Here is a 71,863-nt window from a genome sequence, read left to right as displayed (position 1 = left end):
AAATAAAACAATCCAGTTCTACGGCGTAGCACTTGTAGTACAAAACTTGTAGCATAACGCAGCAAAAATGTTACTGTTAAATAAATAAATAAACTTGTCAGGACGTCGCCGTCGCAGGATACGTCATCGTCATCATTAATTACGTTATCCAAAAGAACTTGCATTATTATTGATAGTGTAAAAAGGGTACAAGCAAAAAGAAGAGTGGCGATTACTCTTAAAATAAGCATAGCTCTCGCGCATGCGAGGAGGCCTGTGCTCAGCAGTGGGACGTATATAGGCTGAAATGATGATGAATGATTATGATGAAGCATAGCTCTTAAAATATTGATGATGATAGTGATGAAAAAGGGTACAAGTCTCGCGCAGCTTATGTGTAGAAGGGTATAAGTGTTACGTAGAACTTACACCCTTTCCTTTAGTTTTTGAGACTTCTACCTTTTTTAACTAGGGCCACAAAATTGCCATGTTTAATAAGCTCTCTAATGGGTATTAATATTAATCCTAATCATTGAAATGTTTATGAAACCTAATCTATAGCAATTACTTACTGTAAGTTGTATAATAGGTTTTTATCATACGTGTTAGTCATAATGGTCACTCGTGTATATTTCAGTTTAGCATCGCCAATGGAGCATTTGAATGGCCCTATGTTAGTTATTCAAAGCGTGACTCGGTGCGGCTGCGCCGGCCGCCCGTGCCTCGTAAATCAAACTCGCCGTTCGCTTATGCATTATACAATTTTATTTGTGCGAGTCCGCTGAATAGATAATAAACTACGGCAGGTGAAATGTTTTGCGTCCAAACGAGCTGGGAATTTCGAACGAACGCAAATACCTAGTTGTTAGTGCATGTTCTGTTTGTAGTTGTTGATGGCGGACGGATCTGCATGTTGGAGAGTTACAAAACAGTTCCTAAAATGTTAGATAATTGCTCCTAGATCAATCTACATATATGATGTACCTAGCCAATTAGATTAGTCCATCAGATTTCAAATTATTATGATAATAATTACCTACAGTATTTCAACGCTATATAGGATTAACACTATTAAGGCTCATCTTCCTAAACTTTATATCCTTACCGTCACCTCTATAGTTGTATTCTTAAATAAACTTTAATGAAGAATATTTCCTATAACCTATAAGTACTGCCATCTACCGTTCTCGTACGTTTTCTTGTTTTCAGAGTAGGTTCTGCCCTCTTGTGGGCTACATCGGAAGCATAAACTTCATATTTACGCCTCGCGCCAAAAATCTGACGGCTCCTGTGCCTCCTTATATATAATATAGTTCATGCACGCACCCTATAACACAGTGTAGAGAATTACAGATGTAGTGCATAATTGTTTTCCATCGTATTTTCTTGGAAACGTTCGTATTGTCATGCTACTTCAGTCAAGTCAACCTTGGTACTTTTTGTACCGACAATGACTGAAATAGCAAGACACATTCGTAAATTCCGTGAAAATACGATGCAAAATAATTATGCACTACATCTGTACATAATATATATAGTAGGTAGCGTAGGTAGGTAGCGTGCGGACGCGGACGTGGGCGGTTCACCACATTACGAGAAATGCAAACCACAAACTAGTGTTAAATTGATCTCCGCGGCACATTCCAGTGTAATGTGTACATTATTTTATTCAATGAGCGCGTTAGTTTCCCGCAGGCCTCTTCATCTCTGAGCGCAGCGGGGCAGAAAATTCACTCCTACCCTCGTTCCACACGTGGATGCGTGTCTATCTAACCACAAAAATGTGCTCAGTTCTGAGCATAACCTTCGCATAATATGACCTCTAGATACATAACAGCTAACGCATTAAAGGAGGCCATTTAAATACTTCGTTGCCGTTGAAGTAGTCAGGTAAGCGACATGAGCATCAACCCTGCACCCTCGACAGCCACCAGTCTAATCCGTGTACTAATTTAGTTATTTACTTTTACTTTCCCTGTTACATTTATTTTTCAAAGCTAGTTAGTAGCTAGTAGAATTTACATAGTAGCTAGCTAATACTTTATATTACCAACAAAGTTAAGCAATTTTTTTAATACTCCGTAGGTGGCAAATGATCATTCGACCCGCTTGATGACTAGTGATCTCCGTAGCCTACAGACGCCTGCAACTCCGGGGGTTACGCGGGGTAGGAAACGGGCTTCTTCAGGATGCAAACGAAAGACTCTAAGATGACGACGAGTTTTCAAACTCGTTGGAACCTTGTACTTAGGTCACCTACGTTCAGGTAGGTACTTAAGTATATATCTATTTTTGCAAATGATACCTACTATTTAACATTTTTCCTTCTTATCTCAAAAAGGTGCCTTCCAAAGATCCAAACGTATCAGAAAGCGATCCTTCCATTACAATAAAGAACGCTGATCTGCGTCCAATGTTAATGAAATGGGAAGTCAAATGATCGTAATTACGCCGGCCGATTTTACTGCATTGTTGGCAGCCCTCGTCGGCGAAATCACCTGACATTACCGTTGCGAAAATATTTCCAACAAATCACCCATTTGTACAATCTACCTACTTATTGTAATTACTCTCGTAATTACAATTGCCTACGAAATATACACGTAATTTCACAGTTCAATAAGCCAACTGAAATTAAATATGGGACACTAATGAAAATGTCTCAATACTGTCCCAATAGTTGACACCTTAAACCTTAATTTAAAGGATGACGTTAAACCGAGCCGCATGTCCAGGCCGGAGCTTCCGGACCTTACTTTTCTATGACATAATGCTTTCCAAAGAAAACGATGCGCCGGAAGTTCAGGCCCGGACACGGCCCGGTCTAACGTGAGTCATCCTTTAATCTTAATTCCAAGCAATAGAGATGACAAACCAGTATCATCTAATTGATATATACGTACCTAACGCCAATTAACACTTTGAGTGCACAAGAGCCCCATTTACAATACAAAATTAATCTTCTTGGCTGAGAATGGGTTAACAGTTAAACTGTGTGTGCCAACACAGTTTTATAGTTCATTAGGTACCTACCTATAAGTAACTATACAGTGCAGTACCAATACAGTAACCATAATTAAACATTAGGTTCCCAGTATTATTGCCGGGGATCCCTGAAACACGTTGTGGTAAATTTAAGAGGAGAAATAAAAATAAATTATAAAGCCGAGGACAAGTTGCGGTGCGGCTTAGCGAGGCCACACCATCCGTCTTTATTAGAGGGATCTTAGCCGTGGCACGCAATGGCTTGGCCCACTACTTTGTCTGCTTAATGCCTACACTTTTACCTAATACTTTATTCATACAATTTGGCCTGAAGCGTAAACAAGTACCTAATACCACAGAATAAATAATAGTACTAAGTACAGAAGACTCACTCTCTAACAAAACGCGTCTGTTACGATCAGCACAGATATGGCCGCTAGGTGGCGACAGCGCCACGCGCGGCTTATGGCAAACCCCAAAATTGGGGCCGATCGGATGTACTTTTAGCTACCTGTAGCAAAGCGACGAAATCGCGGAGTGAGACACGCCTGCTAATACCTGATTCGAATACTTTCTGCCCGATTCGAACTTTATTAAGATATGTCAGTGTCAAGTGTCAGTGACGTTTTTGTTGGAAGAAAGGTCACATTTGACACTGACATATCCAATCCATATCGTATCTAGCCGTAATATTTGACGTGTCCTAAAGTTCGAATTGAGCCGTTTGTCCCTAGGCATAATAAAAAATTCTGGAGACAACATCAACACGCGCCACGTACCTACATAAATCTTTGACCTTTAAGTTGGAGACAACTAAACCATAAGCGAAGGTATGTTTCACATAAGTCGGCCGCGTAGTCGAATATTGAGTGAACTTTTATATTGAAAGTTTCAGCGTCGCGAAGCCCTGAGGACACACGCTGTACTTTGTTCTTTAACAAAAGTTTAGAAGTTGGTTAACAGATGTTCTTCGTGACTTCTGCTAGTGAGTCATGTAATCTCCTGTGTGGATTTTTTTTTCTTTGAATAAAGAACGGTTTTAACAATTTATTTCATAATAATAATACAAACTTTCTCGCGCAAAGGATTGCTATAGCGCAGGAATGCTGCTTGCGTGATATGCACCTTGCCGAGGGGCTTAGAAGGTAGTTTTAAGGGCTTTTTATTTTTTAGTTAAATTTAGTTTTAGTTATTTTATTTTATAAGCCACATAAGCATATTAAGTTTTAACAATTGGTATATAGGACAGACGGACTGTAATCGCGGCTACAACTTGTATAGTAATTCTACTCTGACTGCAGTTTTCATATAAGTTGTGAGTGGGATGCATTCTGTCTGTGTTAGTTGTAACAAGTAGGTACATATTTCAGCTCCAGTTATTACATGCGCCCTTTGTAAAGAAATGTTTTTATAAAGTTCAAATTAAGTATAGACTATCTATTTGTGTTGTAGGTTTAACGACTATCATAATTATGCCTAAAAATATAACGATCAAGAATAAAAGGCCAGTCTCTATCCGGTCACATGCCATAAGCTACCAAAATAATTTAAAATAAGAAACTTATAAGTTATTATATTTAAGGGGGTGGTTTTCGGTTGTTGAAACAATCATAAATAAATAAATAAATAATATGTAGGGATTCAACATATTTTTCGTTAAAAATATGTATACAGTTCGCTGCAAATAATTACTTTGAGTTAAGTATGTCGATTTACGAGTCCAGATTTCAGATTCAATTAAGTCAGCTAGTGTTATATTTTTTATGAGTACAGATATTAAATGGGCATTTTGAAACAAAAAAATCAACAATTTTTTTTTATATTTAACATAAGTAAGTTGCGAATTTATATGCTTTGCCTTACGTGAAATAATGTTTAAATTATGTATGTTAAATCAATAAATTTATGTATAAATAAATTAATGTATAAAACCAACAATATTATGACCTATAACTATGTCTGTTATTAATAAATTATTTAGAGTTAGCGCTAAATGATGTTATTGAATTTGGTGTAAAATTTTCAAAAAACTAAATCTCGTAAAATCCTCCCGTGTAATGGAAATCGTGCCCCACAGGCCCCAGGCCATCGCGGATTCTCCTCACAAAAGGCCCAACAAAAAGGTCCTGCCGTCACATGAACATTGTAAAACTCTCCCTAGTACTTACGAATCTCGGACCAAGCAAATCCCAACTCTATCCCACCAACGTAAGTTGCATTTTCGCTATCGCGACATTATTTTGTAACAGTTTTTTTCCAATCCGATAATGCGACCTTAGCGTCGGGATCATGGTTTACTACAAATTGTATTAGAGTAGCAGATTTAACTATTTATGCGGTCTCTCATTCCAACAACTTGTAATCTTACCTTTCAGTGCTCGATCCTTTGACATAAATAATGTACTGTTGACAATCGAACCTCTCTTTTCACATTCTTTAAGGAAACTGCGACTGCGACAAAGTTGAAAAGAACTTTGAGGATTTGTAACTAAAGTACCTACAGATGTAGTGCATAATCGTTTACTCTCATATTTTTTCGGCAACGTTCGTATTTGTCATGCAACTTCTGTCAACCTCAGTACTTTTTGTACCGAGACTGACTGAAATAGCAAGACATATTCGTATTGTTCGTATGTTTCCGTGAAAATACGATGGAAAATAATTAAGCACTACAGCCTGGCAAAAAAGAGTAGAAATTAAAAAGTGGCAACACTGTAGTGTCGTCCCGTTCTCTTATATATATTGATTTGAAAGGGACGACAGTACAATGTTGCCACTTTTTAATTTCTACTCTTTTTTTGCCAAGCTGTACATCCGTACCTCAGGCTAAATTTAATGATCACGCATTATATGAGTAAAATGCAAGTTTGCGTAGCTTTAATAGGCATCTACAAGCTTCTACATCCTCCTAAATTGTGAGCATTCACGAGATCGATTACCCTTCCGAGAATTCCTCGGCTCTCCATTTGATCTTCATTTCACAAGGAGTACTTGGGCGACTCGACTTGATCTGATCGTCTTGCCTAGACGGTTCTGTGCTACTCAAGATGGGACATTATCTGAGAAACGTGCTACTAGCTACGGCGGCTTGCATTTCGCTTTGCGTTAATGTCAGACTGTGCCCCAGTGGGTAAGGTTTTACCCAGATTAAATTATATTCAGGACAAAATAACGTACCTACACAACGGTATGACAATGATTACATTTTTGTCCGACTTAGAAAGAAGACGTTTTTTTTTACAATAATCCCTAGTCAAGTTTTTCATAATTAAATACACATACTTTTGTTCAAGTACCTCTGCTTCTAACACTTATGTTAAAGTTTGGTTACATTTTTACATCCTGTAAATATTTATGCATTTTAAACAGTTACGTGACAGATAACCATGAAAATTAGATAATTACCTACGAGAAAAATATAACAGCTTCAAAAAAAGAAAAAGCTTAACAAATTTCCATCATTTGCATTCAAAAGCTAAAACAAGAGTAACATTAACCAGAGTTATCATCAATTTTTATACTATGTAATATATAACACTAAACTTATTAATTAATGTAACTTAACACTTAACAGGCCTAGGCCTAGGCCATAAATGTGTAATTTACGGTATATTCGTTCACTGTTTACGGTCAATTTCCGATATGATACAGGGCTATAACCGGGAAAATCGAAGTTCGCAAATTGCGGCGATTTTTCTCTGTCACTCTAATTAGGGCTTCATTGGAGTAAAAGAGAAAGATCCCCGCAATTTGCGAATTTCGGTTTTCGCGGTAGCCCCTCTTATCTGTCAGTGTCGAAAGTGACGTTGTTGGTTGAAGAATGTCAGATGGAATAAGTAAAACTCGAATTGACCTGTTACATGAAATTTGATATGGAGGCAGTTTGAGTCTCGAGGAAAGAAATAGTTATTCATGCTTATCAACTCTAGCAATCTGTTGAAAATTTTGAGATCTGTGTTGGCAGGAAAGAGACAAAGGAATGAAAGATTTGCTAAGTTTTATGAATAAGTGGATAGTCACAGGCACAAGCTAGTTTATACATAATTAAGGAATATACTTAACTACTAGTATATACAATATTTCGCCAAAAATCCTTGTATCAAATGTTGGAATCACTTCGTATTGTTGTCTTTTGTGTTCGGTTCGCATTCGTTTTCCATCGCACACCATTATTCACATTAAGTGGACAGATCTCGGGTCAGATCCAGGCATAAGAAAAGCACAAAAAGTGCCCGCTTTATCCGAGCATGATAAATCTACTTCAAATCCGAGAATAGCGTCTTTATGAAGGAAATTGAAATAAACCGACCGTGCGGATAACGGCTAAGTAAGAAGATCGGATCCTTTTAGAATAAGTATATTGGTGAATCATTTTCATTCATCACTCCATTGTACCGCTGCTGTAGCGAAAACTTCAATAATAACTAGGGTAAGAACTGCGATTTCACAATATTTTGAAAAAAGGAAGTAAAAATATTTGTATAGTCTGGTAAACCAATTTTGTCAGCAGAAAAAGAGGCGAATTAGTCGCTCTCCCATACAATACAAACTTATGAATTATGTAAAGTTTTTGGGTTCTTTTGCCGACAAATTGATTAACCAAATCATGGGTAATTTAAACCGAAATTTGATCAATCGCACACAACACTTTTAAATATCTGTGTTGTTCAAACTGAGTCATTCGGGCTATGTTCAATAACGATTATTTTTAACAGTTGACGAATCACTTTATGTCATTAAGTCATTAAATAGCCGTGCGATGGTCAATTATTAAAAGTCAAGTATATCTAAAATTGATACTGTTTTAAAATAGACAAATTGGGTTCTGTAGACACCCCGGTACTGACTAAAATAACCAACTTGGTTTAAGATTACATCGCAATTTTTTTTATTAGTAGAAGAACTGCGTTGCGATACTTGCCTTTACGAGTAAAATAAATATATAATGTTTTTGATGGGACTGGGATTAGTCCGGTTTTTTCTTGTTCTTTACCCTTCGCCGAAAAGCGAATGATAAATATCAAATAATATTTTATACATGAGTTGATTTATACAAATAATTTCAGAAGCCAGGGTTAGAACCCGCAGCCTCGTTCAAAACTTCAATGGCCTCTACGCTTCGTTAAAAAAACATTTTATTATTTTATCTACCCTAATATGTAATCCGGCCCATAATCAGGTTCAAATTTTGCAAGCCTTTATTACATATGACGTTAGTATTCTTTCTCATCGTACCCTTTTTCCATTACAGCAGATTGTCCAGAAGATACGTCCTATTTTAGTGGTGCGGCAGAAATCGACCGTGAAATGGTTACCACACGAGCTAGAAGTACATTCCCGAGGTGCAAACGAGTCGAGCGCTCCAGGGTCCTATAGTAGGAGGCAACACTGAGAAATAAAATCTGAAAAATATATATAGTTTTCAAAAAACTTTCAAACAATTAACTTTTAAACGATTAACAAACGATTAAAACGATGCAACCCAACTGACGACCAGGGTCGTAAAAAATCTTGTTTGACACTTAAGTACATGGTCGTATCAAGAGTGAACGAGATATAAATACTTAATAACATGTATGTATAAAGTACCTATAGGTGTTTAAACCTCGTGAATCCCCATGAATCCGCCATTTTGCAAAGTTACCAAAAGGTGATGCGACAACATAAGTAATCTACGTATATTAATTACAATAATTTACGAGAATTTTTTGAGTAATGCTGAGAACCCCTTTTTGCGAAGATATAGCGAATACGAACGCGCTCGCTTTGCTAGAGTTTGGCAAAAGCTGCTAGTCAGTGTAGCATAAGCAGACAGAATCATACCTACTGTCTTTTTCTTATGCTATAGGTATACCTACCTATAACTATAACTATACATATAGTTTGATTTTATTATAATGTAATAATTAACAAAATTGGTTTCCTAGATTGGTTTGTTTTAGTGGTAAATAATCGCAGAACAGGCGGCGTAGCACGGTGGCGTTTTTATCCCTTGTCACCATACCTGTCACGTTCTAACAAGTGTGTAAGTGCGAAAGGGACGCGCATAGTGATAGTCGATAAAAATGGAACCGTGCTGCGCCCGCAGAACAAGCGTTGGGAACACGAGGTCTTGTCCCGCGAACAAACGAAATGGCGGGTACGAGGCGGCGGCGTTTGCTGGAAAATTGGCTGACACGCCGCATGTCTTCCACGCAAACTGTACGAGTTTCCTTTGTTTATACTGAGTAGAGACCACAGAGTAATAGTATTTTATACAGAATGGCCACGCACCACCTCACACCGAATGGAAATACCCCGCTTCGCGGCGGCAGATTGACTTCAGTGTGGCTACTGAAGATGATGAGAATGATGGCAGGTGGGCTAACAGAATGGTGGCCGCTTTCGGATGAAAGAAGCGCCTGGCGTCCGTTGGCTCGTTGGGTGGACGACATCCGGAAAATTGCGGGTCATTTCTGGATGAGATTAGCTCAGGACCGGGACAAGTGGCGTACTAGAAGAGACACTCAGCAGTGGGCGACAAAGGGCTGATATGATGATGATGACAGAAGATGATGCAGTGCATAATTGTTATCCATCGTACTTTCGCGGAAGCGGGCTGAAAGTGACATGCGTATGCTCTAAAACTGAAAAAAACCGGGCAAGTGCGAGTTGGACTCGCGCACGAAGGGTTCCGTACCATAATGCAAAAAAAAAAGGAAAAAAAAAACGGTCACCCATCCAAGTACTGACCCCTCCCGACGTTGCTTAACTTTGGTCAAAAATCACGTTTGTTGTATGGGAGCCCCATTTAAATCATTATTTTATTCTGTTTTTAGTATTTGTTGTTATAGCGGCAACAGAAATACATCATCTGTGAAAATTTCAACTGTCTAGCTATCACGGTTCGTGAGATACAGCCTGGTGACAGACGGACGGACAGCGAAGTCTTAGTAATAGGGTCCCGTTTTACCCTTTGGGTACGGAACCCTAAAAAGCGTATTCCTGTGTGTCCTCGTCCCATGAGCAACTAAGCAAATGGAAAAATATTAAATATTGTCTTGTTTCCCCACCCGGAAATGGTTCTAATTTTATAATGGAGGTGTATCAAACTATTTTTTTTTTATTGAAAACAATCAGGAACAAATATCTGTGCTGATCACACAAAAAATGGCCTTACCTTCGAACCCAGACCGGTTCTCTTATTTATCGCCGAAAATTGTATGGCCGATTATCACTTCCCAACTCACGTTTGGCGGAATTTTATTTCGCCGAATTTTCATTTCCCAATTTATCAAATGGTTTTTTTTTATTTGCCAACCGTACAGTTACCAACTAAACGTTTGGTCTGTGTTTTATAATGCCAATTTTCAAAATGCCAACTTTCATGTCGTAGAATGTTTTAGTTGGCATAATATACACTTAGTTGTTTATTGTCTACAAATTGTTTCATTTGGTCAGACTGTGCCAAAGGGGGGACGTTTTGTAGGAATAACTTTTCTCTAAAATCTAAAATTTTTAGGTTGTTGAAAAAAAAAATAACCTCGAAGACTAAGGCGGGAGCAAAGCTCCCGCCTTAGTCTTCTAACCTAACCATATCCAAGTCGGCTCTGCCCAGGAAGGTCTTGCTCGCTCGCTTCGCTCGCTCGCTGCCACTGGCTTCAAATATTAAAATATACATTATAAAAAGTCGAACAACGGCCATTTTTGATTTTTTGGTATGTATCTTTTTCTAATTTGTAACTTGCCTAATGTATGAAAAGCGAACTGTAGCTTCAACGAAACGTTATTCGTCCAAGAGTTGTTCGACCAAGTGAAAGATTTGAGAAATGATAAGTCTCCCAAAAGTTTAGAGGCGTTATAATAATCTGCTTTACAATAATTCTACCAATTGAAACGTTGTCATACAAAAATTTGCTAATCGTTAGTTGTCAAAGTGAAACGTCGGCGAAATGTTGGTTGGCAAATGAAATTCCGCCAAAAATAGTTCTGCGAAAAGGCAGAACACCACCCAGACCGGATATCAGACCGGTCGTCATCAAATTTAGATATTTTATTTAGTTCTTATATGAAAAGTTGAGTGTATAACTTGGGTGTAACTGCGAAAGGCACCATTTCAGTCTCGGACTATTAGTCTCGAACGCATGGATGCGGAATCGCACGCTGCTCTGGTGAGCGAGCGAGACGTTGCTATAATATATGCGTATAGCGCTGTCACGCTCATACACCAGAGGGTGAAATCGAATCTTAGTATAATAACTGCGTAGTGAGTTGACACGTTTTGACAGTTTAAGTTTATATGTCTATGGTTAGCTATCAAAATTTTAAGTCAAATTAATTAGAATTTATAGAAAGTATATTTTTATTCCGAATTTATAGTGAGTAGATAGATAACAAAAATGAATGACGACATGAAACTTTACACTTCAACAAATTTTCGCAACGAAATCGGTAGTGATTTTATGTCGAATGCTCTTATTTTAATTGCGAGAGAAATACAAAAGTGAGTAAATATATCAGTTGTACATAAACTACCTATGAAAGTTCACCTAAAAAAGTTCGCGCACGAAGTAAACTGGTGGAGATGCGATGCAGAAGTGGCAACATATGTAATAATATATGTATGATCCGGCGCAAGGGCCTAGGGCGTAAGCGGGGTTCCACTACGATTAGCCTTAAGGCCCCTGTACTCAATGGGCCAGCGCCGGCCACTCGGTAGAATGAGATAGCAATATCACTTGCTCCCTCTAACGCATAAATGCGTCCCTTGGAGTGGCCGGCGTTGGCCCATTGTGTACAGGGGCCTTTAGATTAAGCCCGCTCCGCGGACGAGTGTGGAGTGGGCTTTAGGAATTTGGGCGCGAACTGTATATGGAGTTCTGTTATTTTGTCTGTATGGCCCAATACATTCCACGACTCTTTCCGCAGAGACTCTATTGACTCGGGTGTTTTTACACTTTATAACAAACACGAATCAATTGACGTAAAAATCATCAAAATCGGCCCACACGTTTGGTCTCTAGAGTGCCACAAAGAAGAAACATACATACATACATACATACATAACGCATCACCCTCCTTTGCGTCGCCATATCGGGTAAAGAATCGATTTAATAATATAGGTTCCTATTCTTATTCAAGGTTTAGATTGGAGTCTGAGCCAGGGAAGAATCCCATGTATAAGAATGATGCAAATTTCGACCTTTTTTTAAAAAAGAATCCAACAAAAGTTGCAACAAAGGCAACAAATTGCAGTAATGCAACAAAAGTTGATACGAAAAATAGCCAGCTGAAAAAACTTAAAGACCACCTTAGGACCGTATGCGGTGAGTAATCAGTACTTTTTTTTACCCACATTTTCATTATTATATGGTGCTGTCTGCTGTTTGTAGCTACATTAGTACATTACTATAGAGGCCGGGACGAAAGGGGTTGCCGGCCGAAGACATATAGACGGCCGAGCGAAGCGAGGCCGGATAGGTCTGAGCGCGGGCAACCCCATTTCCCGCCGAGGTATGTATAGTGCTTTTCTCAAACATGCAATGAAATAAATAAAATAAAAAATCCACGAAACCCAAGTTTTATTTATAGAAAAAACTAAAAGTAAACTACACCCAGAATATAACCAACACGTACCTATATCATTATCACGCGTATGTTTTACACGAGTCGTGTATTTTTACTACCCGTATATTTTCATGTATCTTTGATTTTTTCGCCTTGTATCCGTCTGACTGTCGTTTTCGTCACATAAGTTTACATAGTCTTTCATGTTGATATCATGTTTCACATACATCGTTGCTTTATGCATGGAGTAAATAAGTATAATTTCCACACTGTTGACGAATTTGTAGTTACATTCATTTAAAATATGCCACAAAACTGTTTCTAATAAACTGTAAGCCATTTTTCTTAGTTTCTCAAATAATAAAATTGCCATAAGCAACCATATACATACTTCGTCTTTGACTTGGCGGCAGAGGCAGCAAGTTATTTAAAATCAATTCTGCTTACGCTGCCAATTCCAACACCTACGATTACAATTAATATTAATTTCATTATTTCGTCGGAACTCATATTAAAGTCAAAAAATCAACAACGCACCATAAATTCAATAAAACAGAATGAATATTTTTCAACTTTACCTCCATTACAATTTAAAAAATATAACTACGCGTGTTTGAGTAGACCTTTTTACCGCTAACGTTTAGATGAAATATTTTAAATGTTTTTATTTGTGTAGTTAAATTAATAATTTAAAATTATAAAATTATAGAATGTATTATTTATTAAGTTCATGTTGATTTTATACAAATAAAACTGCAAATTATAGCAAACGTTGTTTTTTGTTTTTTTTTTTATAGGCGTAGTGGCAGAGTGTCATTACGAACCATAAAGCAAATACTGCCTCTAGTTTTTTTTAATGGATGAATGCCACGATGCTGTGTCACAAATATCTGTGAAATGAAAATTAAATAATTTGGCCAAGTCCGAGATAGCTCGAGGCATTTAGTGTTCCGTACGGCTACCATCAGTTTGGCATTGACATAAACGATATCGTGAACGTAATTTACTTCCTATAGGTATATCTCTTTCGCACTAATATATCAGTACGAGCGAGATGCATAGAAAGTAAATTACGTTCACGCCCACGGTAGCGTTTATGTCAATGCCAAACTGATGGTAGCCGTACCGCTCGCATCGTTACATTTTACAGAGGTTGTTTGCCTGTTTTTAGGATACCGTATTCAACTACACACACAGAACAATAGTACAAAGTGTCTAAGTGCGAAGGCCGAAGGCCAAGCTTTAGCAAAATGTCATCGCTTTAGCACAGAGCAATAGTACAAGTGTCTAAATGTGAAGGCCAAAGGCCGACCTCCGCGTAGCCCGAAGGCCCGAAGCGTCCAGGATGTCAGTGCTTTAACACAGAACAATAGTACAAGTGTCTAAATGCGAAAGCCGAAGGCCGAGCTCCGCGTAGGGCCGAAGGCCCGAAGCGTCCAGGATGTTAGTACTTAAACACAGAACAATAGTACAAGTATCTAAATGCGAAGGCCGAAGGCCGAGCTCCGCGTAGGGCCGAAGGCCCGAAGCGTCCAGGCTGTCAGTTCTGTGTTTAACCACTGACATCTTGCAGGCTTCAGGCCTTCGGCCCTACGCGGAGCTCGGCCTCCAGCCTTCGCATTTAGACATTTAGACTTCGCATTTATTAATTACCTGTGTTTAGAACTGACCTCCTGGATGCTTCGGGCTTTCGGCCCAATGCGACTTCAGCCTTTGGATCTTGCGACTTAGACACTTGTACTTAAAAATACTTGGAAAAGTTACGGGAGGCGCGCGTCTGTCGGACGCTTCGGATCTTCGAATCGCTCCTTCGGCCTCCATTTAGTTAGATTCTTGTACTATTGCTTTGTGTTTGAATACCGAAGTCGAGCATCTCGCGAATGCTTGATGTATTATAATAATTTAGAGTAAGGCGCGCACCACGATTTTTTGTCCTGCGATAATTTTGTCGCAGAAATGCAACGTATGTGTTTATATGTTAGTGCGCGCATATGCGACAAAAAAATCGCAGCGATTTTAAAATTGTGATTTGTCACATTTTTCCGCGATTGTTCGCGACGCGATTGTCGCAAAGTGAATTGCAGCATGCGGAGTTGTATGGCCCCGCACGCACTATGATAATAAAATCGCACCCCGGCCGGACCTCAGTCGGCATTTCGCTCTCAAGTCCCCAACATCTCGGCACCTGCATCTCAAAATGAGACGCTAGATGTTGACCATTTAATTATGGAAATAGACGGGGATCACCTTTGTGTTATTAATGCTCAAAGTCATACAGCAATCGCATATTAAAGACACGTTTCATGACAAGCGACTGGTACGAAATCCATGTTGAGAATGAACAAATCGTCGACTTTTTCATCGCAGTGCGCGCAGTGAATTTTCTGCGATATATAATCTAAAATCGATTCTAAAATCGCGTCGCAAAAATTAATATCGTGGTGCGCGCTTGGCCTATAATACCTTAAATGTATACTCCTTCAATTTGAATTTAGAACTCATTATTATTTTTTATTTGATTTTGTTTCTAGTTCTATGCCATATATATAGACTTTAATATTATTTAGAACTGCTAAAAAACAAGATCGGCTTACTTTAAATATTTCGTAAATTTTACCTTTGTTTCTAAAAACTGTGATATTTAACTGTCATATACTATTCATGTCTTCCAAAATTATTTTCTCGTAACAGGACTGAGGGGCTACCGCGAAAACCTAAATTCGCAATTTGCGGGGATCTTTCTCTTTTACTCCAATGAAGGCGTAATTAGAGTGACAGAGAAAAATGCTCGCAATTTGCGAACTTCTATTTTCGCGGTTATAGCCCTGAATCTTGTTGCTCACCGATCCGTTCAAAAATATACATAAGTACTGAATATAATTAATAGATATTATAATTATACAATTAATACAGAAATGTAATGGTACTTAATGAAAAGGAATATTGTGTATATTGTTTTGACGAATCAGATACTCTCAATAAAATCTATACATGAGGCCAAAGCTGTTCATAAATATTAAATGACTTTATTATCTCTATACGCCTTACTAACTCTCGTGTCCTGTGGAAAAAAAAACACAACGACAGTCAAGAACGGAATTCTTAATTTGAATTTTTCAGATTTTTGAGATGCCTAGTCCATTGGTTGGAAAGCCCGTTCGAAATTGAAACTTATTTGCAATATAATAAGGTCGTATTTTGTAGATCTCTCTCATACTTATAGTAGGCTATTGAGATAAAATTAAATATCCCACAAAATAAGCCAGCTATTTGCTTCGGTGCACTCTCTAAGGCGACTGCAAAACTTTCTTCCTCTTACTACTAAAATCTGTCTTGCTCGCTCTCTCTTACTGCCACTCCTTGATTATGGGGACATTGCTTTTGTGGACCTAAGGGAGGAACTGCTTGACAAGCTAGAGCGCTTGCAAAATGTCTGTATTAGATATATATTTGGGTTGCGTAAGTACGATCGCGTGTCTGCCTTCCGCTCGCAGCTTGGCTGGCTTCCGATACGACGTCGTAGGGATGTGCATGTTCTGTCATTACTCTTTAACGTGTTATTTAATCCCGCATCCCCTACGTATCTATCAGAAAGATTTAGTTTTTTGGCTACTGTTAGCGATCACCGTCTGCGATCTAGTGCCAATCTGACTCTAGCCATTCCACCGAAAAAGTCGCGTGCGTACTGTAGGTCTTTCACTGCCTACTCAGTTAAGCTGTGGAACGATCTACCAGTGGACGTAAGGAAATCGCAATCTGTTGCCTCACTCAAGGAGAAGTTGAAAAAGTTGTGGTTATTAGACTCCTGATGTAGTTAGAACTGAATACTTTATATGTATATATATATATATATATATATTTATATATAGTTTATATGTTTATGTATACATATATGTATATGTGTATTTTATGTAAGTATATGTCTAAGTATATATATGTATAGGTATGTTATAGTTTATGCGTATTTATACTATATTTATTAATATGTACCTAGTACTGGTTTTTTTTTTCTTTTTCTTTAAGTACTTATTCGCTCTCGTCGTCCTTTATGTGTATCCAAAATTCTCATAGTGCTATTTGTCCATATTAAATTGTCTTTCACCTGTTAGTATCTGATCCTTTCGCATTTTCTCAAAGGTTAGCTGGAAGAGATCCCTTTTAGGGATAAGTTCGCCTTTGTACATAACATTTTTATTTTTGTTTTGTTTTTGTCCATTTTATGTAAACCTGTGCAATAAAGTGACACACATACATACATACATAAGCAAGCAGAATTAAACTTTGTGTCAAAGACATAAGTCATAAATTTCAATGCCAAAGTTTTAACTAAGGATGTTTCTCGCCTAATACGAATTGACCAGTGTAAGCATCAGTTAGCTAGCCCTAAGCAACCAAAGGTCAAGCTGCAGTTGAAAAACTAATAAAGATAAAGTTAAGCTGATAATTTTCCCGCCGTCTCCATGCTTCTTTAAGTTGGGTATTGACTGGTCAGCTGCCTGTTAGCTATAGTTTTCGCGAAAATCGCCAGGACAGAGGTGAAAATTTTTGTATGAAAACTTGCAACTTTAAATGCATTTTTTGACGAAACTATTGCAGTCTAAAATGAAGTCAAAATCAGTCCATCGACTCAATTTTTTGCAAGCTTTCTAATGGTACCCCACACGATTCTTACAAATGAAAAAAGTTTCAGCCTACCCCTCTCAACCCCCTAAATTTCCCCCTTTAATAAGAAATAAGCAGTTTTGACTTATTTACAATATGAGTGGTGGTAAATGCTATAACTGTTCCAAATTTTAGGTATCTATGTCAAACGGTCTCTGAGAAAAACGTATTTAACTGATTTGCAAGACCGAAGTGATCCCATAAGTGTTCCGTAAACAAAGTTTTGTACGGAACACTAAAAAGAGGACTTTGCCGGCCTAGGCCTGCAAGATGTGTATGAAATTCCATTAACGACCTTTTGTCCTAGCCGCACCTGAAACGTCATACTTCGCAGCCTATTATAAGGAACATAACATCAATATTTCATTGCATGTTTGAGAAAAATTAATTAAGCAAGTTCTACGATAATCGATCAGGACATTTCGTTGTGCTTGAAGTGTCCTGACCAAAAATATAGGTATTCGCTATTCATTCAAATTCAAAACGTCGTCGTCAAATCATGGGATTAGTTGTCAAGCGGACACCAGGCTCCTATGTGAGCCGTGGCAAAAATGCCGGGATAACGCGAGGAAGAAGAAGAAGATTCGCTATTCATTCAAGTTGCGTAGATTAACTCTGCTCACCGATTTCAGCTTTAAAAGAATTTCGTATTTTTTTAGATGTTGCAAAAATAGTATTGTCAGCCAAAAACAATGAAACGGAAAATCTCATGTATAAACTGAAAAACTTATCAAGGATTAACGCCGAAAATCTGAGTATGATACAACAATTGCGAATGGAAAATTACAATACGAACAGCGATGTGCAATTTCTTAGTAACTTTATCCATATGGCTTATCAAAAACTACAGAAAATGCGTAATGAAATACCTAGAGATATGCCGCTTATGGAGGAACTCAAGACTATCCTACTCGCTTGTGGGCAATATTATTTAGACTATTGCAACGCGCGCGATCAATGCGCACAACTCAAACAACGCAATAGATTTCTGACAAGTAAACTAAACATTGTGGAGAACAACTTAGCAGCTACTACCGAGGAACTGCGCAATCTTAGAAATATAAACATGATACTCAAAATTAAATGTGATATGCATCATAAACACGGAAAAGAAGTTTCGAAAAAACTTGTAAATGTAGAAACGAGCGTTAATGAAAATAAATTATTAGGCGATGGGAATAAAAGTGATTACTATGGATATAATGCGGGTATACCGAAAGATGTTGAATGTAAACATAATATAAATATATCTAGCAAAAGTCTATGTTTAACATCTCATTTCGAAACTGTTAATAATCTCCTTCTAGATCAGGATATTATGTTGAAAGAATTAAAGGAATTGTATTTAGAGGTTCGGCCAAGTTGTAATTGAATAAACATTATTTACAAGCAGGTCTGTATTGGTATTATCTGTGTCTATCTCATGTATAAATTTAAAGAAATGCAAAAAAAAAATACTATACCTAGTCTATTATATAAGCGTAATTAAAACAAAGCGCGAATTAAAAAAATGTAGACGCGAAGGGTTGGCGTCCCAAAGAAAATTTTATTTTCGCGCCTGTTACTACTGACAAAGTTTGACCGACTATAAATTTAAAATTACACTCTATCAAGCCATATCCATCAGTAGCAAGAGCGGCAAATTTAAATTTCTTCGTTGAAATGCTTATCAATCCGCTTAACCACAGTATAATATTATTCATCAACTTTTCCTCTACCAGTCACCAGAGTCAAATAATGCGTACTGCCATATTACATAGTTTTATCGAAGTTAAAAATTATCCTGTGACGTCTCCAAATTGGCCCCCCTTTCTGTGACGCAGATGCTATAGCATTCGTCTTTGTATGGCAGCTCCCTTAGTAGCCCGGCAGGTGCGTCTGGGGGTGGACACATGTAATTTGGGTCAATTTCGTGCGCGATAGCGATTTTGACGTGTTTCTATAAAATCGTAATTAATGTTTTTCTTACAATTTCTTTAAGTTTTTCATTGTGTTTTAATAAACAAATGTGTTTACTTGCTGTTAATTACACTACAGTAAAATTTTGATAACGATTAATGTGAAAAAGTGAGGCATGAATGTGTATACCTATTATTGAAATAATTACGGTACTAGTCATAGTTTTGGTCATATAATTGTGAATTACAGCCTGTTGGCGCTCGATGATCACCTCCCACAAGGTAAGCACCTTATGAGTTATGACACGCATTTGTGGTATCATTCTGTGTATATTTCATGCCTTGTATTTGGTGCAGATGCATCCGAAAAAGAATATAAAGTTGGGTGAATCATCGCTTGGCAGGAAAAGTGGTGGACGCTTTACGTCCAGAACTTAACGCGGCGGTGCGTTACAGGGAACTGAAAAAGTGTAATGCGGTACATATTGACACTTTTGAGAAGTAGTGTTGGCGTAAAATGCTGCGTATACCTTGGACAGCTAGAAGAACAAATCTCTCATTTTAAGAGAGCTCAACATTGCAACTCGGCTCTCTACAACATGCTATGAGACCCATGACTGGGCCTTTAGATTAGAGCCAGTCTCCAACGCATAATTTGTAGGTAGTATCACATAATTTGAGGTTGAATGAACAGCGAACGTGCTTGGCATGGGGCATGTATGAGATGGACTCAATATTACAATGATAAGCAAAGAGGGAACAAAACAGAAGAAGAAAATTGTTTGAAGAGGTCAGCAAATGAGTCTTTAGAGCAAAAATCACGCCCTTAGGAAGTCAGAAGTCTCAGCCATCAAGTCCATCGAGCACGATGTATGAATGCTATAACATGCGATGTCATATAAAATCCCATCTTGACTACGTCATGTGACAGACATGCTTATGCATCCGAATTGTATAGCATTTGTTGTCACATAGCGTATAAAAAATATACTTCATATTGACGCGGATTGCATAGCATTCGCCTTGCATAGCATTACGCGTCATATACAAACCTAAAAGATATATCAAATATCAAATATCAACATTTATTCAGCAAATAGGCCACAAGGGCACTTTTACACGTCAACATTGAATTTACATAAAAGCAAAAATAATAACATCAACAATTTTATAAATTAAAACTAACAATTCAATCTAACGTATTACAATTACTAAGAGATGTATATGGTCTCTTAATGTCGAATTACATACAAAATACAGATAAAAAAACACACACAAAAAATCTATAATATTTAGAGGTGTAAATGTCTCTAGGTGTCAGAACTATAAGATTATATAGTTTATCAAGTTATCCTTAGAGATGTATAGGGTCTCCAAGAGTCAATATCCTGTATAATTAATACATTCATTAAAAGAAAAGAAACATACGAGAACAGAATGAGGCGTCTCACTGTAATTAATTAATAAAAGTTACTAAGTATAATAGCTCGTGTTAGCTTAACAGACCAGTCTCCACAAACAGCACCCGTTCACGAGTATGACGCGTATCTCAGCCATCGCCTCCCTCAACCTTCATTCGGGAAAGTGGCGACCCGATCAACAACGCCACCGTAAGCATATTTGTAGTGACAGGAATGCTATAACAGTCCCAATATTTCCATACAAAATTTAGGTGTCCAACTGGTGTGACTGAGCGTCCGCGAACGTGTTAAAAAGAATAACGGATGCAATAGCAGGCGCGTCACCAGTGGCCTATTTTATAAAGCTACAAGTTACAATTTACAAGCGGAAGTCTCTTTCTAACCCTATGTGTTAGAACGAGACTTCCGCTTGTAAATTGTAACTTGTAGCTTTATAAAATAGGCCACAGGAGGAGTACAAAAACGGATGCTATGCAATCCGCGTCCGCGAACGTGTTAAATGTAACCAGCCAACATGTATAAAAGAGTCAAGTTTTTTTCTGCGATTTCGGGGTTGGTCCGCAATGAAAGTGCTCAGTAGATATAGTTTGTCAAAGGACTGTCTCATTTCAATCATAGACAGAGAAAATCATACTATCTTTGTCTTACACTAGTACTAGCACCCAAAAGAATTGGATGAGTATAAATATATAGTTTTCCTGGTTCTTACTGACTGAATAAAAATATCACCATAAATCTAAAATTGGAGATTGACGCCAATTTCATTTCTAATCAAATGGACCGATTTGATCAGTCCCGTCTGGATACCACTTTAAGGCGTATCCAGATTAGTCAATTTTTCGCCAATCTGATTCAATTGCCCGATCGAGACAGGAGGTGCGGATGCAAATACCAATGTCGCTCGTCGAATTCAACCGCCGATAATAATCAATTACCAATAAAATGAGGTGCGGATGCAAGAATACCAATTTGTGAGGCCAGTATTGTCGTTCTGGGGCATTTCTTCAATTTAGAGGGCTCTACTATCACTATAAATCTAAAATTGGAGATTGACGCCAATTCGTTTCTGACCAAATCGACTGATTTGATCAGGCCCGTCTAGATACCGCTTTATTTGAATTGGTTTTCGGTTTTCTGAACGCATCTTAACTAATATTGAGAAAAAAAGGGCGGGAACTTCGTCGACATCAGGCGGAATTTTTGAAATTATTTTTGTAAATTCTTTCTACAGCCCTTTTGATTAAATCTATCCATTTTTTGAGTAATTCGAGTCGAAGTATTTGGGTGATGGGTAAAGATAGCGGCGGCAAGGCGCATGCCGCCAAACGCAAATCAGGTGAAGCTGTTGAAGGGGTACAGTCTCCACCAACTAAAATGGCGGCAAATTTTATATCGAACAAAAGAGGCCTATTTAAGGACTATACTCACATATATACAGAAGACAATAAGAAAGAATATCCCATTTTACTGTCAATGTCTTCGCCTAATACCAAAATTGATGTGATGCAGACCACAGGTATCCTGAAAACGTGTCTTGGCCTAAGCCATGTTAAACCTATTGGAAATTTCATGATCAAAGTCTTCTTCACTAACAAGAAAGATGCCAACAACTTTCTTTTAAATACCCAGATGCAGGAGTCACATAGCTGGCAAGCTAGAATCCCTTATGATCACCTAGAATGCTTAGGGATAGTTAAAGTGCCTATTGAAATTACAGAAGAAGAACTTTTGAAGGACCTGAAGTCGAGTGCCGAGATCATTGGAGTCAAGCGGTTCACAAGAAAAAATGCTGTTGATGGTTCAACTTTGCCTACGCCTACAGTTCTGATTACTTTTCTAGGCTCGCTACGGCCTGATCATGTTACATATGATTACATCTGGTTCGACGTTAAAGAATATGTGAAGCCAATTCGCCAGTGCTACGTATGTTATAAGTTTGGCCATGGACGTGGTTCCTGTAGGAGCCCCCAGGTATGCTCCATTTGCGGTGCTGGCCATCTATTCAAGGACTGTACAGACAAATCCAACTTTAAATGTGTCAACTGCAGCGGCCCTCACATGGCTGTAAGTAATATCTGTCCCGTCAAAGCTGCAAAAAATCAAGAGGTGAAGGATAGAATAAACGGGAAGACTACATACGCAACAGTATCAGCCAAGGCCCCGGCTACTCCCGGTGCTCCTACCAGACCACAATCACATCCACAGCTTAAAAAGCCCCCCCAGCGGCCTCATTTGAGAGCTCTGTTTACAGAGTTGATTAATTCTGATGAGGTGTTAAATGTGTTTACTAAAACATTATTGGAATTAATTCAGTCTAAACAACTGAATATTGATGCTCCTATATGTAGTAAGGTAATAAAAGAAACTCTAATTAGTAATCTATCAACTCAATAATGTATTGTGATACCAACATTGATAACCTTAATATCTTTCATTGGAATTCACGCTGCATCATCACTAAAATAGACCAATTAAAACACTTTATTTCTTGCAATAACATTGATATAATTTTATTAAATGAAACATGGTTGGAACCTTCCAAATCTTTTAAGTTACCAGGTTACAAAATTGTGCGCCGAGATTCTGATCGTCCTCATGGTGGCATTGCAGTGGCAGTTAAAGATAAGTTTTCTTTCACTTTGATTAACACACCTTCCAATTATCATTTTCAAAACCTATTATTGTCTGTTATCATTGGCTCTACTGTTATTGAGATACTCTGTCTATATATACCTCCCCCTCCTAATGGCAAATTTAATTTAAAAATGTTACTCAATTCATTTTCTAAAATTACCAGTAGAAAATACTTGCTCATAGGCGATTTTAATGCTCATAATTCAGCTTGGGGATGCCGTCGTAATAACAGTAGAGGCAATGTTATTAGTTCTTTTGTAGACAAATATAACCTAGTTTGTTTAAATGATTTCTCTGAAACCACTTTTGCCCCGTTTGGTCAACAAGGTAACACTCTTGATTTAGTATTTGCTTCGCCGGTGGTTAGTTCTAGTTGTTCATTTTCTGTCCACGATGACCTTTTAAGTAGTAACCATTTCCCAATTCTAATTAAAGTTATTGTTAATGATGTAGGCCGCTCTTCTCCACAGCATTTGGATTTCGACTCTTCCACCGTTACTCCTCCTTCAGTATCAAATATAAACTTCAATAAAATCAACTGGGAAACCTTTTCTAAACTCTGCTCCGAAAAATTTGCCTCTTTTGTACTAGCACCTAATCCGTTGGATAGTTACAGTAACTTCATGCAAATTCTGTGTGACATTTTGTTGACATTTCCAAAGAAATCTTATGCTTGCCATACTAAAAAACGAAAAGCTCTTATTTGGTGGAATGACTTGTGCTCTCGGGCCGTTAATCAGTCTAAATATGCCTTATACTCTTATAAGAAATATCCTACGTTAGAGAATTATTTGCTTTATAAACAATTTGATGCTAGAAAGAAAAGAATTATTTCTGAACAAAAACAATTGTGTTGGGTTACCCTTTGTTCTTCCTTTAACCGAATGACTCCTTTGCAACGTATTTGGGACCATGTTAAAAGATTTAAGTTTGCCAAATTAAACAATAACACTACAAGATCTAAATTTTTGGACAACCCATCTAATGCTCGTGATTTTTTAGATAAAATTGCCTCTTCTAATGGCGTTGACCCTGATCGTAATACTTTAGATTTATTTTTTGCTTCTGAAGGTTCTGAAATATCTCGATGGATCGGCAACTCCTTCGAATATTATGAATTTGAAGCTTCTTTGGAAAACAAAAAGAACACGTCTCCTGGCCCTGATTTCATTCCATACTCAGTTATTAAAAAATTACCTATTAATGTAAAGAAAATTCTACTTAGTATTTACAATCAGCTTTGGTTTCATAAAGAAATCCCAGCTATCTGGAAAGTTCAATTTGTAGTTCCTATTTTAAAACCAAATAAGGATTCTAATAGTTTAGATGCTTATCGACCCATTTCTCTTACTTCTTGTTTTGCTAAGTTATTTGAAACTATGTTAAAGAATCGGATTGAATGGTTTATTGAACATAATTCTTTGATTCCAGAATTACAGTTTGGTTTTCGTAAAGGCAAAAATACTATGTATAATTTGGGTTGCTTATTAGGTGATATCAGACACAATATGAAGAATAATAAATTAACTTTAGCAGTTTTCCTGGATATAAAAGGTGCCTTTGATAACATTAATCATGAATATTTAATTAAAAGTTTACACAACCTTGGTATTTCTGGATCAGTTCTGTATTGGATTTTTAATTTTTTAAATGACCGCAGTGTTTCACTTAAAATAAAAAATAACTTATATGGCCCCAAATCTACTTTCAAAGGAACTCCGCAAGGATCTGTTATTTCTCCTTTAGTGTTTATTTTGAGCCTCGTTGACTTTATGAAACGTATCCCTACGTACGTGAAGTATTCCTTTCAGCAAAGTCGAATGCACAGGAAGGTTTTCTCTAATGGTGGCGGACACAAATTAAACAATCCTCTGTCATGCACAATTTATTATTATATCATGGTAGAATGTTAATATCACACAACGACTGTAAATTACTGAATTCGGAGTTGAGGATTAAATTAAAATTATTTAGGACGACACAGGTGACTTACATCTTAAGGCGCTATAGATGTGAAAAGAGAATTAGTCTATGGTCACCTAGCTTTTTATAAGGAAGGAGCATAGACAACAATGAAAAAATTTATTTTTTCTAACACTCCTCCTTATATGCTCCTGTAATAAAAAGCTCCGTGATATACAGGTACATACATGTTAATAAAATCAATAAAGGAAGAAACAAAATTTCAAATGTGAATGAATGCACTAACATTCGATACATTTCAATTTTAAACCCTTTACAAAACATATATGTCTCTCAATACACAAAGGCTTATAGTAAATACATCAGCAAGCACTATTTGTAGATAAATACAAAAACATTAATTATTATCCTGTATCGCAAAACAATATGTCAAGTTCTTTTATTATGGGAATATTCTAAGTCTAATAACAACTTATGAGCACTGTCATTAATATGTACATGATAACATCAAAATGTTTGTCAATTATTTCGGACAAGAAATTCTTAACAAAACAGATATCTTTACATACATGGCAATATACTCAAATTCACATATTCACCAATTCATAACATAGCCAGTATATCTGCGATCTAACCAGTCATCTGCTTAATCACTATTGGCATAAGCTACATTATCTAAATCATTACTTCTTTGAAAACAAAGACCATAATTTAGAATTCCAGCTAAATATTTAAGAACCCGTTTAGCGACATGCCAATGACTCTAGTCGAAAAACATTGCTGACTGTACTATACAAAATCAGCTGACTGCAAGCGTAAGATACATCCGAGTGGGTGCACAGTAGTAATAAGTACATAAGTGGCTCTAAAAGCTGTCTGGATTAAAATTACTCATCTTGTAAATACAGCTTATCAGATTCATCCAGCTTGCAGTTTACTGGCAATAGAGTAGATACAGATTTACAATTACTCATGTAAAATTTAGCCAAAATGCGCCTTATGAAACTGATCTAATACAGTGATATTATATGTTACAGTTACTTTCATACCAAGACAATCCTTAAACATCCTTTAAAATTGAATTTCAAAGTTAGTCTTTAAAAATGAAAGCAGTTCATTAATACAGCCGTTGATAGATACAAATGCTAAGAAAAATATTTAAACCTTTGTTATTTCTTAGCATAGAGATAAGGCTCACATTATACTTTGTTTACAGCCATAACGAAATTATACAAATCATGCTAAGACATAATAATGATAATAGATTCATCTTTGGTTATCTTAACATAAACATAAGGCTCGCAATAACTTTGTTTGCAGCCATTTTCATTTAAAACTGTAAACTTTTACATTTTACATGACATGCTTGCTTCAAGCCGTCGATGCTTTTTCTCAGTAAACATACTTTAATATTATTTCATAACCAGCTGGTTGCTCCATATAGATAGATGGTTCATCAAAAATTACCGTTAAAAAAAAAATGTAACGTCTATACGAACCATAACGTAGCGCCGGCTGATTTGAAATACTAAGCAAAAGTCTGAGGGTTTAATGTCTTACAATTGGCATATTGATATCCAAAACAAAAAAAACTTTACCCTACTTTTGACTGTAACCACAGGCAACAAAATGAACTTTATATCTAACAGCTCAACAAATTACCTGCAAATTCTAATAAGAACCCACTTAATTTCATAGCCCGGTCTACCAGTTCCCATACATGATTTCTTACTTGTTAAATTACCAAAGCGCGTCACGCAAAATAGGCGCTAGACGTCGACTTGCGGGAAAATAAATAAAAAAAATAAAACTTTGGCCCTGCTACAATAAAATACATATTAGCAGGTAAGCCACTCATGTTTTAAAAGGAAAAACTGATAGCCTCAGTGTATGTTTATTAGTGGTTCAGTTTGATAACTAATAGTGACAACAGTTAACAAACAATTACCTTCTCTGAGAAAATACCTCTCGTACTGCGAACGGGGGCAAGACATCGACGCATCGGCAGTGACCAATGTAATCGACTCTCCTCCTCAAAATGAAGGGTCAGGCAGAGAGGATGGAGTGTCTGAATTGCAGGTTCACGTCACCCTCATCACCACCATCTTCATCGAGCGACAGGAACTGATCAGAGAGCGGAGACTGCACATCTGGCGTTACTACCGCATCTGAAACATTTTTAGAGATTATGTTAGAATATTACTAATATCACAGTTGTCATTATCACTATTATCACAGTTATCATTTACTACATGATCATAATTATTCAAATCATTTAAAATTGCTCATCATTCATTTGTAAAAATAAAATAATAATGCATTATCAAACTTTATAAAATTTTAAATGATCATGTACAGTAAAATGCTCTTACACACGCCTCACAACTGGTGTCTTGTCCATAAATTTATCCTCTAAGAAAGCTACAGGTAAAAAAAAACTTTGTGATAATGGTTGGGATCAATTACACTATATATATTTGTATTTGCTTTTACACATTTTCACCATAACCAACAAACATAATTTCTTGGTACACGGAAAATGTTATTCAGCCAGACACACCAGTGACTCAAATAAATTTGATCCAGTCCATTCACATTAAGGTATTTTATTTGAAAACGATCTACTGGGGAACAGACTACTGTCATTACAGCATCGCCCCTGTAATGATCAATCAAACAACATTCCTGCAAAATAGTTCTAGCTTTCATTAAAATAAAAATGCTCCAAAAATAGTCCATCGTCAAGGTGAATTACCTATACCATACCATGAAATTTAAGAAAAAACTTTACAAGTCATTGTTACAGTATTCTGTCCCATAATCACTGCATCAGATTTTAATATGTAAATCAGTATGTTTCTCTACCAAATCAATAAAAAAAAAAGGGAACTTACATCTTTATTCTTCATAAGATGACCAAAGCTCCTCCTGGCTCAGTCATCAGAGAATGTCAGCAAGAAGCGGGCTCCATTCCGAGTGCCGACTTGCATCTGGTCAACAAGTCACTGTGGGTCAGTTCCAGTGGTTTAGCAGCACATCCAATGCACAGCCTGGGAACAGATGTCACAGACATCTTCCCAGTAAAACACGGTACGCAGCTGCTTGGCACATCGTGTTCATACTGAAAAACGACACCAACACTGAATTCCACCACCCAGGACATACAAACCATCACGATGCAGAAGCCCAAGACGCCTACACTATACCATAAATGCATTGGCGCGGGAACAGCAGCATTGGCACTCTGTAGTCCCTGCCTAGAGCGAAGGGACGCTGAGTGACCTGATTCGGGAATGGGCTGCACTTGCAATTTTAGACTGTAAAGCCCATTACTTTTGTAAGTAGATAAGAAACAGTTGCCTGTGATTTTACATAAAATTTGATTATAAATCCTACAGTGTATTTTAACATTGACAACAATACTATGTTTTACGGGGACTTGAATAACTGAAAATAAATTACTGGCCAGCTGTGGCACAAAAATGACATTGTATAAACAAGTTTTCTTACTAAGGGAAACTTTACCTACAAGCTCACCGATAAGCAGTTCTCCACTAGCAACAGATATCAAATATGCCTTCTTATTATATTCTTGAAGAACTTCATGACTACTAGCTAGGAGAACAATCGCGCCACGAGCCACGATGACATCTTGACAGGGACAAGCTAAGTTAGCCGCAGCACACAGTGCGTTATCTTCTTTATCTTCTGTATTCGCTATTGCTCCCTCACGCTTCCTCTTCACAAAACATCTGCGGGCCGCTTTTCCATTGCGCTTGCAACACGAGCATAAAAGCTTGGTAATCTTCTCCTTGATCAAATATGCTGATGAAATATCATAGTCAGTTTGAACGTTGCTCATTCGATGGTCTTCTTGTAAAGGAAATGCATAGACAATCTCAATAGTAAGTGTGTTTGTAAATCCAGCAGTTTCCAAACCGGACACTAGAACAATTTCTGGCAAACTGGAGAGCAACATGTCGGCTGCCTCGTCATCCTCTACATTCTTCCCTATATCAGCACGCCGGGCGACGAGCTTCATCACACCTTCAGTGTAGACAGATACGCAGGTACAATTGTGGTACTCAACTCGGTGTGACTTTCGAAGTAGGAGTACTTTCCTGTAGTCTGTAGTCTTCAAAGGCGTCAGCGAGCTTTCTACAGTCGTCCTTAGATTTCGTACAATCATACAATTTCTTATTAGCTGATACAAATCGGTTGAATGGAAAAGGGTAGATGCACGCCGGTGCCCTCGCATTGTCGCCGCCGTTCGTGTCGTAGCCATCGACGCAATTCCACAAATCTTCTAACGATAACAGCATAGTTAGCATTAACTCGTCAGTCCATCTCATCTTCCGATTGACATTGACGTAGCAGAGATGATTGAATTTGTGATTCCGCCATTTTGAGGTTATTTTCCCGCATGCTCGTCTAAGTCGACAACAATCAAGTTTTATTCTTATCGAGCACACACAGGACCTGTTATTCTAATTTCTAAACCCTTCCTGGGATAAAACAGTAACCTGTAACCTTCATTGTCTGGACCACTAACCTTTCAGCAAAGTCGAATGCACAGGAAGGTTTTCTCTAATGGTGGCGGACACAAATTAAACAATCCTCTGTCATGCACAATTTATTATTATATCATGGTAGAATGTTAATATCACACAACGACTGTAAATTACTGAATTCGGAGTTGAGGATTAAATTAAAATTATTTAGGACGACACAGGTGACTTACATCTTAAGGCGCTATAGATGTGAAAAGAGAATTAGTCTATGGTCACCTAGCTTTTTATAAGGAAGGAGCATAGACAACAATGAAAAAATTTATTTTTTCTAACAATTCCTTTTACGCTGATGATTTAGTTATATACTTAGATTGTGATGATATTTCAGCCGGTGAGACTATAATGAATCAGTGCTTATTAACTTTATATAATTTACTACATAATCTACTTAAACTGGAAGTTAACGTAGCAAAAAGTTCAGTTATGATTTTTAGTCATGCTTGTATATTTCGCCCTAAAGTTTATTTTAACAACACTCTGTTACCATTTAGTACTTCTGAACGATACTTAGGTATAATATTAGACTCTGAATTATCTTGGACTCAGCACATTGAGTATATTTGTAAAAAAGCTGAGCTTCGCTTAAATGTCTTGAAGTCATTAGTCGGAGTCACTTGGGGCTCTGACCCAAAGATATTAAAAACGTTGTACATTTCTATGGTTCGTAGCCAATTTGATTATGGGTGCATCTTCTATGCTAACGCATCTAGTCATTTGCTTAAAAAGTTGGATGTCATTCAGAATAGAGCCTTACGTATTATCACTGGTGCTATGATGTCTTCCCCTATAAATTCTTTAGAAGTTGAATCCGGTGTTCCGCCACTATTTATAAGGAGAACTTACCTTATTGACAAATTTTGCCTTTCCTTAGTTAGTTCCGATAATGTTCTTGTGAGTCGATATTTGGAGGATTTTACTGTTCCTAATTATAACTTAGTATCAATGCCTTTTAGTAACACCTTAAGCGAATCGATAACATATTTAAATTTTGAGTTTCAAGATACTGTATTTTGGTACCACCTCCCGCCCTGTTTTACTTACAGCTACCATTGTCTAATGAGAGATATTCCGGTTATTATAATTAATTTTAAATCTAAATATGAATGTTACGAATTTTTAAATGATAAGTCTGATTATATTAAGATCTATACTGATGGGTCTAAAACCAATACTCGCACTAGCTTTGCTTTCTATGATTCTTCTATTAATTCAGGCAAAGTATTTTCCTGTAATACTTCTTTTTCAATTTATTCAGCCGAAATTCTAGCTATGATTTATGCTTTGTTGTACATTAAGTGTAATGATTTTGCGTCTCATAACTTTTTGATTTTATCTGATTCTATGAGTGCTCTTCAAGCTCTTTCATCAAAACAAATTGTAGCAAATGCTAATTATTTAATTTATGAGTTGCGAAAGCTATTTGATGATCTATCAAACTGTAAAATCAATGTAGAGTTTTGTTGGGTTCCTGGTCATTCAGGTGTACTGGGCAATGAAATTGTTGACTCTCTTGCTAAACATACAGTGAATTCTGAAATTTGTAGTTTTAAAGTTCCTCGTACGGATTTATTTAAATCTCTTAAAGATATCATGCTAAAGCGGTGGAAAATTTCTTTAAATAGTTCCAGAAATATCAAAGGGAAATGGCTGGCTGAGATTCAGCCCGACCCGTCAACCTCTGCCTGGTTCGAAAAAGGGAATGTTTACTCAGGCAGAGAGTTTATTAAAAGTTTATGTCGGCTGCGTCTTGGCCATTGCCGTTTCCCTGCTCATCTTTTTAGGTTAAAATTATCAACTACTTCTGTATGTAACTTCTGTCCCGCTAAAAATTGTAATTTAGACCATCTATTTTTTAATTGCCCCTATTTTAATATTCAGAGATTATTATTTATTTGTACTTGTAGTGACGTATTAAAAAATACAAAAATTCCAACATCCGTACAGGAACTTTTAAGGCACTTTGTATTATATAAAGTTATATTTGACTATGTAAAAAACACTTTCGGCCTTTTGTAGATGTCCGCGACTTTTTGTTTTGTAGATTGATAGTTTTTTTTTTTTTTTAAGTTGTGTGTGTAATATTTTAAGTAGTAGTTAAGGTTCTATTAGTATAATTATTGTAATTATATTCATGTTTAAGCTGATGGCCGTGTTGCCAATGCTTCAATAAATAAAAAAAAAAAAAAAACTAATATTGACATTGACAGCAATGATTGACAAAAGTACGCGACAAGGGCAAACAAGCTTATTGCAACGCACAACCTTATGCACATAGTTATACGGTGCATTTTCATCTGCAGGATAGGACACCTGCCACGTGGTTAAAGCTTCATATTTTATGCTCTGTTTACCGTAAGGTATTTAAAAAAACATTCCTAAAATACATTTTATGTTACTAAAGAATATTATAGTGACATTGGTAAAATTCCAGGTCAACGTATCTAGGTTTAGTACTAAAATAAACATGTCCTTAGAAAAAGCAAAACAAGTGGCAGCTTACAGGGCGGTAGACGAGTTTGTGACGAACAATTCTGTCTTCGGCGTTGGCAGCGGATCGACTGTTGTATACGCCGTGCAGCGCCTTGCAGAACGAGTAGAAACTGAAAAGTTGAAGGTGACCTGTATCTCTACATCATTCCAAGCCAAACAGCTCATTCTCAAGCATAACCTATTCCTTGGAGAACTCGACACAAGCCCTCGCATTGATGTTACCATTGATGGAGCGGATGAGGTGGATGCCAACATGACCTTGATAAAAGGAGGGGGAGGTTGCTTGCTACAAGAGAAAATTGTGGCTTCCTGTTCCAAAAAAATGATAGTTATTGCTGATTATACTAAAGACTCTTCTAAACTTGGAGATAGATATAAAAAAGGGATTCCAGTAGAAGTTATTCCTATGGCTTATGTTCCTATTAGAAACAAAATTGTGGATCTGTTTGGAGGAGATGTGAAATTGCGCAGTGCTGTTGCCAAGGCAGGGCCTGTTGTGACTGATAATGGAAACTTCATTCTAGACTGGATGTTCACCAATCAAGACTTGGACTGGGATCATGTCAACAAAACCATCAAGATGATACCAGGAGTTGTTGAGACAGGGTTATTTGTGAACATGTGTCAGAAAGCTTACTTTGGACAACCCGAGGGGAATGTTGTTGAGAGATCTGCTGCATGAAATTAGTGTTTTTTTTACATTTTATTTTGTATTTTTTGTTTCTGAGCTTGCACATGGCTAATGATAATTATATAAGTTTTAAGTGTAGAGTTAAGAACAAAATCATTTATTCATAAGTACACAAGTCAAAAATAAAATTATATATGGCTAAAAAAAAATGCTGTTAAGTTTTGGTGCAAATATGTATATTCTGCATTATTTATCAAATTTAATAGAGATTATTTGATATGAAAGACTTTATCTATAATAATAAATAGTTTATCATTAACATAGGCACCATCAAGATATTTTTGGATTTGTATTTTTTTATACTCCATGATCTACAAAGTGATTTTTTTTTGTAGTTTACAATTTTAACAGCTTAGAATGTTAAAGTATTTTGTGGGACTGTTACTGACCTCTAAATTATGCTGAATTATGGCAGTGTCCTTAACCATAGCAACACTTAATATACTTAAGGGGCTATTCATAAATTACGTCATTTCAAATTAGGGGGGGGGGGGGTCTGGACATCGGATGACGGTAGCATGAAGTAGGAGGAAATGGGGTCATTTGAAGCATGATTTTTGGATGATTATATTATATTATATATCAAAAATCGTCAAAAATCGATGACGTAATTTATGGACAGCCCCTAAGTTGATCATAACTGTCTGCTGTTCTACTTCAATCAATGGTATCAAGTAGCTGTAATTTGTCAAATATTTTGGAAAGCTGTTTTGTTATTATGTGGATATGTTAGTAAAGTTTGAAGAGTCATTTATAAAAGAGGTGTAAAGTCTAAGATAAAAATCATGCCTTCATATTCAAGTGTACATGTGGCACTATTTTGGTTACAATAGTGGTAACTGAATTCTGCAATGACACCAGAACTCTTGTATTCTGGATGTATTTACAGTGACATCTATGTTAGGTATTTAATTAGAGGCACAATTTTTTCTTAGGTTTTATACCATGTCTTATGAATCTTATGATGTGGTCATATCATATAAGTAAATTGCTTCAATGTATCTGCTGCTGTTTATACAAGGTACCTAAGGTGGCCCTTAGTGGGGTGGCCCCCACTAGCGTCTCCCGAGCGTAGGCGTTTACTCAACCCTATGGCTGTTGCTCGACACAACATTGGCGCAACTGCGCAGCGACGTCATTTTCCATAACGCTGACTAGACGCCATCGCCAACGCCCAAAAGACGCTAGTGTGGAGTGGCACTAAAAGGACACACTTTAGGATGACTTAGGGCCAGTTGCACCAACCACGATTAACAGACTGATAAACGTCGAGCAGCAGAGAACTATGAAACTTTCCATACAACAAAATTTAGCGAACGCTAAAACGGTGACAAACGGTTTGGTGCAACCGACCCTTACTGTTTATTGTTAAAAAATAAATGCTCAACATCAGGTGCCATATATTTTATTCTACATTTTCACACCTATAGGTACAGTAAACAATGCATTTACGAAATAAACAATACACATGTATTTAAGTTTGTTCCTTCAGATCTGGTAAGTATGTACTTAGTTACAAATAATGTTATTATTTATAGCTTAAAATATCTTAAATTTCACAATCAAATGACAAACATGGAATGTTTTAAATACTGGCATGTGTGATTGATGTGATGTATGATTTAAAAACATGCATTTCTAAATTATAAAATTATCCTGGTTGATGTAAGTCTAGTGAAACTAACCGTGAATCATTCAAAAATGTTATGGATATAATTAAGTTTGCCAAATTTGTAAAAGTTACATAAATAAATTTGTTCCTAAAATGAGAAGGTGAATCCTTATTTATCATTATTTTAATAATTCGATAGTTTGATATTACAAAACTTATTTTAAACTATGGTTTGATATTAGGTACAAAACTTATTTAAACTTATACAGATAGTCTTTGGTTATTAAAACAGCTAACGTGCAGTTTTATAAAGGCTCATTGGATCTTGAATATCTTGATAGAGACACACTAAATCACTCATCTCATCTGTTCAGACTCAAGGTTTCAGAGATAACCAAGTCTGGCTAAATGGCTAAGAAGTTGATAGAATACTTTAAGTAGGTAATAGTCAAGTTCTACCCATTAAACTACTAATTTTAACTGATTCATTTGTCCTGTGCTTATAATATGTATCATTCCTTTCCAACACTTATATAAAAATATAGGTAACTATACCAATAACTTGTTGCAAGTTTCTTCTCCTAAGGCGCCATTCATTTTCCGTGTTTGATAAGTATTAAATTAAACGTCATAATTCCATAGAAAAAATATATATCGCATTTTTGAGATACTATGAAAACCCCCTCCCAGCTCCTTGTAAGAAAAAATAACACATTTTCGATCCCTCCTAAATAGTCTTACATAATAAATGAATGGCGCCGAAGCTGCTATAATTTCATTATCCCTTTGAAGAATATAATTTGTGCTTCCAAGAGTACAGTAAGTATGAAAAATAGGCCGAATTACTTTAGTGAGCTAGTAAAGACTAGTTTTCTTCATGATGCGTAAGAACTCATCTTGGTTGATTTCTCCGTCACCATCCCTGTCTGCTTCATCTATCATTTCATGCAGCTCTTCATCTGTTAGATTTTCTCCAAGTTCCCTTGCCACTCTCTTTAAGTTCTTGAATGAAATTTTACCTGGAATTGTATGAAGTAAATTGTAGATTTTATTTACACAATTGCATTTTTAGGGTTCCGTACCCAAAGGGTAAAACGGGACCCTATTACTAAGACTTCGTTGTCCGTCCGTCCGTCTGTCCGTCTGTCTGTCACCAGGCTGTATCTCACGAACCGTGATAGCTAGACAGTTGAAATTTTCACAGATGATGTATTTCTGTTGCCGCTATAACAACAAATACTAAAAACAGAATAAAATAAAGATTTAAGTGGGGCTCCCATACAGCAAACGTGATTTTTGACCACCAAAGTTAAGCAACATCGGGCGTGGTCAGTACTTGGATGGGTAACCGTTTTCTTTTTGCATTTTTTTCGTTCTTTTTTTTTGCTTTATGGTACGGAACCCTTCGTGCGCGAGTCCGACTCGCACTTGCCCGGTTTTTTTTAGCCTAAACCAAAACACTGATCAAACTAGTTGCTTATCTTATTGGATTGCAAGAAGGTTAATATGAAATTGTAACCATATACGCAGGGCCGTCTTAAACTATGCTGGGGCCCATGGGCACATAAGAATTTGGGGCCCTTTTGGAAAGTAAAAAAGCGAATTAAACTAACATTCTTCTACTATGATCTTCTATTTACTATGGGTAATCAAATATATACTGTTACCACCTGTCCTTTGGGCCCCCCTGAGGATGGGGGCCCTGGGCATGGGCCCTGTGTGCCCTTATTGTAAAGACGGTACTGCATGTGTGTCCGTGGCCATCTTTAGCATTAAAAGTAGGTATTAAAATTGAGTTAGGCTTAATAGAACTCACCAGTTTCATCATCATCAAACAATTTGAAAGCTTTCATGATTTCTTCCTTTGTATCCTTCTCTGCCATCTTCACTGTCATCAACTCCAGAAAATCTTCAAATGATACTTTGCCATCAGATTTATCAATTTCTGCGATCATCTTTTTGATTTCCTCTTTTCTGGGTTCAAAACCAAGGGCTCTAATTGCAACTTTTAGCTCCTTTGTATCAATTTTTCCGGTATTTTCTGTGTCAAATAAATCAAATGCTTCTTTTATGTCCCTTCTTTGTTCTTCAGTGAGCTCAAACTTGGGCCCCGATTTCTTCCGAATGCCTCCTGGTGGAGCATTACTAGTTCCGACCTTTTTCTGGGTTGTTGTTACTGCCGTTGTCTGAAATCAATATGAACTACAATGAAATTCCATTAACAGCATTTAGCAAATACGGGTGTTATCTTTAAATTATAAAAGCAGAATAAAAATATACAATGTAGGCATGACAATTAGTAGGTAGTTCTTTAGCTAACAAATTCGTTTTATAAATTATGTATAAAGAAATATACACCACGTGATCAAATGTAAATGATATTAGAACTGAATTAAATATTCACTTACCATTGTTTGTACCATTAAGAACGGGGCACAATTGTAATTACCTGTAATCTATATGTGTTTTTCCGATAGTTATAATAATTATGATTTAGTTTGTTAAAGATTTTTAATTTTTTTAAGGAATAGAAATAAATATAAACGGTCCGAGTTGTCAATAATTGATCCCGTCTTTTTAAGCACAGGAAAAAACAGCGGAACAAAGTTGTTTCTTGTAATTCATAGATAAGAATAGGCAGTTGTTACCGTAACTCAAATAGCTGAGCACGTGGCAACATTGACCCATAGATTTATAATATATAGAGATACCTTCTCACCCCGGCTACTCACGTAACCCCGGCTACACACGTAACGATAAATCGTTGCGATAAAACTGTGCAGTCCGACTGTGCAGATAAATCGAACCGTGTGTGTGACAAATAGTTACGATAATCGACAACGATTTGTCATACACACGGTTCGATTTATCTGCACAGTTTTATCGCTACGATTTATCGTTACGTATGTAGCCGGCATAAATACCATCTGTGGCCTATTTTATAAAGCTACAAGTTACAATTTACAAGCGGAAGTCCCTTTCTAACCCTATGTGTTAGAACGAGACTTCCGCTTGTAAATTGTAACTTGTAGCTTTATAAAATAGGCCGCTGGTCTTTTGCCATCCGAACGCAATCCCCGAGGTTTTAGGGGGGCTGCCGCGAAAACCGAAATTCGCAAATTGCGGGGATCTTTCTCTTTTGCTCCAAGGAAGGCGTAATTGAGTGACAGAGAAAGATGCCCGCAATTTGCGAACTTCGATTTTCGCGGATATAGCCCTACTTCGACCCTCTCACTTGCGGCCCGGGAGCCTGCCTGGTCATTTTGTATGTAATATTGACAAACGACAATGTCTGAAGTTTTCAGTTTATAATATCTGATAAAGTCATAAATATTAACAAAGTGCGGCCCGCGTTATCTTCGGTAACAACTATTTGGCCCTTGGCTGCTAAAAGGTTGCCGACCGCTGCTATAATATATTATTAAGGTAAGAAAAAAAAAACAAATTTAAAGCTCAAAACAATTTTATTGAAAAAGTACACCTAAATCATAAATTAGGTTAAATAATATACGTGTAGGTACTCGCTATGAGCGTAGCTTAATGAAAGTATAAGACTTCCAAATAAAAAGTTATACCTAAACACACCCAACTTGTCAGTAGAAAAAGACGCCAAATTCAAATTTTCATTTGCAAGTCAACTCTTCGCATCTACATTTTTTTAATTTGCCGCTTCTTTCTACTGACAAGGTCGTTGTGACAGAGTATACACGTAATAGATTGTTTAAGGCGCCGAAGGCAGAGTACTGATGGACTTCATGAGATGGTAGCAGTGCGGCAGGCGGGAGCGGTGGCCGATCTTCTGGAGCGTAGCTGCGGCCTGCATCAATTATTTTATAATTATTTAAACTATACTGCAAAACGTAATTCAAGACCAAAAAAAGTTGAAATGTTGCCACTTTTTTACTAGCGCGTCTTGTATTTATGTAAAAATAAGTAAATAAAAGTACTTTTTTGAATCGTAGGAGTATAATTACTAATAAATACATTATCTTAGCGTGATTATTTATCAAAATGAATTATTACAGTGGCAACATTGTCTTACTTTTTTTTGGTCTTGAATTACGTTTTGCAGTTTAAAGAGTTGGAGCAACGGGACTTTATTATGCGTAGTACGTATTTACGTGCGTGCGATTATTAGTATAGACCGACAAGAATTGTAGAAATTCAAAGCTGGCGACATCGTCGTGTCGTTCCTTTCGAATCAATCTTAAGAAAACGGGACGACACTACGATGTTCCCTCTTTTTAATTTCTACAATTTCTTGTCGGTCTAAATGTCTGTCGTAATGTCATGTTTGAAACGTCGTGATAAATAATTTAAGCTCCGTAGCGAACGAAACGCAACTGGCACTGTTACTCTAATATGGAGTGATAGAGAGACGATTCGATAGCGAAGCGCAAGCGATTGCAATTGTCACCTCGGCTAGGCCGCCTGATCTGAGTTTGGGGGTTATTCTCACTAGTTACCACCAAGTTCTTACCAGTGGTAACTACTGGGAAAAAAAATCCCACCTTTTACCGACTCTGGTGATAAGTACTGGGATTTTTTTCCCAGTAGTTACCACTGGTAAGAACTTGGTGGTTTTGTTACCAAAATTTTGTTAGAGTTACCACCAACTGGGTTTGCTGGTAAATACTGGGGTTTTTCTTCCCAGTTGTTACAGTGTTTTAAAAATTGCCAGTAGTTACCACGTGCTGGTAAGAAGTTGGTGGTAACTAGTGGGAATAACCTTCGTGTAGCAACAGTTACCTGCGCGAGCATGCCGGCGCGCTCGCCGGGCGCGGCCAGCACGGCGGGCGGCAGGTGGCGGCACGCCATGTACAGCGCCACCGCGCGCTCGCCCGACCCGCCGCCGCCCTCCAGCGCGCGCTCTGTCAACAAAACACGTCACTGTAGGACAATAGTAGGAGATCCGGGATATATGGTCGACCTTCACCCATACGTCTGACGGATGAAACTTAGATTTTATGAAAGAAAATATGTTCCAGAACACAAGCCTAAAAAAATATGGTCAAGGCTATTTTTAATTAATTCTTGAAAAAAAAAAAGTTTTTCGTCAAAGTTCACTTTTTGACGATTTGTCTGACGAACGAAATGTTTCAATGGAAAGTATACACCTTGTACAACAAGGATCAACTAGGTAACCTATCTTTTTCCGGTCACGATTATGTGGTTACCGTGTTTAAACAGGTGACTTTATATCGATAATTGCACTCATCTGTCTGATGCTTGAATTATACATCAAAATGATGGTAATTTTATTACAAATACAATAGTATAGGATTGCCTACGAAAATCCGGTCACAAATAAAGGTTGCCAGGCTTTTAAATAAAATAAGAAGGGATGACTTTTAGCAATAACCCATAAGCAGCTTACCTGATCAAGTTAGTGTTTATTTTATTTGAATGAGTGTTTTAAGCACTATTTTAATGTTTTTATTTTGTATTTTTTGGACCGATGGTTCAGCTGCTAGAGTGAGTACCTTTCCCGCAGATGAGGGAGGAGCGGTGCAGGCGCGGGCGCAGGCTGCCGTCGAGCAGCTGCTGCGTGCGGCGCGGCGCCGCGCCAGCCATCATGCGGCACACGGCCGACTGCAGGAACACACGTCCAGACACCCACTGTCGACAAACCACTCAATTAACATATTAACTCACATTTATAGACGGGTCTAACGCGAATTTTATTCAATTATCTTGGTTTACCGACGTTTCGACACAGGTTTCACTAAACCCAGTGAAACAGTACAGTACGGGGTACGGGGTAGTACGGGGGTCAGTAAGTGTGAGTTAATATGTGTTCAAAACACGAAATTAAAATATTACATTCAATTAACCTTTCTACTTTTTAGCCTAAAACGCCTACGACCAGAGAACCCGCCGAGCGGGTCGATAATTGAAAATATCTATAAAATTATAGTTATGTTTTCAACATGTGTACGGAAACATAATACAAACAAAAGGTTTGCCAATCATATCTAATTTCGGACTCATTTCTTCTGTGATCTTCGCCTCCTATACCACGGCCACATACTCGACTGTAGACCGACCGCTTAGCTGAGTCCTCGCCTGCGCGGTACGGGGGCGACGGGGCGGGACGACTAAGGGTCGGGTGCACCAAACTGTTCGTATCAGCTGCAATATTACTTATTCTGTGGTATAACAGAGAGACAGCACTCACAGGCAGGTCGCGCTCGAGGCGGCGCAGCGAGTGCAGGTCGCGCTGGAAGGAGCGCAGCTGCGCGGCCGGCGCCGGCTCGCCGTCCGCCACCGTCGCCTCCCACACGCCGGCGCGCACCTCCAGCACCCAGTCGCAGCACAATACTTGCATCAACTGCAATTTTCGATCAAGTTAATTAAATCAGTTAAAACACAACACATAGGCTTAGCACATGATTGGCGTGACATTATCTCGCGGCGAGATAGACTAACCGTCCCTCTTTAATTACTTAATAGAAAAAGACTCGCCGTGTGATACTGTCGACCCAATCATGTGCTAGGCCTACTTAGCTGCGCGTCGTTCTAGGTGAGCAATCACGACGCAAAGGCGAAGCGGCGCGGCACGCATATTCAAAGCGTAATGATATATTACACTTTCATTAAAACATGAAACCGAACGCGCCCGCTTCGCTCCGCACCACGCAAGTTAGAAATAGAGTTGGGCCTACCGCGAATCACGTTCCACGTGTTGCCTCTCTGTCGCACTTGTAAATTCATAAGTGTGACAGGGAGGCAACACGTCGAACGAGGTTCGCGGTAGACCCTCAGAAAAGTGAAGAGTAGATGAAACGTAGGTAATGATAAAAATTGAAAGTAAATGTGAACAGACGAGAATTTATTTGTCAAATGTGTGTTGCGTCTCACATTTTGCTTTAATGAGAGTGTGAGCCCCTAAGAAAGAGAGTTTATGAGGGAAAAGTGGACGAACATATACATGAGTAATGTTAGCGCTCTTTGTCCATATTTCGCAGAGAATACATTTAACTATATTGGTAATTAAGTATATATTTTTTAAAAGTGTTAACTAATACACCAAATATGTTAGCGTATGTTTATAATATTAGTCCACAGATAATAGCAAAACATACATAATAAATAACAGTCACAATTTAAACAGATTAACATCTGTAACACATACCTTTAACTTAACAAACACATAAAAATAAATGAAACGGAATCCACCAAAATCTTCAGCGATGAGTGTGTCTACCGCGAGAGTTGCCTTGTAGTGATATTGCACAAATGATGGTACAAGTGCAATGCAACTACAATGCACTCCCGTGGTAGTCAGCGATGACCCGCTATGGTTTATGATGGCATTGATAAATAACAAATTATGATGTAAAAATAAAAAAAAGCAATTTAGTACCTAAAAATTAAGACAATCGCTTTAACGTCGCCATCAGTACCGTCTTTACCATAAGGGCACATGAGATGAGAGAGAGGCCCCAAAGGACAGACAGTATACTTGATTACCCGTAATAAATAGAAGATCATAGTAGAAAAACCGGCCAAGTGCGAGTCGGACTCGCGTTCCAAGGGTTCCGTACATTACAAAATTTTTAACAATATTTTTTTTTATATATATGTGACACGCGAGTGAATTGCCTTTAAAAAACCCGTAGGGGCCGGATCAAAAACTAAGTAATTGGTCCTACTCACGCTTGACTACATATTTCTAATAGGTTTTCCTGTCATCTATAGGTAAAGACCTGTTTTATGTATTTTTTTAAAAAATTTAGACCCAGTAGTTTCGAAGATAAAGGGGGGGAATGGTCATTTTTTTGCGTATTTTCTTGATTTACTTCTAAACTGTTTATTCTAAAATTATAAAAAAAATATGTTTGAGATTCTCACATTGAGCTCTTTCATTTGACATGTAACACGATATAGTCTGAAAAACTTAATTTTTTTGATTTTCTCATTTACCCCCCAAAAGTGGCCCCCATGTTTAAAATTCATTTATTTACGTTACATGTCCGTCTTTGGGTCACAAACTTACATATGTGTACCAAATTTCAACTTAATTGGTCCAGTAGTTTCGGAGAAAATAGGCTGTGACAGACAGACAGACGCACGAGTGATCCTATAAGGGTTCCGTTTTTTTCGTTTTGAGGTACGGAACCCTAAAAATGTTAGTTTAATTCGCTTTCTTTACTTTCCAAAAGGGTCCCAAATTCTTATGTGCCCAAGAGTCCCAGCATAGTTGGTCGCAAGAAACAAAAACTCAGATCACGTGATTACGTGACTTTTCATACAGGCTGAAATTTTAATCACCAGCCATAATCTGAGTAGTGACTTTGTAGATCATACTGAACAACCTTCATTATGGGACCAATGCCGAAATCACGAAAAAAATATTTGGCTGTTTCATATACACGGTGATTTCTGGGTCGTGATCCAGAACCACTTTTTCTGATTCTGTAAATGATCCACATTATCATATGGTAGTATTTGATTAAAACATAATTACTTTAATTCTTCTTATTTTTCAAGTAAAATTAATGTTATGCTAAGTAATTATGGTCACCCTATGACTTTTGCCATACGCTGTATGGAAAGCGACAAGACGTCACATTGAGTAGGATCACCAAATTGTATGCAAAAATATTTTTTCCTACTTGTCATCTGGAAAATAATCATCATTATTGGTGATAAATAGTTATTTGTACAACAAGAGATCAAAGTTTGATATTTATTCGAGTGCTTATTTTGAGTCCCGTGCAAGCGAAAGATTCTATAATAGATTCACGAGCTTAGCGAGTGAATCTAATTTAGAATCTTGAGCGTAGTAAGGGATTCAAAAGCGCACGAGATGTAAATAACTTTGATCTCGTGTAGTACACAAAATTTTTCACCCTAAGCAGTGAGAACATACCTAGAAGGACAGAGATAATAGAACCCAAGTATATCGAACTTGTATTAGACCCCGCATGTTGAAATGACATTTGACTATAAAGGTCACTTGAATGACATTTTGCTCACTGTTTTTAAGAAGCAAAGTACCCTTGTTCGAGCTGCTGAGGTGAAAAAATAATTAACAACATCATTAGGCTCATCTTTGGATTCTGTATGATGTCTGGCTCTCTTGCTCCACGACCCCGAAATCACACTGTATGTATACCGCCTGATGTGTGATGTGAATGTGATGCCGCTGATTTCTATGAGACAGCCAATTTTTTTAAATAAAAGTTGTTCAGTATAACCTAAAAATTCAGTACACAGAGTAAATTAACTACCAGGCGGTGATGAAAAATTTCATCCTGTACCTTATATGCAAAATGAAGTCGACAAGAAGCAAATGTGGTCAAAAATGTGTAGAATTACTTCCAAATGCAGCCATCTATTCCTAGAATTCAGTTTCCACACCACATGGGTTATATTTAGAATATCTTACCAGCATAAGTTGCGTGGGTTTCCGGCAGCAGTAGTAGGCCAGCGAGTCAGCTAGCCGGCCTCCAGCGATGTCGCACACCTGCAATATTCAGTAACTATATTCCGTATCTTTAGTCTTTATTTAATACTTAAATTAAAGTAAACTAGTATTTTATACAATCGTGATATAATAGAGAGCTTTTCAGTCGAGTAACGTGTTTAGGCAACGAAGCTTGCTGAGTTGCCTAAGTCAGGTACGAGATTGAAAAGCTTGATTATATCACTATTGTATACAATACTTTTTGTACGAGTCAACAAAAATAATACTTTAAACTAGTAGAATCATACAAACAAACCAAATCAAAAGTATGCAGCTAAGATGGTACGCGAGCAGCCGCGATACCTTAAGATAGCATTCGGCAAGACGCTGCCGCGACCGACCGCCACCGCCGAACGTGGCAGCTGGGCAGCGCCGCCGTAAGCATACGGATAGGCGCGACCGGGCGGCGACTGCCGCCTGCCACGTACAGTAGTCACACAGGAGTCAGTGCTAGCAGTTGTGCGATTTGGTTGCGTATTATTTAAAATAACGATGTTTGAAAATTTAAATATACGAAAGCGAAAACTTGTGGAGCAACTGCTTCAGGACGAAGAAGATGATGAAATAATGATGATTTTAATTTCATCAAAGAGTAGAATCGATTCATTGTATACGTCCAGAGCTGATGAAGGCAGTTATCAGATAAGCTCCACTAAATACTCGTAGTTTTCTTCGCAAGACGCCATTTTTGCGATCGACTCGAGTTGGGCAGCGCTGCCATACCGCTACGGGAGCGGCTCGGCGGCGCGGCCGAGGTCGCGCGCAGGCCACGCCCCCCGGCCGCGCCGCCTGCATCGGACGGTGTGTCATACAAATCCCTATAAAGCAGTGCGGCGACTGCCGGGCAGCCGCTGCCGGGTCGCGGCAGCCTCTTGCCGACGCATACCTTCACTCATACTACGCGCCCCGGCCGCCGCGCCCGGCGCGTTGGTCAACGACACCTTCTCGTAACTCATGAGGCCCTGGTACTTGCTCCGCGCTAAATTAAATTATTAGACAGTTGTTTTCTCGATTTTGGCCACCGTAGACTTTTTATCCTTTGTTGTTTTTTAAGTATGTTCACTGATTTCTTTAAGACGGCCGGATTATTATCTCAACTCCTTCAAATTAGGGGAGCCCATGGTAATCAAATGGGGTTGCCCGGACGAAGTATCTTACAGATGGCGCCAGCATAGGTTTACCTGTAAATCCCTTTCTGTCAAAACCTTGTTTTTTTTGGAATTTCGAGGCTTGGATTGATAGACACGAAGTATGCTGGCGCCATCTATGCAAACCTTTGACAGGTTGCCAATCCCATTCTATGGACACACTGCCACTGCTAAACTAGTAAGTTACACGTCATATAATTATAAAGGTAGCAGGTAGCAGTGGTAACTGCAATGATTGCTACAAAATAGGCTACTTTCCTACTAGTCAAATCAGCTTCTTTTTTTGAACTGTCAAAACGGTCTTCTAATTTGGAATTTATGTGAAAACGAGTATATAGTGACGTCACGGTCAACTCACCCACTTGTTATATTTCTATGCGATTAATTAAATAGTAATTGTGTTTAAAAATAACTGTTATCTACGTTTTTCTAATAATTATCTGGTGCTTTATTTCGTATGATATCATTTTTTTTAAGTAGAGGATACTTCCCTATAGTGGCCAATGACGGCAATGACTGACTTTTAAAAACAATAATTGGAGTTTATAAACTTAAAGATCTTATAGCCGTTTGCACTGGCTGTCGATAATTATTAATAACACTCGTATGATTATGTAAATACGGATTATTTGATAAATAATTACCTTAAGTATGGTCTCGGCGGTTCGCTCCAACGACGCTGCATCGCGACAATGCACCAAACTGAGTAGGCCACGGCGGCTTTTATACGCCATGTGAAGAGCCCTAGGACAATGGACGAATGTTTACACACACGATATATTATACAACTATAAACTTAGCGGTGTTTAATAAACATCGGTTGGTATCTAATTGTGAACGCAAATCTTAGTCACTTGTGAACAGTTTATTGTAGGTAAGACAATCATGGTGTCACTGGTGAGTGATTTAATATTCGCCTGAATTTAACTGTAGAAGTTTGAAATTCGAACTTGTCACATGTTTGTTTTGTTAGTAATTAACTAGCGATTTGCTCGAACAAAGCTCTCCACAAAAGTTGGAGGGTTCAGTACTTTGGAGGATAATTTCTACCACTACGTTGAGATTGGGCAGCTAAAAAAAAATACGATCTGTCATTTTGAACTAATCTCTAACATATGTCAAAATTAAATCCAATCGGAGCCGGACATTTAGGTACCTATCTTTCCTTGTTAGTGTGGTATTCCATCTGTCCAATATCTTGGTCCAATGTCATTGCGTCTCACTTTCTCATTAAGCAAATTATGATACAAAGACACATTGGACAAAGAAGTTGGACAGGTGGAATACCACCCCTAGCCACATTGTGTGATAATGTCCTAGTACATTTATTATTCAGTGAGGACATTGGGAACTACTTTTGTATGGAAAGAGGTTTGCGCGAAATCATCCACACTTTCGTCTTAAAACACGAGACAATGCCACGTAATGCCCTCATCTCAGCATGAAGCTTAGGATGGTATTCTCCAATATCTTTGTCCAATGTGTATTTTGTCTCACATTTTGCTTAATGAGAGAGTGAGACGCAATGACATTGGACCAATAAATTTGACAGGTGGAATATCACCGTGTCGACTAGCAGCCAAGCACACTATGTTCGCGCACCACTCTATTAAAACACGGGACAATGCCACGAGGTGCCGTCATCTCAACATGAAGCTTACCCAGGTAAAGGATCCTCGCAGCGAGCCAGCGACTCTGGCAGCAGGTCGAGCCGGTCGCCGATCTCGGTCGCCTTGCCGGTGTCGGCCAGCAGCCACGCGCACTATGTTCGCCCACCACTCCATTAAAACAAGGGACAATGCCACAAGGTGCCGTTATCTCAGCATGAAGCATACCCAGGTAAAGGATCCTCGCAGCGAGCCAGCGACTCTGGCAGCAGGTTGAGCCGGTCGCCGATCTCGGCCGCCTTGCCCGTGTCGACCAGCAGCCACGCGCACTATGTTCGCCCACCACTCCATTAAAACAAGGGACAATGCCACAAGGTGCCGTTATCTCAGCATGAAGCATACCCAGGTAAAGGATCCTCGCAGCGAGCCAGCGACTCTGGCAACAGGTTGAGCCGGTCGCCGATCTCGGCCGCCTTGCCCGTGTCGACCAGCAGCCACGCGCACTATGTTCGCGCACCACTCTATTAAAACACAGGACAATGCCACGAGGTGCCGTCATCTCAACATGTAGCTTACCCAGGTAAAGGATCCTCGCAGCGAGCCAGCGACTCTGGCAGCAGGTCGAGCCGGTCGCCGATCTCGGTCGCCTTGCCGGTGTCGGCCAGCAGCCACGTCGCGGCCACGCCCACTATGTTAGCCCACCACTCCATTACCGGGTCCCAGCATCCTGGAACGTGAAACAGGTATTGGGGGTGGAAGATAATTACAATTCAGACAATATTCTAAATTTTTAAGGTGAAAAATTACTGCTTTGCGTGAGACTTGAACTCACGGCCTCTGGATCGATACTCCAGCGCTCTGCCAACTGAGCCAAGACCTCATCAATAGCCAGCGAATCTTTCCATCATATTGGTCTAGGGGACCCTAGCGACATCTACCGTAAGAGCGTTACACTTCTTAAATCGCCACCTGTGTTCCAATCCAAGTGATATTGGTCAAGGCAGTAATTTTTCCACTTATGCTTATTAACCTAAAAGCAACGTTCGCAGACGTTACTGCTTGTTAAAAATTTCTTTTGTCAAAATTCTGTTACTACCAAATATGTATAGTAAAGCCTCGTTACGACGATTCTGGAGATACCACGCCAGAAATGTGTTAGCGGTAAAGGGTTTTAATTTAATCATAAAAATATACCTGTACCATTTTATTCAGAGTTGTTCACGACACTTTATTTAATGTAAATGTTAGTTCTACTCAGAAACACGAGCTCTTTCAATGCAGTAGGTATAGCGCCGTACCGCGCCATATTCATCATCATCAAACGTCTCAGTCGAGGACACAATCTCTTCTTTGACTTAAGTCATCTTATATTATTATTATATGTAAATGCACAGGCAGCTTAAAGCTGATACGTGCACATCAATGTCCACTTGTGTTTTGTAGTCTACGAAAGTGTTCATCGAGTTTGTTTTTAAAAGAGTTTATCGAAGGTGCACTGATCACTGACTCGGGTAAACCGTTCCACACTTTCACTACGCGGTTAGACAGGAAGTGTCGTCTGGGGTTGCTACTACTCTGCGTCCGTGTCAGTTTCAGAGTGTCCTCTCAGTCTGTCATTTATGTTGCGAGTAAAAATATCGCTTAACCCGGGTACGTTGTAGTGTCCTGTGAGTATTTTATATGTTTCTATCAGGTCACCGCGTTGCCTTCGCTGCTCCAAGGTTGTCAGGCCCAATTCCTTTAGTCTATCTTCATATGGTTGGTTACGAAGAGACGGTACCAATTTTGTGGCTCTTCTTTGGACTTTTTCAATAAGAATTATATCTTTTTAAAAATATGGATTCCAAATTTGGAAGGCATATTCCAGTAAGGGTCTTACATATGTCTTATATAGTTTAATAAAGAGATTCTTGTCTATGTAACGAAAAGCTTTCCTGATCATGTATAAAACCGAATTTGCCTTTTTGGTAAACCCTAAAATATGTTCCTCCCATTTAAGATTGTTAGTTACAACTACACCAAGATCGCGTAATTATACAATCAATTCTTCGGTAATGGTAAGTTACCTGTATGCTGCGGCGCGTCGGTGGAGACGTCGTCAGTGATCAGTTTGACCAGTTCCAGGACGTCTCGCGTGTTGCTGCGCTCGTCCTCGATCAACAGCATCTGAAGACTCTTCTGTATTAGCTCTAGGTGGTAAGTTACCTGTATGCTGCGGCGCGTCGGTGGAGACGTCGTCAGTAATCAGTTTGACCAGTTCCAGAACGTCTCGCGTGTTGCTGCGCTCGTCCGCGATCAACAGCATCTGAAGACTCTTCTGTATTAGCTCGAGGTGGTAAGTTACCTGTATGCTGCGGCGCGTCGGTGGAGTCGTCGTCAGTGATCAGTTTGACCAGTTCCAGGACGTCTCGCGTGTTGCTGCGCTCGTCCGCGATCAACAGCATCTGGAGACTCTTCTGTAGCAGCTTGAGGTGGTAAGTTACCTGTATGCTGCGGCGCGTCGGTGGAGACGTCGTCAGTGATCAGTTTGACCAGTTCCAGGACGTCTCGCGTGTTGCTGCGCTCGTCCTCGATCAACAGCATCTGAAGACTCTTCTGTATTAGCTCTAAGTGGTAAGTTACCTGTATGCTGCGGCGCGTCGGTGGAGACGTCGTCAGTGATCAGTTTGACCAGTTCCAAGACGTCTCGCGTGTTGCTGCGCTCGTCCGCGATCAACAGCATCTGGAGACTCTTCTGTAGGAGCTCGAGGTGGTAAGCCTACAACAGGAGCGATTTTAACATTCACTTATGGAGGGATTCAATCTTTATAGACGCGGTATCGTTAAAGTACCTAGTTTACCTGATACAGTGGCTCCTCGGTTAAGTGAAATCCTCTTTAATAAATATAATGATGTTCCCTTGCTGTATTGTGCTGCTTTGAAAGGAAAATAACAGCATGGAGCTTTCCTTAATTTGAACATTTAACCTCAAAGTTCCCTCCGTATTCTAGCTAGTACAATTTTTTTTTACCCTTTCATGTCACATATAATTATTAAAAAAAGTAGCTTTTGTTAAATCAGTTACTTTCCTCGTAATTAAGTAAACGCTCACTCATACATCATACATCTCTGTTAAATTACAAAGTAAGCCATGCAACTGGTAATTTACGTGCTTATGAAATTTCTGTATAATACGACTTTTTTTCATCGGTTTCACTATTATTAAGGCCCACTTGCACCATTCCACTAACCCGGGGTTAACCGGTTAAACCTGGAGTAGCCATGGTTACCCATACAATACGACACTAGGTTAACGGTTTAACCGCTTAACCCCGGGTTAGTGGGATGGTGCAAGTGCGCTTCAGTATCTTTACTGACCCTCATAGCAGGCGCGAGGGGGTCGGCGCGGGCCGCGCTGCGGCTGAACAGGCAGCTCTGCTGCTCGTAGCTCCAGCGCCGCGAGCGCAGGAAGCGCTGTCCCCGCGCCGTGCCCACCCAGCGTAGCCGCACCGGCACCGTCACGCACGAGTCCGTGCACAAGCACGCGCACAGCCGGAGGTAGTATCTGACAAAACAACGTTTTAGTTGAATTTAAACTGTCGTGAGACATACCTACTAAAATGAAGCCAATTTTACGTGTTCTTAGTCATTCGTGCCACATGATTCCATTTTCAAGCACTAACAGTTCATGAGCGAATAGCGTTTACGATGGGCGCGCGTCAACCTCTTTCTCTTTCATCGTCATCACTCACCTGCACAGCCAATGGCCGATTCTCCACATGTGGTCCTTGAAGACGATCGTGGTTGTGACGTAATTATCGGCCAGCAGTCGTCGGTTGCCCGTCACCTCGGGCAGGTTCACGACCTGTAGGGCAGGACATAAGTCTCTCTCAACTCACCCGCACAGCCATTGGCCAATCCTCGGTATGTGGTCCTTGAAGAAGAGCGCGGCCGTGACGTAGGTGTCGGCCAGCAGGCGCCGGTTACCCGTCACCTCGGCTAAGTTCACGGCCTGTAGGGCAGGACATAAGTCTTTGTTGACTCACCCGCACAGTCATTGGCCAATCCTCGGCATGTGGTCCTTGAAGACGAGCGTGGCCGTGACGTAGGTGTCGGCCAGTAGACGCCGGTTGCCCGTCGCCTCGGGCAGGTTCCCGGACTGTAGGGCAGGACATAAGTCTCTCTCAACTCACCCGCACAGCCATTGGCCGATCCTCGGCATGTGGTCCTTGAAGACGAGCGCGGCCGTGACATAGGTTTCGCCAGTAGGCGCCGGTTGCCCGTCACCTCGGCTAAGTTCACGGTTTGCAGACCAGGACATTACTCTCTCTCAACTCACCCGCACAACCAATGGCCAATCCTCGGCATGTGGTCCTTGAAGACGAGCGCGGCCGTGACGTAGGTGTCGGCCACCAGACGCCGGTTGCCCGTCACCTCGGCTAAGTTCACGGTCTGCAGACCAGGACATCACTCTCTCTCAACTCACCCGCACAGCCATTGGCCGATCCTCGGTATGTGGTCCTTGAAGACGAGCGCGGCCGTGACGTAGGTATCAGCCAGCAGGCGCCGGTTGCCCGTCACCTCGGCTAAGTTCACGGCCTGTAGGGCTAGGAGTACGCGCTCGCTGCGCCCGCCGTGCTGGGAGACCATTTCCAGTTGCGCGAGCCGGTGGGACACGCTGGATACTTCGCCGGCCCATTGCTGCGTGGCTCTTCTGGCTGGGCTGAGAAAACATGTATAAGGAATCAGACAAGAGTTCTAAAAATTTGTATTGTTCACGTCGATCCCGTATATCTCTGCAATGTACATACGCGCAGAGACAGACTCCCGCGCGTGCCCACGAATTACGGGGAATTACCGGGAGGGACTACAATTAAATGATGTAATTTAAAGTTAGCTGGCGCAGTTGACGTCTTTGGCGGTCAAAAGGTTAAAATCTTGGACTGTCGTTCACCTGTCTCGCCAGAGGTCGCCCGCGCGGCGCGCCAGCAGGCCGCCGCAGGGCAGGCGCTGCAGCAGCTGGCGCAGCACGGCGGCCGCCAGCGCGGCGCCCCGCCCCCCCGCCTGCACGCTCCGCCCGCACGCCCCCAGCGCGCGGTGCAACTCCAGTCTAGCGTTTGACACGTCGTTCTGAAAGATTACACAGTAGTAACGGGTTAAAAGTCACAACCACTTATAGACTAGGAATCCTCCAGACAGTAGCGCTACCCCCTCTGCCACTAATATACGGTAGTTTTACTCCATTTTCGATCAAGCGTCTTTGTGTGACGCCCAAGTGTCTTTGAACGGACCAATCACGGCACGGGACTCGGTCACCTCGTCCCCCGCACCCCTGTATTTTGGCAGCATCGGTTTCATACAATAATTGCTCTAAGCTCCGTTTAAAGGATTCCTTGTCTATGCAACCACTCGTCGCCAAAAAGCCACCATTTTAAAACGACATACTTACTGAAATAACATGAAATTTAAGTAACATATGGAGCATTCCACGGGCTGTCCAGTACAAACGCATTTTATTTCCTGCGTTGCGACATTTAAAGCAGGCGATTATTTTTCTGTGCATATTTTTGACCATTTGATATAGAAAAGGAAACTCTTAACCTACAAATCTTCAGAAAATTCGCGTTTCTACGAGACAAACTGTAGACAATTTCATGGAATGCTCCATATATGTACCATCACGCTCCGCGATTGTTATGCCATTTAGGGTTCTGGCTAAATTCGTTGTTAATACTTGCGCTATGGTTTGACGAGTTCAGCTAGAACCCTAAATATCTCAACAATCGCGGAGCGGAGCGCTGTACCTATCTTAGCTATATGTGGTATTAATTAATATTTTGTTAAAAATTGTACAAAGAAAATAGACTCGAAGTTAGGTATATAAAATCGAGGGTGTTAATTCGCGACAGCCGCAGACTGAAGTGGATTAAAGACTCGAGCTTGCAATATTCTTAGGCTGCTATTTAACTGATCACCAGATTTAGTAAAATTTAATACCAAAAAAATATATTTTACCACCCTAAAATAATGAATGATCACCAAAATTATAACACCATTTTAATGTGAAATGATTACCAATTTTATTACATTTTACTATCCTTTTAAAGGAAATGACACCAAATTAATCATTATTAACCCAAAAATAGTAAATGATTACCAAATTTCAAACCCCATTTTAATGTGAAATGATAACCAAATTTTTACATCTTGCTATCCTATTAAAGAAAATGACACCAAAATAATCACTGTAAACCCAAAAATAGTAAATGACCACCAAAATTAGAACTCCATTTTAATGTAAAATAATTATAACCAAATTTTTAAATCTTGCTATCCTATTAAAGCAAATTACACCAAAATAATCATTGTAAACCCAAAAATATAATTTAAAATGTTCAAATTTTTAATATACCGTTATCTTATTAAATTAATTAATCCACTTCGTGACCTTTTTCTTGTAGCATTTTATTTCTGTAACAGTCGCAGTTCTAACCTAACCTAACCCCCACTTTACTAGTAGCATTTCGTTTCTGTAAGGGTCGCAGTTCAAACCTAACCTAACCCACTTTTCTTGTAGCATTTCTTTTCTGCAAGGGTCGCAGTTCAAACCTAACCTAACCCACTTTTCTGGTAGCATTTCGTTTCTGCATGGGTCGCAGTTCAAACCTAACCTAACCCACTTTTCTAGTAGCATTTCTTTTCTGTAAGGGTCGCAGTTCAAACCTAACCTAACCCACTTTTCTAGTCGCATTTCTTTTCTGCAAGGGTCGCAGTTCAAACCTAACCTAACCCACTTTTCTTGTAGCATTTCGTTTCTGTAAAGGTCGCAGTTCAAACCTAACCCACTTTTCTAGTAGCATTTCGTTTCGTATTAGGTTAGGTAGGTATGCGGTGCGGGCTACGGGGGTATGAGCGAGAGAGGCTAGTAATTTTGGCATCAGTTTACTTTATTTGATAATATGTATACATTTTTTGGTAATCATAGTGGTTTATTTAGGTGAAAATATCGCATTAATTTGGTCTTCAAGATTTGGTGATCATTAATGATTTTTGGTGATCATTCAATATATTTGGTAGTTGAATACAATTTGAAGTGCAGTCGTAATTAAAATGGAGGTGCTTTTGTATTTTTAGGCTGTATTTTTTTGGTATACAATAATGTTTTTTGGTAGGCATGATTTTTTTATTTAGGGTACCAAAATATTTTTTGGTGGTCATTATATTTGTAGCCATATTCTTACCCAGGGTGGTATATAAGAATAAAGAAGTTGAAACACACTTGTGCAGGAAAAAAATATTTTAAGGTAAACAATTCATATGGTAACATTTCAAACATTGGGTAGTACCTTCGTAAGAAATATATCCGCTTGACGTTTGTGTTGGTAGAACAGTCCGGCCTCCTTTGATTGAGATTTCGGTACGGAGTCGCCGTAAACGAGTAGCTTTATTAGACACCCTCCGAGTATCACGATGTTTATAAAGTAAATAAGGATCATATTCAATATCCATGCACTCCAAGATACACCACTGTAGCCTAAAACAATTTATTTATACAAGTTAAATGTTAAGGTAAAAGAAATTTAACCTCTAGCCGCCCAGAGATCTATAAAAAGGTCTCCTGTTCCATTCTAATTTGAACTTTGTCTTGACAAAATAAAGCTTAATTTTGCTTGGCAAGGTTTGACGTATGGGCGGCTAGAGGTTAAATTAAAGTTCAATGAGGAGGAATTAAATAAGGTCCAAAACTTGTCTAATTCTTTGAGCGGGGTGCCCGTCCGTGTTTTGCCTACTGTACTACTATTGACGGCCAAGAATGACACTGCTATAATGTGTGGTATATTATTAACGTAGTACCTAATATTGACAGGATGAAACATCCACACTTTTCATCCGTGTCCAAAAATATGCCAACATTGCCAACCAATATCAGAAAACATAAATTAAGTACATAAATGAATTTTTACTAGGTATTGAAGGTTTTTTATTACAGTGTATATATTTATGTTAGTCTGTAAGATTTGGGCCTAGTTTTATTTTAGTTTGTATCTTGTTATTGTACGATGCCTATCCAAAGTTTGACCTAGAATAAGTCTATGAGTAAATTGATGATGATGACTGGCACTGGCAGCCATAAAACACTAGTAAGTATGTGTTGATTGGGCAGGTTTATTTTACTTACTGATATCATCCTCAGACAATATTCTCCTTTGATCAATCCTCCTTGCCGAAAAGTCAGCAGTGGTTGAGGATTCAGACATTAAGCCTCCAAAGAAGGAACTGAAGGGATTGAACGCTATAATTCCCACCATGAAAGCACAAAGTGCCAAGCGAGAATGATCTCCCATGCCCATAACAACTTTCGAGTACTTTTCTTCCACCTGAAAATAAACAAGTTTTTAATAATCCATATGTAATCTAATCATCATCTGTATAAATACAATTTTTAGGAGATATGAAGGGACTGAGGGCCTACCGCGAACCACGTTCGACGTGTTACCTCCCTGTCACACTTACGTACAAATTTATAAGTGCGACAGAGAGGCAACACATCGAAGCGGTATGGCCTCTGTCAAAGGGATCATCATTCGACGCGACTCCTCTCCAGTCGGTCCCTCAATGCTGAGGATCGTGATATCATGTTTTTCTGTTGAAGACCAGGTTCCCCATAGGCTTTTTATTCTTTGCTAAGCGCCTCGTGCTGTTTTAATTGCATAGGGGCAGTTGAGCACACCATCTAGTAGGAGGAGGGCTCTGAGGTCTGGTGCCTTCAACTTTACCCGTCATAATAACTCTCTCCAAGTCGACACGTATAGTTAAAAAATGGCCTAAAGGCCCACATTTACACCACACTCACAACTTCCTCAACAATGAATATTAAAACTGTAAGATTTTGCATTCATTTTAAAGTTAATCAATACTCAGATCGCATAATTTAGCCTAAGCACCTTACCAATAAGCTTTAAAAGAAATACCTTATACTCTGGTGATGATGGTGAATCACTGTCAATTCCATGTGGTGAATGATATGGCGAGGAGATATCGCTGTGTGGAGGAGTGTAGTTCCCTTCCGGTATGGGGTCTTTGACTCCAGATCTGTGGCAAGCCAGTTTCAGTGCCATGTTCTCCTGTTTTAACCTGTTGTTCTGATTCTGAAGGTACTTTATGTAGTCTATCGTTTTTCTTAATATAGCCGATTTGTTCAACTGTAAATTAATTTATATTTCAGTTTAGTAAATCTCAGTTACTCAGTCAGAGACAGTTGTAATAGTAAATTTAAAACTGTTGATCAGTATGTTGCAGCACTCTGTTGAATCTATCTATCTATTAAGCCCTTTTATTCTGAGTTGGAGTATGTCTCTCTAGAGTAACTCTGTTGAATAGGAACTTAAAAGTGTCGCTAGGAGCACTGCTAGGAACTGTGAATCATGGAGCGAGTGATACAGGCCCTCTGTCCTACAGCCAGCAGCAGATGTTGCTGAGCGGGCGAGGTGTTCATGATCATGATCATGATGCGACTTTAATGTTGAAGGTAATTTTGAACACCTCGCCCGCTGTCAGCAAGAGCAATACATTACATACAAAGTTATAAAAGAAAATGCCAGGGAATAAACTCATTTCTCAGTTAAGTGGGTGATACTGTGGTGGTGAACTTTGGATACATTTTTGAGTCTAACTAGACATTGCCATATTATATACAGGGTGAAATTTAATTCACTGGCCAAATTGAAACAACCGAAAGAACTCGAAAAAATATTAAACACGTGTTTTTTCTTTTAATACCGCTCAGTACATTTTTTTCGAAATAACTCATCATCAAGTTGTCCTAAAAACCTCGTACGTTATGGTGAACCGACAACTACCCACAACACCCGCTTCTCTCTTATCAGTTAAGGTCATTGACACCCCGCCCCTCCCGCTGTTTGCAATCGCGTCACCAATTATGAACCCTATTGCAGCGAGATTACCTACATAAGTTGCTAATTTTTCCTTTCATTTAACGGGCTTAGAACCGTCAAAATGCAAAGGCAACCCATTTTTAATCTAAAATGTTATTTCTGACTAATGATTATTAACAAAACGTCCGTGGCTTAAAAACAATGAGTAAAAACTAGGTCAGGAATCTTTGCACTCAGGCGTATTTAAAAAATTGAATCAACTTACGTACATTTGATTAAAACTCGACGCAATTAACGAAAGTCCCACGAGATGGTACTCTTGGATTCAATCCTTGTCTGCGAAGGCGTGGAACGGATTCCATTTTGTATAATCTTTGTGCACCACGTAAACACTCACCACTTAATAAATAACACCGTACCACTTCGTACTATTCCCGGTTCGAAAACATTTTTTTAACCTTAGTACGCGCGCGATTATTATTTTAAGGTTGGCGAGTGACTAATCATTTATGCTTACCGTTATGTTTACCGCTAGCGCGGAATGGTTTAGTTTAGACTACCCTCGAAATTGATAAACCTGCCTACCATCGCCAACACTAACTGGGTGGACCCTATTGCAACGATTATAAGGTTTAGTGAAGGTCAGATAAGGGTTTTGCTGATGTTGTTGTTAAAACCTACTATTAGGTTTGTTTACATTTGTGGTAATAGGGTGACCACGACTCGTGGAAAATATTTAAAAATTGAAAAATGAAAATTAAAAAAAAGTGTACTCTTTTTTTTCGCTAAATAGATTCCTTAAGTGTAACCTAGTGCCGGGAATGAATATGGCCAGTGATTTAAATTTCACCCTGTATAACATTATTATGTTGGAACCAGTGGGTGCAATTGACATCAAACTATGTCTAAGAAAGACAACTGTATTTAATTTATGACAACAATATAAATTCTTAAGATGTACGATGTTTTACCTTAGCCTCTTCCCCAACAAGCATATTTTTTAATTCCACAATTCTATCATTGATGCTGGTTCGGTAGCGCCTCTCAATAGCATTATGAGCACTCCTCTTCACTTCTTTTACTACAGGAGGGCCAGTGTGTGGTGCTTGGCTGAGTGCTATCTTGTCCCCCTCCAAAACTACAGGAATACCAGTTGTTAAGAGAGTGGGAGTGTTGCTTGTTGTAAAAAATGTCTGAATTGGTCTGTTGTCTGGACCGGTTTTTGGATTTGTTATAACATTCTGCGACGTTCCTGAAAATGTAAATTACTTTTCATTAGTAAGAGAACATAACCAAAACATGAAACAATGTTAGAAACATTACAATATGTTTCGGATTTAGTACTTTTTAATTCAATAGACTATACCAGCAGTCGGCAACCTTTTAGCAGCCAGGGGCGACATAGTAGTTAACGAAGTTGAAATGGGCTGCACTTTTTTAATATTTATAACTGTATCAGACATTAATATATATTCACTAAATACAAACCTTGTACTGGTGCAGTGGTGTACATCAAAGTCTGCGTCTCTGGATTTATAAAATTGGACTGAAAAATAACTGGAGAGAAATTAGCATCTGTACTCTTAATTATCACAGGTGTCATGCCTTTAGTATTATTCTTTATTAGTAAAGGCTGATTAGGCGGCATATTTTTAGGTGCTTTAACTTGTGTGACTCCATCAAGTAACAGAGAGCTTCTACCGTCAGGCAGGGGTTGCAAAGTTCCGGGAGCTAGGTTTAGGTAAACTGGACTTTGGACTACTTGCTGGACGATCATGGGTGGTTGCGCAGCAGGCCTGGGCTGTGTCTGCTGCGTAACGTCGGGTAACGGCACACCTTCCGTATGACGCAACTTGTACCCTTCATCTCTTTCATACACTCCCCGAACTGGACTACTCTTTAACTGTGGAGACCCTTGAGGCGTCAACTGCAGAGGAGTCACTTGTGGTAGCTGTTGTGACTTAACTTTATGCGCATTCTGAGAAACTAAGGGATTGCCGCTGTAATTGTTAAAGTAAGGTGACACTTGAGGTTGCGGCGCATTTTCTGACTTCACTTTCGTATCTATACTTAACAGACCGGTATCATTGTCTCCCAGTGCTAACTCTTCTTCTAACTTTTTCATGAAAACTTCATCGCAATTGCTCAGAAAATCTGAAATAAACAAATTGGTCAGTAGGGTTTATGAATCAGACAGTAACACCAACAAATTCTTTAACTATCTACCTTCTATCTCTGCAATATCGTTCACATTGAAGACATCTGAATTCATAAAAGGTTCGTCTTGTTCCATTATTGTAAATGTTTATTACACCATCTAAAATAATTATTTTGATTTTATAATCCCCAAAATATCATGTTTACATTCTTGACATCTGCTGATTCTGTTCGACCAATCAAAACGCACGAATATAGTCGCGCGATCTTTCGTCACCGAGTAGTTCAAGCTAAGTTAAAAAACGACATATTCTATGTACAAATGTCATCCACGACTTCTAAATTAAAATTAATTAACTAAAATTTTATGTTAAAAAAGACAACAATAAAATATTTCTATTATTAAAATATTAAATAATATTAATAATGTAAGTTTATTTATTTCATCCGCTAGTAGTGGCATCTATTATTTTTGAACTGTAATTTTTAAAGGTTCGCTTAGTAACTAGTAATGTATGTAGAGGGCGCTACTGGTACTGTTAACGTCATACTGAAGTTACGGCCATCTTACCGCATGATTTTCAAACATTTGAAGTTCACTTGTTTTGTAGTTTTGTATTGGTGCAATCAGTCATCATCATTCATCATTTCAGCCTATATACGTTCCACTGCTGAGCACAGGCCTCCTCTCATGCGCGAGAGGGCTTGAGCTATAGTCCCCACGCTAGCCCAATGCGGATTGGGGACTTCACATTTCACATACACCTTTGAATTTCTTCGCAGATGTATGCAGGTTTCCTCACGATGTTTTCCTTCACCGAAAAGCTAGTGGTAAATATCAAATGATATTTCGTACATAAGTTCCGAAAAACTCATTGGTACGAGCCGGGATTTGAACCCGCGACCTCCGGATTGAAAGTCGGGCGTCGTATCGTCGGGTGCAATCAGTAAATTTATGAAATATCTAACTTATACAGTTTTTCTCAAATATATTATTCTTCCGACATGCATTGTGAAAAATATTCAAAATCTTTAAGTAGGTATGTATAAGAAATAAAATGTCGCAAAATCCAAACAACCAAGTTATTTGTTAGCATCAGGTAGGTAAATATTACGAATTATAAAGAAATAGGCACATAACGTTAGTAAATTATACCTATTTGTATGTAGGTACCTACTTACTAGTTAACTCCAAAGATTCCGCACCCCAAGATCCTGCAGGCTCTACCGCAACTATTAGTATGAACTTATGAAGTCATACATTGGTTCCAAGGCGGAGTAAGTACTAAACACTTCTGCTAAGCGGCATACTCCGCAGCCGAACCAGCAGCACTGATGGTGTGACTCAGATGTGACGGGGTGCGGACACGTTGCGTCCCGTAAGACTACCGTCGGTTATTTAAGTTATTTTATTAAGACTACGGTCGGTTTAATTTTAATTACACCCCTCACCATTAAATCGGGTTATTGCCGAAAAAATACATCCCTAAGTATTCCCCACTGTGGACTGTGGAGATAAAAAACTTTTTTTGTTTATTTTACCATTTTATCGGCGTCATTAATATATCCAATAATTATCCATACCAAATTGCAGCATTGTAGTAAGAACTAAATACTATTGAGCTAAGCCGCAGACGGACAGACATATCTACATATTGAGAATATGGCGAAACTATACCTTTAAGGGTTTCTAGTTGACTACAGAACCATAAAAAGGATATTAACCTATGACGTTTAGGTAGGTATATATATAAAATGATTCAAAAATAAAATTGTTGATGACATATTAAACGTTTATTTTATATTTATAACATTATATTATTTGTAAATATAGAGTTCTTACTTAAATATGAAGGTACGAGAGAACAAACTCGATCTAATATACATAATGTAGATACATATTTAACTACATGTAAGGTACACCTACATACAAGATAATTTTTGCATTCACAACTAAAAATGTAGGTACCTATTTCTACATAATAACATCGTAACTAAACATTAATAATAAGGATAGTATAGGCACAAAAGTTGGTTTTTATACTATAATACCTAAGTTGGTGAGAGAATAACATCTGATTCGAATTAACAAAATTATGAGGTATATCCTGCTAACGTTACACAGTATTTCATTCATCTGAGTTTAAAACAATGACATTTTAGAAAATATTTGAGTCATATGTATGATATATTGTTCATGTTTTGCACTACCAAACGTGCAATTGAAAGACTCCACACTAGGTAGGTGTAGAGTTTTAAACTCTGAGTTTTCGTGTTTGACGAAATCTAGTGCTCGGCCATGAAACTTATCTAATAGAGCACAAAGTGCACCTACTGGAATGTCCTAACATACTACAGAATACAACAAACAAAGGCACAACACCGTGAGACCTGGAGAAGGCTCGACACTCTACGTGAATCAACTTATAATTAGTTCGTATGCAACTATGCAATACTATTTAAGGTAGATAAGGTAGTACAAATCTATGGCATTTTCAAACTAGACTAAATTAACAAATCAGTCTTCCAATTAAAATAAGTAAAGTGTAATAATTAACTTAATTATATGACAAATTAACATATAATATTTAGATTTTTTTAAAGTAATAACGTATAATTGTTTCTGTAACTTTGATAAGATTTTCCATGAAACGGAACGCTACGCTAGGCAGATATTTGTTGAAATGTACGAAATTGCAGAAAATATATGTAATAGCAAAGAGAATATATAGTAATAGAGGGGTAAAGTCTAAGAAAAAAACGTGCCCCTTATTTTGACAACCAAAACAGATGGCGCTGTACTCCGCCATATATTTTGCGGTCACTTAATTGTCAAACGTCAACTTTTGACAATCAGAGTTACCGCAAAATGTATGGAGCTGTACAGCGCCATCTCGTTTACCTGTCAAATTCGAAGCACGAAATTGTCTTAGATTTTACCCATCTTACTCAATCAATATATCTTTGGTAATAGTATAGGTAAGTAGGTACTGTACTGTTCTATGTTTTAATTATAGCAAATTGCAATACCTATCAACTAGGTAGATTAGGGAAATGTTATTAAAAATACGACATTGAGCATTCTTATAAGTAAATCGACTTCTTAGAACTAGAAGAACGATCGTGCTAGTGCAGAAAAATATTACTAATGATTTATATAGTGAGCACACACTTCTATGTATCAACAATGAACATTTATGGCAAATCGACAAACAGTATAATAATTAATCTACCCGTAACATAGGACTTTATGTATTTTAATAGTAAATATATTACGTAGGTACGTCGCTTTTCGCAGTGACAAGCGTCACACACCGAGCCGCGAAAAATCGCGAGACGCGAACGCCTCGTGCTTCTGGTCTCCTGGTAGGTGGCGAGGCGAGAATTGAGCTCGCGGAGACCGCGGCGCGGTGGACTAGAGCTAAGTGTAGCGAGCGTGAGGTAGTGGTGGCGTTTCAGTCTATAAACATCACAGTCGCGGACAACAAAATTGCACAATAACTCGTCTAGGCGGGGCAGACCCGCCCGAAGCGCAGCGGCAGGGCCGTCGCACTGCCTCCCTGCCCTGCGACCCTACACGGTTACCAATCCAACTAAGAACAACCATTACTAATTTATATTTAAAGCTAGCCTAGTTCGTTATCGATTAACAAAGACGTAAATGTTATAAAACATAAAAAACGAAAGAAGAAATAAACAAAAAATCACAAAAAGATACGCCTACCGACCAACGGAAATTTGATTTCGCTATCGGGATATGGCAAAGGAAATAAATAGAGAAGAAGAGAGGTAGAATGAAATTGGCCGCGGGGCCCATTGCAATCGCCCGGCCGGAGCTCCCGGTCAGCGTGGCATGCGCGCGCGGCGCGTCCTACCAGTAGCCTACCAAATAAGTGCCTTAATTCATAATCTTGTACGCCTAAAGTCAGTCTTTTTTCCATGTTACCGCGTCCCATTTGACTCTCAATCTCGATCACTGCTGCAATCTAGTGCAAAGTTTCGAGGAGGCACAATGACACCAGATGGTGGGTCAGGATCGCGTCGGCGAGAAACTGAAAGATCCTCCACGTGGTCGTCATCAGGGAGCGGCGATCGCGGTGAGAGCGGTTCGGCCTTCGGAGGTGTACGCGGAGCTAGGGCGGCGTGCGCAGCGGCAGCTAGAGCCATTGCGTGAAGTGCCTCGCGCCCGCCATCTCTAGTCGCACCTTCTAATGCTTGTTGCAAGAAAGACGGATCAATTAATGGTGTAGCGGGGGACCCCTCTTCAACACCACCAGTACCGCTTAACCCATATGGAAACGCGGCGCCATTTGATTCCCGCTTAACGCCGCGGCTCATAGGTCTACTTGTAGTTATGCCGAGTTTTTTCACTTTATCGTACAACGTACGTGAAGGCACGCCATATTTTCGTGACGCTTGTAGAGCACTCATTCCATTTCTGACACATTCTATTGCGGACATAATGTCAGATCTAGTATATTGTTTGTATCTTTTCCATTCTGGTTTCTGTTGCGGGGGGACGTACGGTGCTAAGCCGGCTCGAACATCTTGTTGAAAATTTGGAGGTGGGGGAGAAGGATGGAATGAGCGTGGGTGTTCCTCTTCAAAGGAACGCTCGGTGTACGGGGAATGAGCGTCTTCTGAACGATCTGATCTATTGAAATGTGGAGATGAGGCACGAGAAGATAGTCGGCGAGGGCGGTAGTCGAAGGGGCGTTGAGGACTAGCAGCACGTTCAGAATCATGAGCGGAACCATTAGAATGGAGACGAGGAGGCGCGTGTTGATTTACCGGATGACAAACAAGAGATACAGGTTGCGAGGAGTCAGGCGGTGTAGCCTGAGCAAGAACGTTCCTTAAAATGGGGGTGTCACGGGTGGCCATTATACTGGAGAGCTTCTTGCGCTTGAGGGGGTTCATGTCCGCAGAGTCGTACGCGGCAGAAAGGACGGGCGGTGTAGGTGGTGGCGGCCAGCGCGTGGGCGGCGCGGGCGCCGGCGGGGACACGCTGGAGGGCGCGGCGGGCACCACGCGCGGCGGTGACGCGGCGGGGGTGCGCTCGCCAGGCCGCCGGCGTAGCTCCGTCATATCGAACAGACCTTTAACCTCGAGCTGCTCCGCGACTTTCATGATGCGTGGGATGTGCGCCTGCGTCACATTCACTTCTCCCGTGTACATGTACTCCAGGAGCGCGCGCATTTCGAAATCTTTCACCCCCGGGAAGAGGATGCTGCAGTGATCCATCGGCACATCAGCTAGGATCGACTGAAAATAAGGCGAATTGGCCGCCAGGACCACCCGATGCGCCTTGAAGGTCACCTGGTCGTCGACAACCAGTGTGCAGTCCACATAGGTCTCTACTTTGATCAGGGCCTCGAGGATTTCCACGAGATTTGTTTTGTGGTGGTTCCATTTCAGACAGAAAGTCTGCTGGCCTTCGCTGCTACCCATTTTTCGGAATTGTGATTCTGTTGACAAAACAAAAAAAACTTATTTAAATCATGCATAAATAAGGTAATAATAAAATAGTTTAAACTGCATCAATGTTCACAGGTAAAATTTTTAAAAAGGGTTAATTTGCAGGTATTTATTATATTTTTAATGATATTCCTACCTAATGTTTATCTATAAAAATATCAATAGTTTCTCATCCTTAGTTAAATTTTAATTAAACCCTGCATTAAGGGTCATTTACAAGTAGTTTAAAGGAACCCACTAAATAATAGGTTAGAGATAGGTTGACAGATTTACGAGCAATCCGTACACATACTTCACGCTTATAAAGTTGGTACATCTAACTAAAAGCGTAAAATAATTCGCAGGTAGTAGTATATAAAATTACCTACTCACTTAACTTAAATTTTAAATCCAACAAGTACTTAATATTACAACTAACCTGGCATAAACCCATCAAATGTAGAGCCGGGATACATGTTGGCTGCGTTATTGCGGCGTACACAAAACAACACACACGGTATGCGAGCCGCGACTCCGCGAGTATGCAGTCCGGTCGCGGGCCCAGCGCTGAGTGACGTGCGGCCGGTGCGGCCCTGATGCCCAACTGCACCGCCCTTCCCTATTTACATACGTCCAAAGCCCTTCCTATGCCAAATTGACTTTTTACCTTTTATTCGGCAATCGTAGGGGAACGCTGAAAACCGGTGTAGCTCCTTCCTGTCATACTCAACAATTCACACCTAACAATAACACTGGCTCGTATCCCTAGAAAATTAAGGCTTAAATTCCTTTAAACCTTTTAAAAATGCGCCGATACTTACCTTAGGCTTTAAAGTAATTCAGCTAACTGCAACGGTGTACAAAGTCTACGAAAGCGTAGCACCTCTACGATTTAAAATACTGAAAAACAACTCACCCTCGTTAATAATCCGATATTACAGGCCAATTGCGATTGTTACTGTCGGAAAACTCATGGGAAACGGCACCGGCACTTCAAAAGTTTAAAACACTTCGGGGGTTGTTTTCGCGCGAGGAACGCCCTGTGTGGGGGCGGTGTGCTCTTGCGAGCGTCTGGTAGAGACTGTTGGGTCGAGTGCAGCCGCGCGGGCCGCGGGCCTCCGCCCCGGCCCCCGCGGCTCCTGCGTGCGCTTTTTACGCACGGAGCCCGGAGTGCAGTGCAATTGCGTGCGACGGCGCGGGGCGGCGGCGCGGCGCGACCGACGAATTGCAGCGCGCTGAGGAGGGCGCGCGCGCGAGTGTGCGTGAGTGCGCGAGCGCATATTACTAGCCTCCGCGGTTGTGTGCGCGCCGCGATGCGCGCCGTCGTCGAGACGATAGAATATGCCGATAAAAAATCGTTGCCTCGCCTAGCCTTTGTATGCTAACGCTAAGCTTTGCATCGAGCCGTTGGAGGGAATTTAATTCGTTTTGTTAATTATCATAGAAATCTAATTAGAATGCCATCTGCATTTTATATTAGATAAAAAACACTATGGCCAATGCAATTTATTCCAAATTGTTTGGAAGTATATAGTCCAAGATAAGTCTGCAACGATTTTGATAAAACACGCAATGCAATCTATAGATAGGTACGTAATTAGTAATTACTTCGTAGAAGTTTGACGTTTAAAATAAGACTTGCACTGCAATCACTACAATGCAGTGCAATTCGTTGCAGACTTATCTTGGTCTAGTTCTAGGTAGGTACCTATGAAAAAAAATCGAATACCTAAACTTTAACCATATAGGAACATAAATAGAAGAAAGTTTAAGTCCATAAATGAAATTAAACTCCTGTTTCGGCAAAGCAAACGCTAACTAAATACCTTTGTGCCCGCACATTATTACGCCGCTTCATAGATCGCCCCAAAATCCCCAAAAGTGCGTGAACAACGCCGCCAATCGGGGTCATTGACACATGCCTACGGAGGGAACGCCAAAATAGCGCGAAATGCACTCAAAAATAGAACACGGTGTGTGCAATATTTTTTGTCAGTTGAAACTTCCGTTGAATGCCACGAATTTGGTTTCTATTATCCACATAAACTGACTATCGATTTTAAGGAACTCGGTATAATTTTACTTTCGGTTAACAGCTTTATTGCTACTAACTAGGTATTACTAAATCTAGAATGTACCCAATAACCTACAATTTTTTTTTATTATGTGTATCTACGTTGGGACTGTCGTCCAATTTACTGCCTATGACGCTCAGCTTCAAAAGTTAGAACTTATTAGTTATTACTGAATCGCAATTAAAAAGGGATTGAGATAGCTGTCAATCCATATTGATTTTGACGTAAGTGTATGGAAATCTGTTATTTCTAATCCCTTTCTGATCGCGGCATGATAATACTTACATCTGAATCCTTTGTTATGCCGAATAGTGTCATCAACTATTTTTAATCGACCGATCGATTGCTGAATGGATTTTGATACTAGCTTAATTGTATACATTTGCTCAATATCGAATTGTAAGACGTCAATCTTCATTAGGACAATGACTATTATAGTTGGTATACGGGACATGCGGTTTGTCATTGAATTGATGAAAATAAAGGGGTAATCTTTGTAATCGATTGATCGCATCCTATTTGATAGAAACTAAAATAGACTTAGTAGGACTTTAACAATAAATGTTATGCATTTAGATACCTAATGTTTTAGTAATAATATTATCGAATACCTAGGCAAATTCTTACATTCAAGTTCTATTTAGTGCTTACATCCAAGACTACATTATTTAATCTTACTTATATTACCTATCGTGGTTTTTTTCATAATTATTATTTACTTAGGTAATTATGTGACTTATACTCGTAATCGCAACACATAGTCCTAATAGGCAAATGATAAATAAAGGAACACTTAGTGAAAACACCTTTATGTAACGACTCAATCTTATCACATCGCTATAATAAATAGATTAATTAAAATAAACATCGAAATAAGCAATTTTCGCATTAGGTAACTCATTCATTAAAAATGTCCGGTATGCATTTCAGAAATTTTCTCACGAAAGTGTGCTTCAATTGTTTGGAATTAAAAACAATGGCAGCAAATGTCGGGCCAGCTCTCGTCACCTCAACGAGTTTGAGGGCTCTTAACTCTAGTGGCTTGGGGATTTGCATATCGATGACGATTAATGTATTTGTTTATTACAAAAGCTCCACTTTTCATTTTACAACTATTTACCTACATGCAGTTGTGGGAATAACTATGAGTTTGAAATTTTAAATAACTATTAGATGTCATGGATAGTAATATATCTGAAGGAGAGAATGATACAAATATGTATTGAACAAAGTACTGACAAAGTACTATTATTAAAAAGAATTGCATGTTTGCACAACAAACTGCAATAATTACATAATTGTATTTAGGTTACTAGGTACTATCAAATTTTATCTGTATTTTATTACGATGCTTGCAATTAATTTGCAATTGATTAATACAAAAGATAATTGAGTAGCTGTTTAGAATATTTTGACGAGGTTAGCGGCCAACCACACAACCGTTAATTGATGAGAATTTTATGCGAAATGAAAATTAAACTGTCTACGTTAACATACGGATACCTACGCCTTTGTTCAAACGAAATTAAATTTAATTTGTTAAAAAAACTACAAAATTTCGCACACAACTATCAGTTGCTACGATCATGAGTTATCAGATGGAATTAACGAACAATGAGGCTAAGTGACGAATAAAAGAGCATTATGCTAATACCAGCATAGTAGTGCGTCGCGACCTATCCCACGGCGCGCGGCAAAAACTGCAACCGAGGGGTTAAAGAAAACTAATAAAAAAGCAATAATGTGATCCCGCATGGTGGCTCGTTGAGCTGAAATTGACGCGACTGATGAACCAAAAATAAGGGATATAACCACTGTCGATAAACGTTATTGCACGCGGGATAATAGATTCTCAAGAGCGCGCACAATGAGGCATTCAAGAGGATCGTTCATGGAAGTTATTCAAAATTGCTAGGACACCCAGTGACGGTACACAACTAGACCCACGCTACTTAGTTTGTTCTATAGAGCAATCCTTTTTTTATATTTATTCTTAATTAGGAATAGGTATACCCATTAGCACCTAAGCGGCACCCCATCTAAGGCGGAGTCTGCACTCGTTGGTGGTTTTAGACGGTAGTCCTCCACTGGTTAGTCCGTCATTCATCCTGGTTCCCTCAGACCAGGAGGCATGCGTCAACGCATTTCCCCAACGTAAAAAAGGAGGTATGTAATGCTATAGGTATTATGCCAATTTAACCCAAAATAGTCATAAAGTTAACACAATAAGCGGCCTATGTAAACACATAATGACATTACTGGTAATGTTAAGGTTGTTTGAGGTGGAATGGTAATTAAACATACATATTAATGGCAAATATTACAATGCATTTTGCATAATGAGCGTAGGGTTGGTATAAAGAGATAATCGTAATTTCACGGGGCACGGATACCATTATTTGTCACCCAGCATCCGCCACGCGCGGCCCGAATTTATTATTTTGTTTAGTACCCTTACCCTCTTATCTCTTATTAACTGCGAGACAATTAAATAATAGATGTACTTTGCACTCGGCTGCGTCATTTAGTTGTCAGTGTTTTGCTGGTAGCTTATTTATTTTGCCAAGTTGACATTCGGGGTTCTTTACGGACAGATTCATTGTTTTATGGTAACATATTGTAATACAGTTAAAGTGTGTGCGGAAAAACGTCGTAGAATGTCCATACATTGATACATACAGAGCCTATGCTCTCTTACATTCCACGACTCTTGTCTTTCCGCACAGACTCTAGTTTAATAAATATTACATATAATATATTATGTAATTAGTTTATAAATATAAATCCTACTGTAATCGTGAGTCCGTTCCAATGTTTAGCAATCCCTTAACGTAGGGGAGGTTTTTTAAAACTAAATGTGAAAACTGAACACTACATTCTATAGGATTCAGGAAAAAACTTCTCAAAATCTTAATTTGCATTGATATGTCATATAAAAGAATGAGCACCCTAAAAAGCAAGTCTTTAATAATAATTATCCACATCGGGCAGTCCACGCCCTGCGAGCGGCCCGGAAGGCGCTCATTGTAGCGAAACTCCCCGGGCCAGGAAACAATGCCTATACACTTTCCTCCCATTGTCTAGCCGCCCCGGAGGACATTATAGCGACATCATAGATTGTAAATTGCGAGATTTGACGCTCATGTGGACTCTACATACATTGTAGAGCAACTAATAGTCTGTTAATCGTAAACACTCGTAAGTAGGTACTCCCTGTTATGTATACCCACATAAAAAGCATAATAACTCAATCTTGTACACTCAGCTCAAACCAGTGATTGGTAAAGTTTTTTTATGACATCCCGGGAATATGAAGTAAGGAGTACTCTTAAAAGTATTACGACATTGATATCCAGTTATTTGCAGTGCTAGAATAGGCAACTTGTTGCATAAAAAAAATATACTGGTTAATCTAGTACATACCTACCTATAAGACAGTGTGAGTTTTTCGATTAAATGTAGGTATAGTTAAGTGTGGCTCTCAAGAACTTAATTATGTTAATATGTAATAGTTAACAAAGTTGCCGAACCAAAAACGATAATAATTCATTCCAAAATAATACAACGGTCAAAATTTCGAAGAGATACTATCGACTACTATGAAATGGGTCAGAAGGGTGATGAAAAAATGCAATAAATTTTAGAAATAGGCGGTTCTGCTAAGTATCGTTGTCAAAATATCGGCCAGAAGCACCTGCCCGCCAGACAGGCCGGCGCGCGTAATGAACTTCTGCTAATGTCAACATTTACGCACCGCCTCGTTTCACCTAACACGTAATAGCTACAGCTAGAGCTTGTTCAACAAAAAATATGTCAAGAGCTGATCGTGACATTATTAAAGTGTTTGTCTTTTAAAAACCCACAACAACACCCTTTGATTCAGCGTACTTTGAAGAAAAAACAAATAATTCGTAAAAAGTATAACCAGTGCGTTGGCTTGACGGAATCTTAATCTTATAATAAAGTATATCTTAAGATAATTTGCTTCCCCACTCGCGGCCATGTTGGCTTCGCCCGAATCTCGAGAAAATAAAACAACCGCGAGGTCTCTACTTTTTTACTTTTTTTTATACAGGATCATTTTTCTTACCGGCCAGGGGCTCAGCGGTAGTTTGTTTTTTAAATTTAAGCCTTGAGCTGTTCATGATAAGGCTGTTTTGTGGAGTTGGAGGCTGTGGCGGAGTGGACGTCCTTGGGCGGACTCGATCTGCTACCCGCGAGAGATCGTCCCATCGCGCATCGCCGCATGCTGGTCGTTGCACCGACGCGATACTTTTAAAACGCATTGGAAAGTTAGAAATGTATTCGTTGATGAGTAATTTGGTTTCATAAATTTTGGATACTGCTCAATGACATTTAAAAAAGTAACTAAGCCTATCTTAGCTATGCAAGGCTTTTCAGAAGGATGGTGTGGTGTTGAAATACCTACTAAGTCAGCTGTTTCGATGAATTACGAAAATATCGTTTTACAAGTCACACCCAGCACTAATGCTTTACGTTTAATTTACGAGACGAGTGTCTTTCGTTGACTGCGTAATTTTAAGTGTCTTGTGTTTTGTGTTTGTTCTACCTTTTATGATTTCTAAAAGCTATTGTTGTATAATTAAATTCAACTAAATATTAAGGTACATTACAAGTTTGCGCTATAATGGTCAAAGTTGGTTTAATATCCAGGAAGCAATAAAATAAATTTTACTAACCCCATTTAACTATGTATGTATTATGATGAACATGTGTAGTTTGTTGCATACTATATTTAAAAAAAATTGTCTATAGAAGTTTCGACTGGAATACTTAGATAGCGATAGCGCAAATGGCTTTTTGATTCTAGTTTTTTCGATTTTTGAAAGTCAATATCATTTACCTTTATTTTATTTGTGGGTTTTTATCATAATTCATCTTCTATCGTAACTTGTGAACGTACTGCTGATGAAGGCCATTAAATACTTACTTATTTGTGGAGCCGATTTTGTTATCCTTTAAAATTAGACAAGAATTAAGTTTTTTTTTCAGCCTATTAGTGTGTCCCTATTACCTTACTTTGGTTAATTAAAATTTACCATAATATTACGCACCCCTTCTCCCCTTACATTAGATATAGTTGACTACAAGGTAAAGGTATTCTAAAGGTTTTTAATAAAATAACTCTAGTGTCTTGTTGACTACAAAACCACATTTATTTCGGTCAGCAAGCTTCAAAGCTAGTGGCTACGAGTATTTTAGCAAAATCAATAACAAAGAGGTACGTTGTATCCGGCGCGTGTATAATGGTGGTAGATGGACACGATACCGACCATTGAGCCGTAATTATAGGTATCAATGCTGGCCGGACAATATAGCTAAGACACCTGGATTACGAATAGAGGAATTTTAATTTGATATTAATGGTGTCATTTGATATTTACCAGTCGTTTTTCGGTGAGGAAAAACATCTATACCAACCGGACTAATCCCAATAAGGCCTAGTTTACCAGAGGGTAAACAGAGGGTAACCCAGAGGGGTTAAGAGGTCAGATGGCAGTCGCTTTCGTAAAAATGCCTACGTCAATTTTTGGGATTAGTTACCAAGTGGACCCCAGGCTCCCACGAGCAGTAGCAAAATGCGCACAACGCGAGGAAGATGAAGATGGTGATGCTTGATCTTAGTTTATCTTTGTCAC

The 71,863-nt window shown here is 39.0% G+C and overlaps 6 protein-coding genes across 11 annotated transcripts; 2 read left to right on the top strand and 4 right to left on the bottom strand.

The window, feature by feature from the left end:
- Nucleotides 1-12,115: 12,115 nt before the first annotated feature.
- LOC134666934 (uncharacterized) lies at nt 12,116-18,544 on the top strand. The gene is made up of 2 exons (XM_063524241.1): nt 12,116-12,269; nt 17,832-18,544. Exons 1-2 carry the CDS (start codon nt 12,119-12,121, stop codon nt 18,542-18,544), a joined length of 864 nt encoding a protein of 287 aa, XP_063380311.1. The 5' UTR covers nt 12,116-12,118.
- Nucleotides 18,545-24,997: 6,453 nt separating this feature from the next.
- Nucleotides 24,998-29,887, bottom strand: LOC134666806 (uncharacterized). Of its 4 annotated transcripts, none has more exons than XR_010098550.1 (3): nt 28,574-29,887; nt 27,943-28,169; nt 24,998-27,216 (listed from the first exon to the last, which is right to left on the bottom strand). XR_010098550.1 is itself a non-coding variant. In XM_063524104.1 (2 exons), the coding sequence occupies exons 1-2, from the start codon at nt 29,331-29,333 to the stop codon at nt 27,999-28,001; spliced, it is 927 nt and encodes a 308-aa protein (XP_063380174.1). In that variant the 5' UTR covers nt 29,334-29,887; the 3' UTR covers nt 24,998-27,998. The 4 variants fall into 4 exon arrangements, 1 of the variants encoding a protein (XP_063380174.1); XR_010098549.1 differs by having other exon boundaries at nt 28,578-29,887; XR_010098551.1 differs by having other exon boundaries at nt 28,586-29,887.
- Nucleotides 29,888-31,957: 2,070 nt separating this feature from the next.
- LOC134666669 (ribose-5-phosphate isomerase) lies at nt 31,958-33,272 on the top strand. Its single transcript, XM_063523896.1, has one exon. It carries the CDS (start codon nt 32,009-32,011, stop codon nt 32,789-32,791), a length of 783 nt encoding a protein of 260 aa, XP_063379966.1. The 5' UTR covers nt 31,958-32,008; the 3' UTR covers nt 32,792-33,272.
- A 917-nt stretch (nt 33,273-34,189) lies between these two features.
- LOC134666670 (uncharacterized) lies at nt 34,190-36,995 on the bottom strand. Of its 2 annotated transcripts, XR_010098541.1 has the most exons (4): nt 36,821-36,995; nt 36,229-36,598; nt 34,674-35,431; nt 34,190-34,637 (listed from the first exon to the last, which is right to left on the bottom strand). XR_010098541.1 is itself a non-coding variant. In XM_063523897.1 (3 exons), the coding sequence occupies exons 1-3, from the start codon at nt 36,833-36,835 to the stop codon at nt 35,268-35,270; spliced, it is 549 nt and encodes a 182-aa protein (XP_063379967.1). In that variant the 5' UTR covers nt 36,836-36,995; the 3' UTR covers nt 34,190-35,267. The 2 variants fall into 2 exon arrangements, 1 of the variants encoding a protein (XP_063379967.1); XM_063523897.1 differs by having other exon boundaries at nt 34,190-35,431.
- A 913-nt stretch (nt 36,996-37,908) lies between these two features.
- On the bottom strand, nt 37,909-58,889 carry LOC134666841 (sterol regulatory element-binding protein 1). The gene is made up of 17 exons (XM_063524157.1): nt 58,741-58,889; nt 58,003-58,668; nt 57,486-57,766; nt 55,591-55,821; nt 54,798-54,996; nt 53,965-54,152; nt 51,573-51,748; nt 51,105-51,341; nt 49,997-50,183; nt 49,262-49,397; nt 47,216-47,366; nt 45,677-45,776; nt 43,807-43,884; nt 40,591-40,743; nt 39,896-40,031; nt 39,162-39,283; nt 37,909-38,229 (listed from the first exon to the last, which is right to left on the bottom strand). The coding sequence occupies exons 1-17, from the start codon at nt 58,805-58,807 to the stop codon at nt 38,134-38,136; spliced, it is 3,204 nt and encodes a 1,067-aa protein (XP_063380227.1). The 5' UTR covers nt 58,808-58,889; the 3' UTR covers nt 37,909-38,133.
- Nucleotides 58,890-60,443: 1,554 nt separating this feature from the next.
- Nucleotides 60,444-65,330, bottom strand: LOC134666768 (protein bric-a-brac 2). 2 transcript variants are annotated; one of them, XM_063524052.1, is made up of 2 exons: nt 65,045-65,330; nt 60,444-64,139 (listed from the first exon to the last, which is right to left on the bottom strand). In XM_063524052.1, the coding sequence occupies exon 2, from the start codon at nt 64,120-64,122 to the stop codon at nt 62,635-62,637; it is 1,488 nt and encodes a 495-aa protein (XP_063380122.1). In that variant the 5' UTR covers nt 64,123-64,139; nt 65,045-65,330; the 3' UTR covers nt 60,444-62,634. The 2 variants fall into 2 exon arrangements, with proteins under 2 accessions (XP_063380122.1, XP_063380121.1); XM_063524051.1 differs by lacking the exon at nt 65,045-65,330 and adding an exon at nt 64,568-64,732.
- Nucleotides 65,331-71,863: the final 6,533 nt, after the last annotated feature.

Source organism: Cydia fagiglandana, chromosome 8, assembly GCF_963556715.1.
Source record: "Cydia fagiglandana chromosome 8, ilCydFagi1.1, whole genome shotgun sequence".
NCBI classification, from domain to species: Eukaryota; Metazoa; Arthropoda; class Insecta; order Lepidoptera; family Tortricidae; genus Cydia; species Cydia fagiglandana.
Note: the sequence above shows the minus strand (reverse complement) of the source record. Positions and strands in the feature narration are given on the sequence as shown.

Bases quoted from the DNA above. Each gene is read 5' to 3' on its own strand.
- LOC134666669 (XM_063523896.1), top strand. From the start codon at position 32,009: ATGTTACTAAAGAATATTATAGTGACATTGGTAAAATTCCAGGTCAAC.
- LOC134666841 (XM_063524157.1), bottom strand. From the start codon at position 58,807: ATGGAACAAGACGAACCTTTTATGAATTCAGATGTCTTCAATGTGAAC. The intron at 49,398-49,996 runs GTCAGTAAAGAT...CTCCTGTTGTAG, and splicing joins CCCTCGCGCCTGCTATGAGG to GCTTACCACCTCGAGCTCCT. The intron at 40,032-40,590 runs GTGAGTGCTGTC...GTTTGTCGACAG, and splicing joins GCCTCGAGCGCGACCTGCCT to TGGGTGTCTGGACGTGTGTT.
- LOC134666670 (XM_063523897.1), bottom strand. The intron at 35,432-36,228 runs GTGAGTTCTATT...ATACAATTCCAG, and splicing joins GTTTGATGATGATGAAACTG to GTAAAATTTCATTCAAGAAC.
- LOC134666768 (XM_063524051.1), bottom strand. From the start codon at position 64,604: ATGTATCCCGGCTCTACATTTGATGGGTTTATGCCAG. The intron at 64,140-64,567 runs GTTAGTTGTAAT...TTTTGTCAACAG, and splicing joins ATTTGATGGGTTTATGCCAG to AATCACAATTCCGAAAAATG.
- LOC134666806 (XM_063524104.1), bottom strand. From the start codon at position 29,333: ATGGCTACGACACGAACGGCGGCGACAATGCGAGGGCACCGGCGTGCA. The intron at 28,170-28,577 runs GTAGGTAAAGTT...GTCGTTTTTCAG, and splicing joins AACTGCTTATCGGTGAGCTT to TATGAACACGATGTGCCAAG.
- LOC134666934 (XM_063524241.1), top strand. From the start codon at position 12,119: ATGTATAAGAATGATGCAAATTTCGACCTTTTTTTAAAAAAGAATCCA. The intron at 12,270-17,831 runs GTGAGTAATCAG...GTATTTTTTTAG, and splicing joins CCACCTTAGGACCGTATGCG to ATGTTGCAAAAATAGTATTG.